This window comes from Carcharhinus amblyrhynchos, chromosome 5 (assembly GCF_965287045.1).
Source record: "Carcharhinus amblyrhynchos chromosome 5, sCarAmb.v2.hapA, whole genome shotgun sequence".
Lineage (NCBI taxonomy): Eukaryota > Metazoa > Chordata > Chondrichthyes > Carcharhiniformes > Carcharhinidae > Carcharhinus > Carcharhinus amblyrhynchos.
The window spans coordinates 18,667,026-18,739,114 of NC_137328.1; positions in this window are offsets into that span (position 1 = coordinate 18,667,026).

The window sequence follows — 72,089 nt, forward strand, 5'->3', positions numbered from 1 at the left end:
CTGCAAATAATTCAGCTTTATGGCGTTGTTCAGCAAGTAATTTCACTTGCTAATTTAAGGAAATAAACCACTGAATATTATGAAGCAATGTTCAACAATGTAGCTCCCAAAGTGGCATCCGTAATGCAAGAGCACAAAACAGTAATATCACCTGTGCTGCCTCTGATTGAAATCAGTCAAGTCCTGCTTGACTACATAATGAGTGAAAAAGGTCTGTTCATCCTGATTGGAATTATGATGAAGATAAAATTAAGACATGTGATAACTGTTCAGATGAGTATATCTGGTCCACTTCAGAACTCATTTTCCACTGCTATTGAAAATTTTGAGGTAAAGTCCATTTTGGGTAATAACACTAAGAAAATGGCATGGGTTGTCGGTAAAAAAAAAATATTTTTCTTGTCAGACCCATCCTGTTATGAACATCATGAGGTAGGCTTTCCTGGAGCATAAAATCTTATGGCATTTAGACTTTCTTTTTTGTACTCTTCATTTTGGAAATATTTTTCTCCAGAACTTGCTTGCAGTGTGGGCTGATTAACAGGAGATGGCACTATGAAGTGGAGGCTTCAGGGAATTGAACAGAATTTTCCCATTCTGCCCGCCATGAGAATCATAGTGGACAAGGGGCAGGATTATGGAAAGCTCCGTTGACCTTGAATGGGATTTTCCAGTTTTGGGGCAAGCGTGGTTGGAAAATCCCACCCTGTATCTCTTTAAAAAGTAGTGCTTTCAGGTTCTGAAAGAATCAGTGGAACAACAGAGACAGAGTCATAGAGGTTTACAGCATGGAAACAGGCCCTTCAGCCCAACTTGTCTACGCCACCTTTTTTTTAAACTGCTAAACGAAACTCAAATGCCCACATTTGGCCCATATCCCTCTATACCCATCGTACCCATGGAACTATCTAAATGCATAGACCATGAGTTAAAGTGGATTAATTAGTTAACAATGTATCCAGCTCAGGGAAAGATAGACTGCGCCCAGGTTTTATGTCACTTCTGGATTGTTTAATGCAGCTTTAGAATCATAGAATCCTGCGGAAGGAAGCCATTTGGTCCATCGAGTCTGCATTGACCACAATCCCACCCAGGCCCTATCCGAATAACCCCATGCATTTACCTTGGCTAGACACTAAAGAGCAATTTAGCATGGCAATCCACCTAACCCACACATCTTTGGATTGTGAGAGGAAATTGGAGCACCCAGAGGAAAACCACGCAGACATGGGGAGAATGTTCAAGCTCCACACAGACTGTCCTGGCCCTGTGAGGCAGCAGTGCTGACCACTGTGCCATCCTTTTTTTTCCCTTCTGCCCGGCTCTCTTTTCCACCATCTGGTCATTCACGTTTCCCTCTGCTTTTTCCATGCCTTTCCTATCTGCTTGTTTTGAGGCACTGGTGAGGATTTCCCAAACATAGACTCAAATCTCGGTCAATCTGAAGTCTGACTTGCAGACATCATTGTATCGCAGACGTGGGTGTTGACCTTGTCAAAAAGCAAGCTCACCATAGAGGATGTTTTTGGGGGTGTGGCTGTCATCTGTTCAATTCACATGATCCAGCCAACAGAGTCACCGCTAACTCAAGAGGGCAAACATGCTGAGGATCCCTGCATGCTGGGGTACTTCCATATGGTACTCTATCTCATGACGAGAAACTCAATACTTGTCTGAGGAAATGGATTTGGAAGCTGTTCAACTGCTTTTCTTGGCTTGCATAACTGCTTTGTGAGTGTAAAGGAGGGAGTTGAGAACACAAGCTGGAACTTCACAAATGGCCCACATTTGATTTCTCAACTTAGACATGACAGCCGGGATTCTTGGGCCATTCACGCCCCACCCCCCAGCAGGAAAGAAGAATTTGGTGTTCAGCCAAAAATCCATTCACTGTAGCGGGAACGGAGAGTCCCAACTGTGGGCGAGGTCAGAGAATCCAGCGCAATAACTGCAGCTAAGGCAATCCTGGTGCTGATTTTGGCAATAAGGGACAGGTGACTGATAAATGTTGACCCAAAATATGTGAAGCTATTGATCACCTCCAGAATGAGGTTCTAAATGTTGGCAGAAGTAGATTAATTAGAGTTAAATTTAATAACAACAATAACTTGCATTTATACGGGCTCTTAAAGTAATGAAGCCTAAAGAATTGCTTCACAGAGGGATTAAGAAACAGCATTTTACACATAAAGCAATATTTGGGCAGACATGCAGAAAGGTATGTAGTGGAGATGGAACAGGCAGTCTTAAATGACAGTGCCAACAGGTATAGGCAGAGAAATAGGAAAGGAAAGATCGATTTGCATATTAATGTGTTGTTTCTTTTCCCAGCAACATCTAGTTAATGTATTCATTGCTGAGGCATTAGAACATAGAACGCTACAGAACAAACAGGCCCTTCGGCCCACCAGTTGCACCGATCATATCCATACCTACCAGGCCTATCTATAGCTCTCAATCCCATTAAATCCCACGTACTCATCCAGAAGTCTCTTAAAAGACCCCAGCGAGTTTGCCTCTACCACCACTGACAGCAGCCGATTCCACTCACTCACCACCCTCTGAGTGAAAAACTTACCCTTTACATCTCCTCTATACCTGCTCCCCAGCACCTTAAACTTGTGTCCTCTCGTTGCAACCATTTCAGCCCTGGGAAATAGCCTCTGATAGTCCACTCTATCCATACCTCTCAACATCTTATAAACCTCTATCAGGTCGCCTCTCAACTTTCATCTCTCCAGGGAGAAAAGACCTAGCTCCCTCAATCTATCCTCATAAGGCATGCCTCCCAATCCAGGCAACATCCTCGTAAATCTCCTCTGCACCCTCTCAATAGCTTCCACATCCTTCTTGTAGTGAGGCGACCAGAACTGCGCACAGTCCTCCAAGTGGAGTCTGACAAGGGTCTTATAAAGTTGCAGCATTACCTCCCGACTCCTAAACTCAATCCCTTGATTAATGAAGGCTAGCACACCATACGCCTTCTTGACCACATCCTCCACCTGCGAGGCCGACTTAAGAGTCCTATGGACCTGGACCCCAAGGTCCTTCTGCTCCTCAACACTGCTAAGAGTCCTACCCTTGATATTGTACTCCTTCATCCCATTGGACCTGCCAAAATGGGCCACTACACATTTAAATTACATATTTAATTCAAAATGGACCACTCACATTGTTGAGTGGCACAGTGGTTAGCACATCTGCCTCACAGCACCAGGGACCCAGGTTCAATTCTGATCTTGGGTGACTGTCCGTGTGGAATTTGCATGTTCTCCCTGCATGGGTTTGCTCCCACATGCCAAAGATGTGCAAATTAGGTGGATTGCTGATGAAAAATTGCCCCTTATTTTGCCATTTTGATTCTAAGTGCTGAATCTAGATGTGATTCAAGTTCAACTTGTAAACCCTGTTTTCTGGCACCCCCATATGCGCTCAGCCTGGAAAAAAAGCAGCGATTCTGAATCATGCTGCTCAAGCCTGTGAGTGGGGCTTATCGCACCCAAAATGCAGCAGCTCCGGGAGCAATGGCCCCCACAGGCATTGCCTCACACCCACAACATAACTATCCCTCTTATCCCCCCACCCTCCCCACCACCTAGACCGATTGCGACCTCCTGCCCCACTTCCCCCTCGACTGATCATCCACAGAGTGTCAGCTGAACCCCCTTCCCTCCCACTGATCATCTGCGGACACCCTCCTGCCCCTGCCCACCCCACACTCCCCCCACCCGTCCCCCCCACTTCAGTGATCCATCAGGCCCACCTTCTTCCTTTTTCTCGCCCCACCAGAGAACGATTGGGCCTTGCACCTCCTCCTCCACCAGAGATTCACCTAGCCCTGCCCCTCCTTTCCCTCCGCCACCAGAGAATAATTGGGCCTCTCTCCCTCCCTCCTCCTCCTCCCCACCACCAGAAAGTAATCTGGCCTGCCCGCTCCCCCACCCCCTGCCCCTACCCCGAGATCCATTTGACCTTCCTCCTCCCCCCACCAGAAAACGATTGGGCCTCCCTCCTCCTCCACTCCCCCCCCCGCCCCACCCCCACCAGAGAATGATCTGGCCTCCCTCCTCCTCCACTCACCCCCCCACCACAGAATAATCTGTCCTCCCTCCCCCCCACCAAAGTATGATCTGGCTGCTCCCCCCACAACACCCCCCACCCCACCATCACCGATCTCCCAAATAGAGCTCCCGAAACAGACTTTTGTCGAGCGTGTCTGTTTCATGCCAAATCTGGACAGGCGAACGCAATGGTAAAGGGGGAAACGCCGGTAAGATTGGGAATGCAGCTCATTAAGTCGATTTAAATGCATGCAAATCGTGTCCATTTTGGGCCTTGGTAAAGGGGGAATCTGCGCGGATCGCGCTATTCGCTTCACGCCCAACTTTATCAAGTTTTTGCACCCAAAACAGGCGCAATGCAATGGTAAAATTGGACCCTTAGTGTCCAAAGATGTGCACATTTGGAGGATTAGCAGAATAAATGTGTGGAGTTACAGTGATTGGGCAGGGAGGTGAGCCTGGATAAATGCTCCATCGGAGAGTTGATGGGCCAAATTGCCTCCTTGTGCACTGTGGGGATTCTATGATTCTTTAATTTCAGACATGCTAGTAGTCTCATGTTATTTTGTTAAAGTGATCATCATTCAAGAGCTGGTCTTTATAGTAAATGACAGCAGACAGCTTGACCGAAGAGCCAATGCGACTGTGACTGTCTCATCCAGAGACTCATTAAAAGCAGGAGTTTCGAGTTAATGTCCAGCAGTAGAAACCTCGGCTCATTTTCAGCCCCTTTCACTTGAAATGCTGCAACTAATTACATCAATCTTGCTCTCAGCCTGACAAAGATGAGCTAACTCACCACAGGCTAAGAATGGAATGAGGGATCAACATGTCCTGCGTAGTCAGCAGCTCACGGTCAATCTCACTGTCTTTGGCAGAGCTCTTTTCAAGACTGCAAAGCTTTTTTCTGTGCATCTCTCAGAACACTGTTAAGACAAAAATTATTTTTCCACCTTTTCTAACATCAGGTACTTTCCTATGGCCATTGTCTGGATGCAGCATGAAAACTTTCTAGCACCTGAAATATCCAATTATACTTATTACATCCTCTCACTTCAGTATGGAATGTAAATGAGATGATGGTTGGATGAATGCATTTCTAACCTTTCAGTAAATATCATATGGACGCATGTTAATACTGAAAACTAGGCAAAAGATCATCAAGTTCTCGAAAAAGCTGAGAACTCGAATCAACTGGGCATATCAACTCTGTGACATAGTTACACAGGAAACAATAAATTTTGGCAGGAATTGGAAAGGTTGTTCTATACCACTTCTTCTACCCTGACAACTATTAAGTCAAGGGACTGACTGAGCAATGTGCAAAGTTCTCATACCTGGGAACAAAGGGTAAAAACAACTGTGCGAATAGTTACCAGTTCCAAACTTTTGGGGCAGATGGAAAAAGGCAGTGAGGAAAACAACAGCAGGTGGTGTGCTCCAGGGAGAGAAGAGACTGCGGGGCCTTTCATAGAATCCCTACAGTACAGAGAGAGGCCATTCGGCCCATCGAGTCTGCACCAACCACAATCCCACCCAGGAACTACCCCCATATCCCTACATATTTAGCCTCTAACCCACACATCCCCGGACACTAAGGCAATTTTAGCATGGCCATTCAACCTAATCTGCACATCTTTGGACTGTGGGAGGAAACCAGAGCACCAGGAGGAAACCCACGCAGACACGAGGAGAACATGCAAACTCCACACAGGCAGTGACCCGAGCCGGGAATTGAACCCAGGTCCCTGGAGCTGTGAAGCAGCAGTGCTAACTACTGCGCTACCATGCCGCCCATATGGGAGGAAGGCTGCCTCAGGTCAAAGTGGCAAATTCCGCAGTCGGCGGAGGAGATCCTGGAAATTTATCCTGGCTTGACCAAACAGGGATTGGGAGGGAAAGAATCACTTTAGTATGCTTTACTTCTGGTGGTGGAAACAATCTAAAATCTGAAGGAAGCAATTACAGACTGTGGGAGGAACTCTCTGGCCATTCTTGCCCCAAGTCCAGAAAATCCCGCCCAAGATTAATGGGCCTTTGCATGGTTCATGTCTTGCTCGCTACACTTCCTGTGGCAGATGGGATGGGAAAATTCCACCCAGTGACACTAAGTTATTACTTGGTGAAATGAGCAAAACATGAACCCATTGGAATTTGGAAGTGACACTGAACTTTTTGATTTGATTTGTTATTGCCACATGTATTAGTATACAGTGAAAATTATTATTTCTTGCATGCTATATAAAGCATTCCATTCATACATAGGGAAGAAAAGGAGAGAGTGCAGAATGAAGCATTACAGTCATAGCTAAGGTGTAGAGAAAGATCAACTCAATGTGAGGAAGATCCATTCAAAAGTCTGATGGCACCTGGACTGAAATTTGCAATGAGAACTGTAATTCTGTTGACAGTGTGATGTGTGATAAATATAACGGTGGAATACCTTTTTCTGTAGTTCAAAGTTGCCTACAAAAATAGTGTTTGGTGATAAGTGTTTTTACACTTTACAGGATAAAAATCTTAAAATGTGGAATCTTGTTGCGACATCCATTTTGGTTATTAACTGGAAGTCCAAATTTCTTTTAAAACATTATTGTTCTTGGCATGCCCAGTGCTAGCACGTTATATTACAAACTTACATTCAATATTAAAAAAACACGAACCAGCTGTTGAGATGGCTGATGAAAATCATGTGACTTTGGGCTACAATAGGAAATCTTAGTCAAATACTGACATAAATTTGGATGTTCACAGCCACCTGACAAATTTGCACGTCACTTTGTTGAAGGGTAGGCCAAGACAAAAGGCTATGGAGTTTCCAATACACCTCCCTATGTGTCCCATGCAGAATAAAAGGAAAGATTGAAACTCAGTTCGTGGTAGATAGAAGTGAATAGCCAGTATCAACTTCCCACTGAATCACAATAGCTTTTTCCATCCAAACTTGAATGGGCTGAGCCTCAGACGTGTTAACCTACAACAAGAGATGTGGGATCAACATGAGCACCAAATCCATTTTTGGAATGTAGTTCGCATTACTGCCTCACAGCATCAAGGATCCGAGTTTGATTCCTGATCTGTACAGAGTCTGCACATTCTCCCCATGTCCACATGGGTTTTCTCTGTGTGCTTCAGTTTGCTCCCACAGTCCGAAAGACATGTTGGTTAGATGCATTAGCCATGCCAAATTCTCCCTTAATGTACCCGCACAGATGCCGGAGTGTGGCGACTAGGGGATTTTCACAGTAACTTCATTGCAGTGTTAATATAAGCCTACTTGTGGTACTAATAAGCAAACTTAAACTTGTGAAAGGATACATGAATACAGCCATATTTTCTTAGTCTGTTTATAAGATGTGCAGTAATTTCATCAAAGTCATCAGAAGCATCAGTTCAGCCAGTCCATGAATTGGCTCAAAAATAAACCACAAGGCATCAGGCAGCTAGAATATGCAATATGTGTGGTCAAAATCTACTTGGAAACCAACTTCCTGGCTATTTGACTACAAGAAACCTCACAACCTGCTGTTAGCCTTTTGCTTTACAAGACCCATACTTCAACTTTAAATCATTGGATCCATTTTAAGGGCTACAGGCTGACCATTAGGGAGAAAGGGGATCGATAATTGGAGACTCTGATAACCACAATCTGTAAAATTGCATGGCCTTAATGTGTATGCAATTTTTTTTTGTGCGAGTGCATGAGTGAGACTGAGTGTGCGTGAAGTTGCATTTAATTTTGGATAAACATCTGAGTAAAAAATTAAACTTCTTTATTTTAAAACTCACAAAAGCTTTCTGCTGAATTACTTAATCACAACATGCATTTCAAGGGTACAAGCACCTCTTTTCATACAAAATCTCCCGATCACAGTCAGTCAGAGAACACATCAGTTATGTCTTTGGATGCCAACAATACTTTCTGGATAATATCTGAGAGCTCACATGGGAAGGTACATGATATAAGCCGTTGCCTGTAGTTTAATATTTTCCCTGAGGATCAGCACCATAAGAATGTCCTGTTTCTGTGCTGTAATAATATGTAAAAGGAGAGAAATTCACGAGAAACAATCAAATGAAAACAGACAATGGCCTGTACCTGCCAAAGCAACAGGACAGGAAGGTCAGTTGAAGGATACAAACACATGCCAATCAGCCTTCTTATCCACAATTCCCCAATGTGGCACTGCCAAAAATCATTACGATCTAATCTCTGTTTCAATCACTGCCTTCTCTTTCCATTCTTTTCCAGTTTTCCCAAGCTGTAGCAGATAACTCTCCCTTGGTACTAAGATGCTGAATGGGTTACAACCTGTCCCAGATTATAGTATCTTGTAGCAGATTTCCTGAAATCAAGTCCAAAGCTATTACAGAACACTATCTCAAACAATACATAGTTACTTGTATTACTGCTGTACTGTATCTTGTACAAGATATCTGCTAACTGTGTGTTTGGACAATAGCATCCACTGCTATGTTATTTATTGTGTACAGGTATGGAACAATAGTATCTTGTTGTGCAGACCTATTTTGATTTGCAACTGATGTGTAAGACAGAGTAAAAGTCCTGAGCAAAAGAAACAATCTTCCGTTTAAAGAGCACTCTGTGCAGAATGGTTCAGGTGTCCAGTTCTGTAGAAGAATCTGCAGATCAGACTTATTCATTAATAAAGCAGTAGAAGTGAAAGGTGGCACAGTGGTTAGCACTGCTGCCTCACAGCCATGGACCCAAGTTCAGTTTCAGCCTTAGGTGACTGTCTGTATTGAGTTTGCATGTTGTTCCTGGGTCAGCGTGGGTTTCCTCCATGTGCTCTGGCTTCCCCCACAATATATAGATGTGCAGATTAGGTGAATTGGCCATAATAAAGATGTATAAGTTAGGGGAAATGGTGGAGTAACTATGTGGGTTTTCAAGGATAGGGCCTGGGTAAGATGCTCCTTTGGAGAGTTGATGGGCCAAATAGCCTCTGACTGCATTACATGCACAGAGGGATTCTATGATTCATGGTTGTGCAACAATGCAGAACTAGATGCTTGGAGACAATTTGCAAGCAATCAACTAAATTTGATAAACATTTCCTTTACAGTTCTTGCAAGGCGTTAGACATAATCTTCTTAGAAAATATGCGATCTTGCCTCTCAGTAAAGGTAAACTACAATATTTATGGGAAGTATATCATTACTAGTTTACAGACTTTCTCCTGCTCCCACCCCTTCTGCTGTGGTGTTCAAAAATAATCACTGGCCCAGTCAACTGCTACATGCCACCTTCAGAGAAAGTCAAACTGGATGCCTTAAGAGTCTCATGTTCTGCTGGTTTTATTATGCAAATTGGGCAATAAATACATAAAGTTTTAATGCAATGATCATTCATGGATTAGAAGGAGGAACCTGACACAGGGAGGACTGAAGGTGAGATCGGGGACATGGAAGAATGAATTGTGAAATGCGTGGCATGGTGGGTACAACCAGTCAAGCTAAGAAAATGAGATGTCTTAAGGGGGAGGGTGTGGGGGAGGAATGTCAGTACGCTCCATGTTTGAATCCATCTCAGCATGTTGCCTACCAGAGTTCTTACAGGGCTTTGAGTTCACCTATAACATTTTAATTATCTCATGGAAAGTGTCCCAGACAATCTCCTTCATAATGCAAGGAAGAGAATCACAGCTGAGCCTTCAATTTTAGCTATGTCCCATAGAGTGGCGGGTATAATATCGGCACCAATGTAAACATTCAACGAAGAATGAATGTAAAAACACAACATTGTTTCTTCCACAATAAAAAAATGTTCCTCTCTCCTCTCTAACGTCAATGAGTGACAACCTTCTGATAGAAAATCATCTCATAGAAACCCTAAGTGCAGAAGGAGGCCATTTGGCCTAAAGAGTCTGCACCGACAACAATCCCATCCAGTCCCTATCCCTGTAACCCCACTATTCCCCTGCCTCTAACCTCAGCATTCCGAGGCACTAAGGGGCAATTTAGCATGGCCAATCAACCTAACCCGCACATCTTTGGACAGTGGGAGGAAACCGGAGCACTTGGAGGAAACCCATGCATTCATGCAAACTCCACACAGACAGTGATCCAAGCCGGGAATTGAACCATGAGGTGTGACAGTATGTTTAGCTCTGATTAAGCTAGTCTGAACAAAAAATAATGATGCAAACATGAACAACATGAAACATAAGTCATATGAAATAATTACAAATGAATTTGAAAACATCTGTGCCACTTTTGTGTTTTCAAGAAGTCTCGTGTGTCAGGAAGCAGAGGTAGTTTTAAGTGATCTATATTTATCTTGCTAGATGTTAGAAATGAGGTAGAGATTTGAGTGGGTTTGATTTTTTTTTCTGTGTAGGAAAGGGTACAACACAAATTAGCTTCATGTTAGGCAAAGATGTTTGCATGTATGGGGGTTTTGAAGTCTTTCAGTTTGAACTGTGTGTCTATTGCACTGAAAATGTTTACAGCGGGTAAAGTAAACAAAAAATTGGGGAAAGAATGAGACATTACTTACCATCCGGGGAGCACCTTAAACAAAAAAAAAAGAGTGTGCTTAACTGAACACGAAAGTCAGTTGGAGCTAGGAAGCTAGAGAGTGAACAGCTCTCAGCCCAGCTGGAGCAGGCAGTGGCTCAGTTGTCTTGTCACTGAGCTAGTAATCCAGAGGACTTAGAGTAATGCACTAGGGACCCAGGTTCAAGTCACACCATGGAAGATGGTGAAATTTGAATTAATTTTTAAAAATTGGAATTAAAAAACTGTCAATTAACATAAACACCAATCTGGTTCACAGGAAATCTGTCGTCCTTACCTGGTGGTTTACTCCAGATCCTCAGCAGTGTGATTAACTCATAAGTGCCCTCCAGGAAGGGCAATGAATGCTGGCCCAACCAGTAATGCCCACATCCCATCAACAATAGAAAAAGAGGATGCAGGAAAGCCTTACAATGGTGTAATGAACAAGAACACAAGTCCCAGGGAAGTTAAATGGCAGTTAGTCCTAGAGAATTAAGATAAGTTTCCAGAAAGATAGAAATAAAAAGAGGAGCTGCCATTGGAACAGGATATTGAAGTTGAAGTCAGACCTTTTAAATTTTAATGTCTCGTCTTTTTTGAGAGTGGAATTCTGAGAGGAATTTGAGGAGAAATCTACAGATGATTAACTGAATGGCATCTGCCGCTTGGTTTCAGAGTGGGGTGTTGGACCACAGTTAGCCTGTCGAATTACAGGGACTGTGTATTTATTGAAAATCTTACAGCAAAAGGCATATTTTGCAACCTGTGCCACCTTTAAATCTGTGTACACTTGTGGAAATAAGCTGGAGTGAAGGAGTATTGTATTATAGTTAAATGTTTCATGTTTAATGAATGTTTTTTTTTGTTGTTAAAAGTTAATTGACATTCCTGTAACTGTTCATCCACATTTTCAAAACAAATTGAAAGTTCTGGTGTATTGAGCCAGGGTTCCATTTTGGGATCTTCTCATCCAGTAGTAACACTGGGAATGTAATATATGTTAATGGCAATGGAGTTACCGTATTTTCAGTTCACCTACTGATCCTTACCTTTCAAATCTTTTATTCTTTGAACCTTGTTGACTCATTTGCTGTGGTTTCAAGTTCCACATTAGAGACATGAGCACATTGCCCAGGTCGATCTTCTAATGAAATACTGGGAGTGCTGCCCTGTCAGAGGCCATGCTAAAGAGCCTCCCTGTTTGTTCGTGGACAACACAGTGGCACAGTAGTTAGCACTGCTGTCTTACAGCACCAGGAACCCATGTTCGATTCCAGCCTCAGGTGACTGTGCGGAGTCTGCACGTTCTCCCCGTTTCTGCGTGAGTTTCATCTGGGTGCTCCGGTTTCTACCCACAGTCTGAAAGATGTGCTGGTTAGGTGCAATGGCCACGCTAAATTCTCCCTCAGAACCTGAACAGGTGCTGGAATGTGGCGCCTACGGCATTTTCACAGTAACTTCATTACAGTATTGATATAAGCCTATTTGTGACATTAATAAATAAACTGAAGTGAAATCTATGGAATCAAATTATTACTTTAGTCACAGTTGACCACATGACCTGGATCTTTCAGTAGCAAGTAAATTTGTCAGGTTGTCCATGTTAAGAAAAACCTCATGTTGCACAATGAGAATCTCAGAAACCACCCTCCCAAAAATAATGAATGTTTCCAAGCAAACTATGAGGTAAAGGAAGGTTCATTGTCCTTAATCTGACAAATATAGAGAGAGATTTCCTGTTCATTTTAATGCAGTGGCATGGTGGTATTGTCACTAGACTGGTAATCCAGAGGCCCAGGGAAAGATCTGTGGACCCAGGCCCAAATTTGAATTCAATAAAAAAATCTGGATTTAAGAAAGTCTAATGATGGTTATGAAACCATTGTTCATTGTTGTAAAAACCCATCTGGTTCACTAATGTCCTTTAGGAAAAGAAATCTACCAACTTCACCTGGTCTGGCCTACACATGACTCCAGACGTACACCAACGTGGTTGACTCTTAATTCATCCTCAGAAGAGCAATTAGGATGGGCAATAAATGCTGGCCCACATCCCATGAATGAATTAAAAGCAATAAATGCCAAATATTGGTTGTAATAATATTGAATGACTGAAGTTCCAAAGTGATGTTCACTCCATCTCATAATGAAAATCAAAGCACTATAAAACAGAACTAGCAGTTATATAGTGATTAGTAATCATTTTCCTGTGTCACTGACCTGGTGTCACTGATTTTGTGTCATTATTCGGAGAATTAAAAATGTTACAGCCTGAAGCCATACAAGTTTTGTGGAGCGTACAAGCCGATACGCATGTCAAAAATATTTACTGGATGAGCAGCCAAGCCTATCTGTGTCTATATTCTATAGAGATTGGCAATGAAACGTGCATTATCACTCACTTCTCAAATTGAGACAGGCTCGTACTATGATTAGCAATTGCCAAAAAAAATGCTCAAAGGGGAAAGTATTCAACAATCAAAACTGTTTGCAGGGACCTATCATATACCATTCATGTGGTGTGATCACCAGCAATTTATTCAGTCTTTCCTTTTACACTGACCCTACATATGCCAGTTCAAGTCTTTGACAGTGCCTTAGACCGTCATACTCCTCAAAACTCACTCTCGGGCTGTGATACTACCTAGTCTTCATTCATCTTTTATTTTTACCATCACAAAACTCTCTTCAGACTTTGTTTTTATGCTTTTTATCTTTCATCCTCAATGTTCTCTACATTCTCTTCTCATGTATGCTAATATTTTACAGGGACACGTCTTGCTGCAATTTATTCCTTCCCATTATACTTAAATTTCCATATTTTCAGGTCACCCACTGGTCCCTTACCCTTCAAATCTTTTCATCTTTCAACCTTGTTGACTCATTTGCTGTAGTTTCAAGCTCCACACTAGAGACATAAGCACATTACCCAGGTTAATCTCCTGGTGAAGTACTGGGAGCGTTGCACCATCAAAGGTGCCATTTTCGAATGAGGAAATAACCACATTTCCTGTCTTTCCTCTCAGGTGAACACAATAAATCGCATGCCACTATTTCAAAAAAGTGCTGGGAGTTTGGCCCTGATGATGAAAAACATCCTCGGGTGTTAAGGGAAGCAAGAGAAGAAATAGCATTGGCTTGAGTATGGAGAGAGAACCTATAAAGCACTGGGAGTTCAGAGACAGGGAGGGTCCACAAAGCAGTGGAGTTCAGAGAGAAAGAGCTCGTAAAGCAATGGGAGTTCAGAGAGAGAGATTTCATTAAGCAATGGGAGCTTAGAGAAAGATAGTTCACAAGGAATCAGAATTAACTTAGTTGTAGGAGACAGAGGGTGATGACAGAAGGCTGCTTTAGTGACTGGAAGCCAATGTCCAATGGTCTACCACAGGGATCTGTCCTGGCTCCCCTATCTTTTGTCATTTATATAAACAAAATGGTGGCTAACAGTGAGCTTCAGTGTCTTGGGCCACCAGAAGACATAAGTGGTGGTGGGGGGGTGGGGGGGGGGGGGGGCGTCATTTGGGCAGATTAGTGACAGAGGAATTTAACCCTGAAAAGTATGAGGCGATACACTTTGAAAAGAATCATTTGACAAGGAAGCATTCAATGAACAGCAAAGTTCTGAGCTGTGTTTGTTTATAGATCTCTGAAGTTGGTAGGGCAAGTTAGTGGAGTGGTGAAAAAGGCATATGGAATACTTACCTTTATCAACCAGGGCCTAGATTACAAAAGTAGGGAGGTCATGTTGGAGCTGTATAGAACTTTGGTGAATGTACAGCTGGACTATTGCATGCAGTTCTGGTCGCCACATTATAAGAAGGACACGGTTGCACTGGAGTGGATGCAGAGGAGATTCACCAGGATGTTGCCAGGGATGGAACATCAAAATTATGAAGAGAGGAAGGTGGTGTAGGCAGATTGTCTCACATCCTTTAAAAGGTATCTGGATGAGGTACCTTGGCCATAACATTAAAGGATATGAGCCAAGTGCTGGTCAATGGGATTAGGTAGGTAAATTGGGTGGTTTATACATGTTGGTGTAGATTCAATGGGTTGAAAGGCTTCTTCTGCACTTTGTGATTCTGTGAATCTGTGACATGTATCCTTGGCTACTGTGTGAGGCAATGATGGAGACTGCAGGAGCCCTGATACTAATTTTCAAATTTTCTGTAGCCACAGGATGGGAGGACAGCTAACGTATCATTATTCAAGAAGGGAAAAATTAATACAGGCCAGATTCTAATGTAAGTATTACAGAAATTATTGAAAAAAAAATCTGAGGAACAGAATTAATCTCCAGTTGGAGAGGCAAGGATTAATTAAGGATAGTCAGCATAGCTTTGTCTGGGGGGAGATCATGTCTAACAATTTTGACTGAATGTTTTTAGATGGTTACTAGATGTACAGATGAGGGCAGTGCAGTTGATGTAATCTACATGGATTTTAGTGAGGCTTTTAACAAGTTAAAAGCCCATGGGAATCCAGGACAATTTTGCAAATTGGATCCACGGGTGATGGTCAAAGGTTGTTCCTGTGAACGGAAGCCTGCGTCCAGTGGTGCACTGTAGGGATTGGTGCTGGGTCCCTTGCTGTTTGTAGGGCACATTAATGATCCAGATGTGAATGGGGGCATGGAGTATGATCAGTAATTTATAGATGACATGGAAATTGGTGGTGGAAGAAATAGCGAGAAGGAAAGCCTAACATTACTTGACTATATAGATGGGCTGGTCAGATAGGCAGAACACTGACAAATGAAATTTACCCTTGAGGTGAAGCATTTTGATCATAGAATCATGCAGTGCAGAAGGCGGCCATTCGGCCTGACCACAATTCCATCCAGGCCTTATTCCCATAAGCCCATACATTTACCCCACCTAGTTCCCCTGACACAAAGGGGCAATTTAGCATGACCAATCCACCTAACCTGCACATCTTTGGACTGTGGGAGGAAACTAGAGCACACAGAGGAAACCCACGCAGACATATGGAGAACGTGCAGACTCCACCTAGGCAGTGACCCAAGCCGGGAATTGAACTTGGGTCCCTGGTGCTGTGGGGCAGCAGTCCTTTTGATTAGCTCTCCTTCTTTTGGGAGGATTAAGGCAAGGGAATACACAAAGAACATCAGGTTGTTAGGAAGTGCAGAGGACCAGAATGATCTTGGCATGCATGTCCAAAGACCCCTGAAGACAGCAGAGCAGGTAGATAAGGTGGTTAAGAAGAGATACTTGCTTTTATGAGCCGAGGCATAGAATATAAGAGGTTATGATGGAGCTGTATAAAACGCTTGTTCTGCCACAACTAGTTTACTGCATGCAGTTCTGGTCACCACACTTTAAGAAGGGTGTAATTTCATGAGAAAAGGTGCAGTGGAAATTCACCAAGATGTTGCCTGGGTTGGAGTGGTTCAGCTATGGAGAGAAGCTCATTAGATTAGGATTGTTTTCCTTAGAGCAGAGAAGGCTGAGGGGGACTTGATTGAGGTGAACAAGATTATGAGGGACATAAATAGGGGAGATAGGAAGAATTGTTTTCCTTAGTAGAGAGGCCAATAGCCAGGGGTTGTAGATTTAAGGTAAGGTCAGGAAGATTTGAGGTAAAACTTGAGGAGTGGTGAGAATCTAGATTTAATGCATCACTGTTTGAAAAGAGACAACAGAATGGACCAATAACTTCCTCAGATTGTCACTCTGGAAGGACTTACCCATGTTAAAATTCCAAAGCTCATGTCCCGCCCAAACTTCCTCACTCGGGCTGGGAGACACAGGAGCAGCAAAGTACACCCCTGGGTACATCAGTGAGGAGTGACTGGGGTGCAGAGAAGAAAGCAATGGTCGCTAGCTGCCATAAAAGAGATGCTTAAAAGGACAATTTAAAGGGAAATTCTTAGTTTCAAAGGTAAGAGATAGCTCAGACAATCCGTGGGGAGAGGGTAGGGGGGAAACTGGGACGCAGGACAGGGTTTGGAGGGTGGGAATGAATGGGGAAGAGGGTTCCAGGGAAAGTTAATTGCCAGGTAAATCCTGATGAGGGAACCTCCCCCTGGGGAAGTTATGGGCCCATGTAATTATAGACTAGTCAGCCTAACCTTGGTGCTGGGAAAATTCTAAGCAATACAGAATAATCAGACAGTCAGCAGAAATTTGTTAAGGGAGGTTTGTGTTTGACTTAATATGATTGAAATTTCTGAGGAGATAACAAGGAAGATCAATGCGAGTAATGAATTTGATGTAGTCTGTAAGAATTTTAGGAAGGCTTTTGAGAAATCCTTCATGGCAGATTGGCCACTTAATAAGGGTTCATTGGATTCAAGGCAAAGTAGCAAGTTGGATCCAAAATTGGATCAGAGGAAAGAAGCAGAGGGTAATGCTTGATGTGGGCCTCTGTGACTACAAGGGTATTTCCAGTGGGAATATGTCTGGTGGGTTCCATTGAGCTGCTTGTTTTTTTAATGATATATATTAAGGATTTGAAAGTAGAGGGCATGATTGAGAAGTTAGCTGGTGATATGAAAATTGGCTGTGAGATTGACAGTGAAGAAGAGCGGGAGGATTTTCTGGCTTCCCGTGGTGTGTTCCTCATTGTGGGAGATGGTACACTGTTGGTGGGCAGCAGAACCATATTGATGATGGTCCTACTGCCACCATCAATATGATCTTCCATTGACTGCAGCCTGTGCCATCAGAAACCCACAGTGGGAGTGCACCGTCAGGGGGACTGGAAGATACTGCCCATATGAACAACCAGAAAATTCCAGCTGAAAGCTATAGACTGAAGAGGATATGAATGAATAGTAAGGTGAGTGGAATAGTGGAAAATGAAGTTCAATCTGGATAGGTGTGAAGCAATGGACTTGGTCAGTCAGGAAAGCAAAGGAATATACAATAAATAGTAAGTTACTGAGAAAAGTTGAGGTACATTGCAGGGCATGTCCACAAACCCCTGAAAGTGATTGGTTAGGTAGGTAAGGTGGTGAAGAAATTTTAAGTCTGACTTTTCTTCTGAACTCTGTTTCTCTCTCTGCAGATGCTACCAGACTTGCTGAGCTTTTCTAGCATTTTCTACTTATATTTACTAGTTGGGGCCTTGGGTTCATGTCCCACCATGGTAGCTGGCAGAATATAAATTCAATTAAAACATTCTGGAATTAAAACCTTGTCATATGCAACTGTTGTCAATTGTCTCTATAAACCCCTTTGGTTCACTAATGTCCTTCAGAGAACGATATCTGCCATTTTAACACCATTCCCTCAGAAATGAGCAAGCCACTCAGCTCAAGGACAATCTAGGGATGGGCAACAAATGCTGGCCTTTGTAGTGATGCCCACAACCCATGAAAGAATCAGTACTACTTACAATACCGGTCACTGCTCACCAGGAAAGATGACATTGCAGCATCCCAGGCAACATGTCATCCTTAATCAGCACCTAGATCGATTGCACTTTAATGTATGCAAGTGTCCAAACTAGCTGCCTAATTTACAATTGTGAAGCCATTTCAAAACTACTTTATTGGTAGTTTAAAATAAACATTTTGTGATTTCCTGAGGCCATGAATGCCCTATATAAATTCAAAACTTTGCTTTCATTCTCAGCCTTATACATTTTCTCTGCAGTCTGTCTCACTCTTCCCATTATGTTATGACTTACAGCTGGGAAATCAGCAGCAGGTTATAGTGAGCCAAACAGTGACACTAATATTTGATGTCTTCCTGTTCGGTGCTGTGATATACAACAGAGTTCCGGCAATATTGTCCACAAGTAATGCCGCTAAAACAGCAAAATTTAAAGCTATATTTATATTTTAACAATGTTGTAGGCACGTGGATGATGCACATCACAGAGATAATAATTTATTGAAAGTGACACTTAACATCAAACATACAGATTTTCCAATGATATCCCTCTTGGGTTTTTTTAAAAATACATTGCACCTAGTCATCTATCTAATAGATTTTGTTGTCTTTATTGGTTTATTTGTATGCAAGGAGAGGTCCTATTTAAAAGGCCACAACATCTTCAGGCATTTACAGAAAAGGCATAATAGATTTTCAGGTGGTTAAATCCTATTTTCTCACTGGCATGGGCACTTAGCCTGAAAATGGGTGAATTCTGCCTCAAATCCTTTCAGCCGCTTCCCCTGTAGATACACCCTACTTAAAATGGAACAAGGTTGCAAGCCATCAGCTAGTCTGCCACTTTCATCATGTCTATATGCTCAATGTGCAACGATCATGCCCTGGGACATTGCAACCTTGACTTGAGCAATCACATGGCAGATCAAACATATTGATCTCACATCTATTTTGTGACAGCACTTTGCAGTTTCCCAAGATTCTTTATCATTGACAATATCTTTTCATTGATTTTTCATTACTGTAAGCAATATATAAATTTTAATAACAATCTCTAACCACACAGCCTACCTCACACAGCTGACTGAACATGATTGCAGCAAATGTGCACCATGTAAAATTGCAAGGGAGGCAGTTTTTTTTATGAATGAGTTAGCAAAAGGCAAACCATCTGCTCCAAAAAACCAAGACCCAGGGAAGATCTGCATGGAGGATTGTTCCAGAAACTGAAAGTGCAGGATACAAGATTAATTAGCAGCACAAACTCAATCATGCGGTGGTACCCGTTTCATCATTAAGGAATAAAATCATTCTCTTTTCTTTCTTTCCTTTCAGCTGTTAGCAGTAAATAATCCAGCATACAGCAGTAACTGATCCCATGGCACCTCAGAGACATGACATCAAACAAAACTTGACAGAAACCACTTAAGGAGGTATTGGAGCCAATGATGAAAGCTTGATGGAAAAAGTCAGCTTCAAGGAGCATCTTAAAGCAGGAAGGAATGGGAGAGAATTGGAAAGATTGGATTTCCAATGCTTCAGAACATGGCTGCATCAGGCACTGCTATCATTGAGACAGTAATTAAAATTGGGCATGCTGAAGAGGTCAGAATTGAATGAGCACTTTTTTTTGAAATTTTATGGGGCTCGAGGAGATTACAGCAACAGAGAAGATCAAGGCAATAGAGGAATTTGAATTCAAGGATGAGAATTATGAAATTGAGATTCTGGTTAGATGGGTGGTATGGCGGCACAGTGGTTAGCACTGCTGCGTCACAGTGCCAGGGACCCACGTTCAATTCTGATTTCGGTCTCTGTCTGTGTGAGGTTTACACGTTCTCCGTGTGTGGGCATGGGTTTCCTCCAGGTACTCCGGTTTCCTCCTGAAGACCAATGATGTGCAAGTTAAGTGAATTGGCTGTGCTAAGTTGACCCTGGTGTCAAGGGGATTAGCAGGGTAAATATGTAGAATTATGGGAATAAGGCCTGGGTGGAATTGTGGTTGGTGCGGTCTCAATGAGCTGAATGGTCTCCTTCTGCACCATAGGGATTCCACAAGGATGACTGATGTGAATTAGGATATGGGCTACAAAGTTTTTGATGACAAAAGTTGATGAAGGGGGAATGAGGGAGACTGATGTGTGTTAAAGTAGTCAAGTCTAGAGGTAACAAAAGCATTGGTGATATTTTCAGCATCAGAAGAGCTCAGGCAGGGATGGAATTGAGTGATGCTACAAAGGTGGAAATGAATGGTTTTAATGATGGCACAGCTATGGGAGCACTTTGGGGTTGAACCAAGTTTCAAAATAGTCCGGTTCTCAGCTTCAGACAGGTATCAAGGAGAAAAAGATACTCAGTGGATGAGGCACAGAGCTTATGGTAAGGACTAAAGCCAATGGGCGGGGTTTTCTGGCTGCATTCGCCCCAAGACTGGAAAATCCCGCTGGAGATCAATGGAACTTTGCATGATCTCCCCCCACTTCCCTCCACCCCTCCCCCGCCCCTCACTATGACTCCCATGGCAGGCAGTGTGGGAAAATTTGGCCCAATGGATGGGAATTTTTCTCTCCAGACTTTTCAGTGAATTAAGTAATACTAACTTACAGCACTCTGGGCAATGCAGAGGCCGCAAAATGATTTTTGCCAGTGAGAGGCTGGAATCTCAGCATGCCCATGAGGTCGGCTGTAGAAGCGCCATTGCACTGGGGTCCCAATTTCCCAGTATATTGTGTACAAAATGTGCACAGTATACTGGGAGATCTGTCACTCTCCCCACCTCCCCCACCATGGACATCACCCCACCCAATCGCCACCCCAGCAAATTGCCCACTCATTGCTGCCCCGAACATCGTTCGCCCCATCGTTGCCCAGAACATGGCTACCCCTATCACCTCGCCAGCTGATCGCCCTCCGATTGCCAGCTGGCCATGCAAATGCCCCTGCCAAGCTCTGCCCCTATTAGCCTGGCCCTCCCCCTCAGTATCGCTGGGCAGCACCAGGTTGCCCATTGGCAGTGCCAGTTAGCCAGGCTGGCAGTGCTGGGGGACAGGTGGGCATTGCCTGGGTGTATTGTCCAGCACTGCCCCTGACCACCTGGGGTCTTCAATGATCTCTAGTCCCATTGGCAAGGCCATCACATCTGGTTCCCATTAGTGGGGACCATCTGTGATCCTCACTAGTGAGAATCTCGAATGGACTGGGGACGGACGTAAGTGAGACGGATGATTGCGTCCCGGACTTGTGAATGACATGCTAAGGATGTCATTAATACTTATACTGGCTTTGTGCCCTTTCTGAACGTGAGGCTGATTTTGCCGGCAGAACAGGCCTGGCAAGATTGTGAGAGGTGAGAAAGTGGGTGCAAACCAGATTTTTCACCACTTGTCCTTTTTTACTGACTTGCTATGCCACGAGTAAAATCCCACCAAATGGCTTTGATTTTGCCAACTACGGAAAGAAATGTTAGCTGATTCAGTACTGGATGTTCAACAGCACCTGGACTGTAAGATGGAAAATATAATGCCTCTTATCAAGGAAGGGGAGAGAGAGAAAACAGGGAACTATAGCCCAATTCGCCTGACATCAGGAATAGAAAATATACTAGAATCTATTATCATGGTAACAGAGCACTTGCAGAATCATAATTATTATATTATTCAGAGTCATCATGGATTTACAAAATGGAAACTGTGTTTGTCAAATCTGTTTTTTGACATTGTAATGAGATAGGAAGGTAGCAGCCAGTGAATGTTGTATATTTAGATTCTCAGAAAACACTTGATAAGATGCCACACAAACTGCAAAGGGTATGTTCATTAAAGGGATTGGCATATAAAAGTGAAGACATTTTTTAAAAATTAAATGTTGATTGGGAGATAAATATCGTCGATGACACTGGGTATGATGCACTTGCTCTTCTCAGAATAGTGCCGAGGATCTCTTATATTCACCTGGAGAAGGAGATGGGATCTTGGTTCAACATTCCAGCTAAAACATGGCACATTCAAATTGCAGCACTCCCTTTTGTAGGGCTTCAATCTGGAACCTTGTGATTTAGAGGAAAGAGTGGTCTGAACTGAAACTCGCTGCAATCTGACTACAATTGTACAGAGGCTTGGTGAGATGATGGGTTGGATTTCATGGAGTCAGGATGACCTGATGGAGGGGTGGAATTGGCAGCTGGGACCCAATTCCAGGACTCCAATTTTGATTTTCAAGAGCATATTTTAAGGGTGTAGGGAGACCTGGGCCCTGAGGGGGTAGGCATTTCCCAGTACAGAGTCCAATGGATCTCATTATGCACTCTTCACTGAGAACCCTGAAATCTATGAGAATACTAAAACATCTCTATCCCAGGGAAAACATGGAAACATAGAAGCATAAAAGCATAGAAGACAGGAGCAGGAGGTGGTAATTTGGCCCTTAGAGCTTGCTCCGCCATTCATTACTATCATGTCTGATTGTCCAACACAATAGTCTAATCCCGCTTTTTCCCCAAAACCTTTGATCCCATTTGCCCCAAGTGCTATATTTAGCTGCCTCTTGATTACATTCAATGTTTTGGCATCAACTACTTCCTGTGGTAATAAATTCCACTATTTGAATGAAGAAATGTCTCCTCACCTCCATCCTAAATGGTCCACCCTGAATCATCAGACTGTGACCCCGTGTTCTGGACTCCCCCATCATTGGCAAAATCCTTCCTGCATCTACCCTATCTGGGCCGTTTGAATTTTATAAGTCTCAATGAGATCCTCCCCCGTCACTCATCTGAACTCCAGCGAAAACAAACATAACCTAGTCAATCTCTCCTCATACATCAATCCTGCAATCCCGGAATCAGCCTGGTAAACCATTGCTGCACTCCCTTGAGAAACATTGCTTGATTAACAGCTCTGGTTTTCTGATTTCTCCCACCAATTTCACAATGCATATTTACACAAGAGGGTTTCAAGTCCTTGCAGTTTCAGCAACTGATATTTTAGAAATTGATTATTATTTGGCTGATTGAAATTTTTATTTGGCTATAGTAAAACAGAGGTTTTCTTTCAAGAAAGTAGAAAGTTATCAATGAATGTTTGTATTTTTGCAAAGTTTCTTACACATTCTTTGTCACTCTAGTGTTCATTGATTCTATGCAGTATGCATAGAAGTGTCTTTTTTTGTCTTGGTGGGCAGTAGTGGTCATAAGGGTGCCTGGTCCTATACCTTGGCGAGGGGGCATAATGGGCCTGGCAGTTGTGGGGGAGATATTCTGGCATGCAGGGCATGAGTGGCCAACAGACTTGAAAGTATGGGGGCTTACAACAGAGTAAGGGTTGGGCTGAGAGCATGAAGTGGGAAGGATGGGGCTTGCATAGTGTTTATAAGGTGAGAGGATGTGAGGGGTTAGGGCGTGGAGGCCTTTTATCACTACTGTAAACAGTTTGTTGTGGATCATTGGAATTCCCTAACCAGAGGATATTCAGCCATTAAGTATATTCAGGAGATTGTTAAATTGATTGGATACTAAGCAAACTAAAGAATACGCGAGTAGCACGGAAGGCTGGAGGTGAAGTATTAAATCAGCCGTGATCTTGTTGAATGGTGCAATAGACTCAAAGGACCAAGTAGCTTTCATCTGTTTCTATTTCTTCTGTTGTGTCCCTCTGAATGTCACAAAGGTTGCTACATTTTTCTACGTAAAAGTTCAATCTTGTCCATTCAGTACAAGGCACAGTGGTTAGCATGGCTGCTTCACAGTGTCAGTGACCTGGGTCCAATTCTGCCTTCAGGTCACTGTCTGTGCGGAGTTTGCACATAGTCTTCGTATCTATGTGGGTTTCCTCGGGGTGATCTGGTTTCCTCCCACAATCCAAAAATGTGTGCATTAGGTTGATTGGCCATCCTGAATTGCCCCTTAGTGTCAGGGGGATTAACAGGGTAAATACCTGGAGTTACTATGATTAGAGCTTGCGTGAGATTGTTGTTGGTGCATACTTGATGAGCCAAATGGTCTCCTTCTACATGGTAGCATTCTATGAAGATAAATGTTCATTATTAATAAACAACCTCCGTGGAACTGAAAATTAATTACTCATTCCTTCAGATTTTAAGTTTCGGATATTCTAAAAGTTTAAAACAAAAGAGATTATTTTTTCACATTTTCATTGTCTTTTTGCCTCAATTCATCTTCCATTCCTTTCCTTTATTTTCATTGCTCTCATTGTACTCACCCACTCCAACTGACACTTACTTATCATTCTTTACACTGTTCATTTTGCAATTCTTCAGCCTATTTTGTTTAGGAAATAGACAAGTTCAGAAATGGGATTTGCATAAGTGGTCTATGGGACATGGGGCAAAGTTGCCAACTTGCAGGAGTTGAGGTTCTGCTTCAGTTCTGCTGCAGAGGGCTCAGAGGATCACTACCATTATAAAATTAGAAGTGGGGATGTTCATTGATTTTTGCATTATGTTCAGCAGCATTTCCTGACTCAGCAGAAACTGAAGCACTTTGTGTCCATATGCAGCAAAACCTGGACAAGAGCCAGGCTTGGCCTGATAAGTAACATTCATGCCACAAGTGCTAGACAATTACCATCTCCAACAAGAGAGAATCTAATCATCTCCCTTTGACATTCAATGACATTGCCATGGCTAACCCCTCCACCAAAAATATCCCAGAAACTGAATTGGACCAGCCATATATTTGATTTGATTTGATTTATTATTGTCACATATATTCATATGCAGTGAAAAGTATTGTTTCTTTCATGCAATACAGACAAAGTGTAACGTTCATTGAGAAGGAAGGGAGAGAGTGCAGAATGTAGTGTTACAATAGCTAGGGTGTAGAGAGAGGTCAACTTAGCGCAATCAATGTCCATTCAAAATTCTGTTGGCAGCAGGGAAGAAGCTGCTCTTGAGTTGTTGGTATATGTCCTCAGACTCCTGTATTTTTTTCCCGACGGAAGAAGGTGGGAGAGAGTATGTCTGGGGTCCTTAATTATGCTGGTTGTTTTTCCAAGGCAGGGGAAGTGTGGTTGGAGTCAATGGATTTAGCTAAAAGAGCAGCACTGGGGACAGGGACGTTTGCAGAGAGTAACCCAACTCTTGACTCCCCAAAGCTTGGCACAAGTCAGCAGTGTTATGAAATCTTCTCCACTTGCCAGGATAAGTGCAGCTCCAATAAGATTCAAGTTTGACTCCATTCAGGACAAAGCAGCCCATTTGATTGGTACCCTATCTACAAATTTCAACAGTTACTCCCTCTACCACTGATGCACAGTGGCAGCCATGTGTATTACGTAGACACACTACAGCAACTCATGAAGGCTCCGTAGGCAGCTCCAAATGTGCAACTTCACCCACTGAGAAAAGTCACAGCAGCAGATGCATGGAAACGCTCACCACCTGAAAGCTACCCTCCAAGCTTGACTTGGAACTATATCACCCTTCCTGCTTGGGCCTGCAGAAACACTTGGAGACTTCCTGGCATCTTCAACCACTTGGTAAACACTTGTTCAGCATTCCTTTTAGGCACAATGGTGCAAAGCTATATTTGGCCACATTCTTTAGATCCATTCTAATGATTACTGAAGCATTCAATTACAGTATTTGGAATACTTATTGGTACAACGTCTTTCTAAATGGCATATTCCCCAATATTATTTCTGCCAAAAACCAAGTAATTTCCTTGCAGAATGGCACATGCCAATGATGGAGATGGGGAAAGGAACACTTGTGGTTTGATGTGTAAAGCTGCACTACTAAACATGTCAGCTCAGAGAAGTTCCACGAAAAACTATTGGTGCCACAGAGTGTTGCGAACAAAATAAAAGAACATCTGGCAAAAGCACATAGGAAATTTAAAACGTCAGTAGAAAAATAAACAGATAATCAATAAAAAAATGGGCCCAAAAGCATTTACTTGAAACACAGCCTGTTAAATGTCTTTGCCTGTGAAGAAGAGTCTTGACCCCTGGGCATGCCTCTGACATGCTCACTGTACAGCAAAGGGGGTCATCCATAATAACAACCATCCAGACTCCAATTCTAGTTGGCAGTTTCAAACAATAGCTCCAAAAAGCTATCTTTATAGCTACCTGGTCAAGCAAAGGCTATAAATCAGGCGTAACTAAGTTTTACTGAACGTTACAGCGATTATGTTCTGCTGGTGATCAAGAACTGAGCGTAAAATTGGGGTCAGGCCTGAACAAACAAATCATTATTTCAAGATTTTTATTCAAATTATAAGATGGTTCAAAAACATGGTGCAAAAAACATTTTCATCTGCGTTCACCACAGTTTTATATTTACCAGTGGGTATTATTTGCAACATGTCTTGACCTGTGAGAAGTTCAGGGTCTTATTTTCAAAGTTTCATTCACTATCTAACTGGTCTTTTCATAATGCTTGCAGCAACTTTTATTTCAGAAATAATTAAATTCCAACTTTTGTTTGCAGTATTTTATGTTCCTTGATGGCAACAGGCACAGTTTAAAAGTTCAGTAAAAATGCATCCTATGCATTTACTTCACAGTTTGATTCACGTGATGTGCAGTTTAATTTATTTTCATAATTTTGCTATCTTTGTGCAGAACCATTGCCCATCTGACTAGTTCCCCACGTCAGCAGGAAGTCAGAGGCTGAGGGATTCAAACAAGACAATTTTATTTACAACATTCCTGCTGGCTGGACCAGAGCTTCCAAATCTGTGATTAGTTCCATATTCACATACAGACACAGATAACTGCTTTGTCTGTGCATCATATCTGATTTGATTCGAGTTATTACTGTCACATTAGTGTGCAGTGAAAAGTATTGTTTCTTGCACACTATACAGACAAAGCATACCATTCATAGAGAAGGAAAGGCGAGAATGCGGTACGTAGTGTTATGCTCATAGCTAGGGTGTAGAAAAAGATCAACTTAGTGTGAGGTAGATCCATTCAAAAGTTTGACGGAAGCAGATCTTGAGACGGTTGGTACGTGACCTCTGACTTTTGTATCTTTTTCCTGATGAAAGAAGGCAGAAGAGAGAATGCCCAGGGTGCATGAGGTCCTTAATTATGCTGGCTGCTTTTCCAAGGTAGTGGGAGCTGTCAACAGAGTCAATGGATGGGAGGCTGGTTTGTGTGATGGACTGCACTACATTCACGATCCTTTGTAGTTTTTTGCGGTCTTGGGCAGAGGAGCCATACCAAACTGTGATACAACCAGAAAGAATGCTGATCTAAGGATCCATATCTAAGCTAATGTTCGCTGTTTCAGTGCAGCAGTTTCCTTTTCTGCGTTACTGCCTCAACAGCTCCTAAAACTGATAGCTCACTTTAACCAACTATATTCTCAAGCTCAATGCACATCATTGAGATTTGGCCCCATCTGCTTTGAAGGATTGAGATTAGTGTTCAATTAGGCCTGAAGGCATTATGATTTCTGTTGACAAACCACTGTAGAATATTTTAATGCATGCATGATTCTCATCTTTGAGTCAGTGATGCTACAAATGAATGAATGCAAGTCATGCACACTGTTGGCTAATGTCTCTTCAATTAAAATGCAGCTTTTGTTGTTTCTCTTGAATACTTCTGCACAGGATTTAAATCTAATATTTGACTTCAGAAGAGAAAAAAGGGAAGCCAGGTTAAACAGAAGTTATTTTCCAATGTCTGAAGGAGAACTGAGAATGGATATTTGTCAAATAAAGCTGGATTCTGATCGGCATACAGTTCATTTTCCTGATCTATCAGTCTGCTTCTCATTACATGATGCTTTTTCCATTGCATTAGTTTAAATGAGTTTACATGATTACTCAACTTTCAAAATACCAAAAATAAGGAGTATTCATTTAATAAAAAAAAGATGGTGGTTCTCGCCACAATGGACAGGCTTTCTATCGGGGCACAAGTATCTCTAATGACTGAACATTCTAAGACCCGCCCCCAACCTAATATTTCCCATCTTTGTGGGATAGGAGTGGTGCCAAGCCTGGATACATGTCTGCGTGATTCATAGAAGAACCCACCATTTAAATCTCTGACTACCTCCACTGAAGTAGGATTCTGGAAGGTCAGGAGCATGATATCCAGAGTGTGCAGGTGGGACTAGATCAGCAGAGGTCTGAACTTGGTGCATTCATTTCGGTCACCAGAATACCTCTTTGGAGATGGTGCTTGGACTCCTTGGAAGAGGTAAGACATCCTTTGGGATTGTTATACTTAATCATGATTATATAATTCTCACACTTAAACACATTGAACTGTCAAGTTGTGAAGGTTATCAAGGAACTGTCTGGCTGTTAAGGAACTGTCCAGACATCAAAGAACTATCTAGCTGTCAAGGAGCTATCAAGTTGTCACATAACTATCCAGTTGTAAAGAAACTGTCCAGCTGTCAAGGAACTGTCAAAACTGTCAAGCTGTCAAGGAAGTGTCAAAGAAGTGTCCAAGATGAATTAGAATGCAGGGGGTAAGGGAGTGTGGAGTAAAGGGATCATGGGTTGGCATTGGGAGTATGAAAGAACACATAGCGAGTGGGGAGCAGGAAATGGCACAGATTTGCAGAGATGTGGCATAGGAAGTGTATGGACAGTTGAAAGCAGGGTGAGAGCTTGCAGGGTTTTTTTTCATCTTTTCTTTCATTTATTTAAACAGAGTGCCAGTGAACAAAGCAGACTTTCTACCCAGCCCACTTCCACACCCAACAACTGCTGCATCCATTCCAGGGTCACATGCCCCAACCCATTTTTCAGTTAACCACCTCCTCCTCCCCACCAACAAAAAGTCAGACCTGTGGGTGGGCATTTTTAAAGGCTGGATTCACAAAAATCGGGAAATCTCCCAAATTTATGCATCCAAACCAAGGATGGAAATCCGGTTTTATGTTAAGTTGTTTGAACAATCAGTAGGATTGTCTACATTTTGTTTATCAGAACACTTTGTGAATCTGCATATGCCAGAAATCCTACAGGTAGGCCAGCCGACATTGCGTCCAATCATTCACACTGAATATAATACTACAAAAGAGCAGACCATACTTTGAGATTTATGCACAGAATTACGACACTTTACTGGAATGACACCAGGTTGAAGGATTTCAGTCACCTGGAGAGAACAGAGAAGCTGGAGTTCTCCCTACAGCAGATAAGATTAAGAGAATATTTAGAGCAAAATCACGAAGAACTGAATAAGGAAAAATTGTTTTCAGATGCATCATTAACCAAAGGGCATGGATTTAAGGTAATCAGAGGTAATCTGAGAAAGGATTTTCCCCCCACAGCGTGTTAACATTTCTGAAATGCCTGATTAATGAAAGCTGCTTTAACACCAGCTTTCGAAAGAAAACTCGATATATGCCTGAAATGGGAAGATTTGCTGGACAATGAGAAAAGAACTGTAAGACTTATTGGATAACTGTTTCAAAGAGCTGGTAACAGCAGGATGCAGTGAATGGCTTCCCTCCGTGTTGTATCATACAAATGTAATGATATACACAGAAAAATACACAACCTGACAGGAATAAAACATGATGAGATTATAAATAGCCATGGATACATGTAAATCAACATTTGTCTTGTAAATGGGCAGATCCACTTTTATTTTCTTAGCGTATTTCAAACTCATCCTTATTCTCAACACCGGAACTTGGTGGAGGATTTCCATGCGCTCTCCCATGGCATGTTTCTCAGCAGTGGGAAGTGGCATGTCATTGGCCAACAGTGGGATCTTCTGGTCCCACCATTGAATCCAACCCCCACCACCAGGAACAGAAGAGGCTCACCGTCCATGTGATTGGAAGATCCTGCTGGCGAGAGTGGCCAGAAAATCCCCCTTCTCACCAATCCCCCCACCTTGTTTCTTCCCTCACCTATGTTTAAAATCTTCATTTCCTACTGCTCCCCGAGCCCTGTGCTGGAATTCTCAGAGACATCATCGCTCCTTTCATTTCTCAGCTCCTGCACCGACACACTTCATTATCTGCAAACATAATCATATTTCATCTTGCTGTTTCCCTTGGGTGCACATCCTTCCTGCCCTTCATATCACCCCCGCGATCTATATTCACAGGTATCCCATTGACTTGACAGTACTTTATATTCCTCACCACCTACTGTGATAGTTCCTTATAGTTCTTACAACTTCCATTAATGCTCCAATATTTGTCTGCAACAGGTAAAACCTTCCCCTAAGTCACTTGCAATGACACTTTCAAACACAGAGCCTGGGGCCTCCATTCATCAAGATATTTCAGCAGCAAAGGACTGGCTTAATCACTTCCTCACCTCTATCTTTCAAACCCTTGTCCATATTGAAATACTTTCTCTCTCAGTATGATCACCCTTCCTGCTATAGCCCACACTTTCATTCTATTACATCTACTGATTTATTTTGTTTGCCTGGATTGACCCGTGCTCGATTGCACAACTGTTTTGGTGCTTTTATATTTAGATCATTGTAAGCAGTCTGTGAATCACAGTGAGTCAAAAAACAGTTAAGAAATTCATATGCTGGCATCTATTATTCACTTCCTCTGGCAAAATAAGTTGGGTCACACAGATAAATTCCCTTTAGATCAACCTTAACCATCCATGAACGTGAACAATCAACTGTTAAAGTTACACAGAAAAATATTTTAAATCACATTTACAAAACTGTGGCTCATGACACGTGCACCTACTTGACTTTGGTTAACTACACATATCATGATTAATGAATGTAAATTGTGTGTTGAATTGGAAAACTAAAACATTCCGACTCATTCATCAATTTAGGTGATTATATGACATGCTAAAATCAGAAGCATTGGTGTAATATGATATTAATCATTTGCAATAAATATTGGCCAGAACTTTCACTCCAGCGCATGAGAAAAATTTAATTCATCAAGCAGAAGTTTTTTTTTCTATATGAGCTTACTGAAGAAGAAATGAAAGCTTATTTATTCATCAAACAAATAGACTTACATTAACAAGCAATGAAGTTACTGTGAAAATCCCCGAGTCACGACACTCTGGCATCTGTTTGAGTACACTGAGGGAGAATTTAGAATGGATGCTACTAGGACTTGATGGTTCGAGTTATAAGGAGAGACTAAATAGACTGGGGTTTTTTTCCCTGGAGTGTATGAAGCTTAGGGATGATCTTATAGTAGTCTATAAAATAATGAGGGGCATAGATCAGCTGGATAGTCACTATCTTTTCTCAAAGGTAGGGGAGTCTAAAACTATGGGTGGGTGGGTGGGGGGCAGGAGGGAACATGTCTTTAAGGTGAGAGGGGAGAGTTACAGAAGTGTCCAGGGGCCAATATTTTCACACAGAGGGTTGTGACTATCTAGAATAAGCTGGTAGTAGTAGTCAAATTTTATCTTTTAAAAAACATTTAGACAGTTTCATGGGTAAGATGGTATAGAGGGATACGGGCTAAATGAGGGCAATGGAGAGGAGAGGTCACCCTGTTGGGAGTCTTTTATAGACCTCCTAAAAGTTCTAGAGAGGTTGAGGAAAGGATTGCGGAGACGATCCTGGATAGGAGTGAAAGTAATAGGGTAATTGTTATGGGGGACTTTAACTTTACTAATATTGATTGGAATAGCTATAGCTCTAGCTCATTAGAGGGGTCAGTTTTTGCACAAAGCGTGCAGGGAGGTTTTTTGACTCAGTATGTAGATAGACCAACTAGAGGTGAGGCTATATTGGATTTGGTGCTGGGAAATGAGCCAGACCAGGTGTTAGACTTGGAAGTTGGTGTGCATTTTGGTGATAGTGACCACAATTCGGTTACGTTCACCTTAGTGATGGAAAGGGATAGGTATGAACCTCGGGACAGTAGTTTTAGCTGGGGGAAGGGTAATTATGAGGTTATTAGGAGAGAATTAGGAAGCGTAGGTTGCACTAGGAGACTACAGGGGCTGGGAACGTCCGAAATGTGGAGTTTATTCAAGGAGCAGCTACTGCGAGTCCTTGGTATGTATGTCCCTGTCAGGCAAGGAGGAAATGGTCGAGCAAGGGAACCGTGGTGCACTAAAAAAGTTGATTCGCTGGTTAAAAGGAAAAAGGAGGCTTATGTCAAGATGAGACTTGAGGGCTCAGGTAGTGCACTGGAAAGCTTTAGATTGGCTAGGAGGGAGTTAAAGAATGAGTTAAGAAGAGCTAAAAGAGGACACAAGAAGACTTTGGCTGATAGGATTAAGGAGAATCCTAAGGTGTTCTATAGATATGTTAAGAACAGAAGATTGGTTAGGGCAAGATTAGGGCCAGTTAGAGACAGCAGTGGGAAGTTATGTGTGGAACCGGAAGAGATTGGAGAGGCATTGAACCAATATTTCTCTTCAGTATTCACGCAGGGAGACATAAATGTAGCTGTGGAGAACACTGGGTTACAGGGTTGTAAACTGGATAGTATTGCAGTTGATAAGGAGGATGTGCTAGATATTCTTGAGGGTTTGAAAATAGATAAGTCCCCTGGGCCGGACGGGATTTACCCTAGGATTCTTTGGGAGGCAAGAGAGGTGATTGCAGAGCCTCTGGCTCTGATCTTCAGGTCGTCGTTGGTCACAGGTATAGTGCCAGAAGATTGGAGGATAGCGAATGTTGTCCCATTGTTTAAGAAGGGGAACAGAGACTTCCCCGGGAATTATAGACCGGTGAGTCTAATTTCTGTTGTGGGCAAAGTTTTAGAAAAAATTATTAGGGGTAGGATTTATAGTTATTTAGAGAGTAATGAATTGATTGGAGATAGTCAGCACGGTTTTGTGAAGGGTAGGTCGTGCCTTACTAACCTTATTGAGTTTTTTGAGAAAGTGACCAAAGAGGTGGATGGGGGTAAGGCAGTTGACGTGGTATATATGGACGTTAGTAAGGCGTTTGATAAGGTTCACCATGGAAGGCTTCTGCAGAAAATGCAGATGTATGGGATTGAGGGTGATTTAGTTAATTGGATCAGGGATTGGCTAGCAGATAGGAGACAGAGGGTGGTGGTTGATGGTAAGTATTCGTCATGGAGTTCGGTTACAAGTGGTGTGCCTCAGGGATCTGTTTTGGGGCCACTGCTGTTTGTAATTTTTATAAATGATCTGGATGAAGGTATAGTTGGGTGGATCAGTAAATTTGCTGATGACACCAAAGTCGGAGGAGTGGTAGATAGTGAAGAGGGGTGTCATAGTTTACAGAGAGACTTGGACAAGTTGCAGAGCTGGGCCGAGAGGTGGCAGATGGAGTTTAATGCGGAAAAGTGTGAGGTAATTCACTTTGGCAGGAATAACAGATGTGTAGCGTATAGGGCTAACGGTAGGACTCTGAATAGTGTTGATGAACAGGGGGATCTAGGTGTATGTGTACATAGATCCCTGAAAGTTGGGAATCAAGTAGATAAGGTTGTTAGGAAGGCATACGGTATCTTGGCGTTTATTGGTAGGGGGATTGAATTTAGGAGCCGCAACGTCATGTTGCAACTGTACAAAACTCTGGTGCGTCCGCACTTGGAGTATTGTGTGCAGTTCTGGTCCCCACATTATAGGAAGGATGTGGAGGCATTGGAGAGGGTGCAGAGGAGGTTTACCAGGATGTTGCCTGGTATGGAGGGAAGGTCCTATGAGGAGAGACTGAGGGATTTGAGGTTGTTTTCGTTAGAAAGAAGGCGGCTAAGAGGGGACCTTATTGAAACATACAAGATGATTAGAGGTTTAGATAGGGTGGACAGTGATAGCCTTTTTCCTCGGATGGAGAAAGCTAGCACGAGGGGGCATAGCTTTAAATTAAGGGGTGGTAGTTATAGGACGGATGTCAGAGGTAGGTTCTTTACCCAGAGGGTGGTGAGGGATTGGAATGCCCTGCTTGCTGTAGTTGTAGATGCGCCTAGTTTGGGGGCGTTTAAGAGATCTGTGGATAGGTTTATGGATGGAAAGGGATTGGTTTAGGTTAGAGGGTCTTTGCTTTTTTAATTGGTCGGCGCAACATCGTGGGCCGAAGGGCCTGTTCTGCGCTGTAATGTTCTATGTTCTATGGACTTAGTAGTTAAAAAAAAGGGCGGCATGGTCAAGTTGGGCCAAAGGGCCTGTTTCCATTCTGTAAACCTCTATGACTTTAAGACTGTGGGAGGAAACCAGGGCACCAGGAGGTAACCCATGCAGACATGCGGAGAACATTCAAAGTTCACACAGACAATGACCTAAGCCAGGAATCGAACCTGGGTCCCTGGCACTGAGGCAGCAATACTAACCATGTTGCCCCAATTTGACTTTGCATAAGTGCTCCAGCTTTTGTATTTAAGTTTTATTCCCGTGAAAATATAAAACAGTGATGTGCCAGACAAATTGTCCTCTTAACAGTTTTTGTCTATATTGATTAGAGTAAATGTATAAAGCAATTTATCCCAGAAGGCTGCCCTATTTAAAATGGAAGAATTACATAGCGATGGCTGTCAAGTCACAGGAGATGTAATCAAAGACTAAATGTTTTATCACCAATGATTTACCAACCCCCTGTCTAGTAGACAAGACCATAAAAACAATCATCTCCCATCATTATATTCATCATTATCTTCATACTCCAAGCTCAGTCATAATTCATTCTCCTCTGCAATAAGTAGTGATCTTTGAAATTCTGGTACTCAAATATTTTGCTCTTCCTGGAACCCAAACACTTGGATTTCCCAAGAAACATTGAAGCTGATCAGGCTGCTTAGCTGAATGAAGTAACAGGTAATATTTAGCCACTTCTCCATATCAATTTTATGCCAAGAGTGTCACATTCATTCCAGACCGTGGCATGACTTATCCTGAGGCAACATACTTCGCGATAGCTATACACACACACATTACTAGTATTGTGTGCGTCCGCCTTAAAAGATTGAATATTCTACGCACTCTGTATTCTGTTCACTCAGAAATATTAAGAACAAAGCCTTAATTGAACCTTCCAAATGAAGATTTCATCTCTTTGCTTTCCCGTTGATTACTGTTTCAAATGCTCACTGAGTCCATATTAAAGATGTACACAAATTCCGCCCAATCTGTGTTGACATTGAACTTCTGGGCCCCAATGGGAGTAGGCAAATATGGAATTTCATGCCTCCAGCTCATGTACTGGTTCCTTGGCACCATCCTATTTCCAAGCCACTTTCATGGATTTGGGATTGGCAGATTGGCAGCAGGTTACCAATTGATGCTGTTGAAAATCTTATTACAACCGATTATCAGATGATAACAGGAACATTACAATTGTACTCTGGCCATGCAAAAGATTGGGGAACAGCCCAACTATCTGGTGAAGGTTCCCTTCTTTATTGATTGATTTGTTTGATAGAAGGCATCTTAAAATGTAGCAAACTTCTTTGTCTCTCTCTCTTTCACCTCATAATTAAGGCAGTCTGCTGCTTCTTCAATGCTAAAACCCATCCTATTGACCAGCCTCCCATTCTTAGTTGCCTGACAAGCTTGTTCTCTGGCCTATAATTGACCAATCTGGGAAAAGCATAACTGATTGATGTTCTTCACATACGGTGAGCTTTAATCTTCTATTAACCCGAATAGCAGGGTGCTGAAACCAAAAGAGGAAACTCTGGAAAATCTCAGCAGGTCTGGCAGCATTTGTAAGGAGAGAAAAGAGCTGACGTTTCGAATCCAGATGACTGTTTGTCAAAGCTTTGACAAAGAGTCATCTGGACACGAAACATCAGCTCTTTTCTCTCAGAGTTGCTGACAGATCTGCTGAAATTTTCCAGCATTTGCTCTTTTGGTTTCAAATTCCAGCATCCACAGTAATTTGTTTTTATTTTAGCAAGGTGCTGAATCCCGTGGGACAAATCTTACTCTAGTCCTAATCTCATCACGTGACCCTAAGGAAGTCCAGACCAACAAAATGGTGTTTAGATCAAGAATTTATATTGACCTCAATGAAGCCAATCATGAGCTCCCTGATTGAAGTAATGACTGCTTACTTAATCAGAGAGTCTCACCCGTATAATATATTGAGGAGTGTCAGGGTGATTGACACTCAGGATTCTGCTTCTGTACCTGAAGCACTCTTAGGAGTGGAGATAAGTTTGTGAATAAAGAGAATCTGGTTACGGGTCACTGACCTCTGAAGAGTTATTTCAGAGCCTTTTTTTTTGTTGCAGGCCATGCACAATCTTCTCCATCATGTAATTTATGTTAATCATTTAACCATCTAAGAGAAAATTCCACATACATCTCTCAATCTCTCTCCCAATGTAATCAAATCAATCCGGAATCCTAATCCAACCCTGCATCCAAGGTTCAGAATTCATCAATCCCATGGATTCTCTTCCATTATCTCCAGATGAACTTATCAGGTTCCACAGCTGACAGCAATGCAAATGTACAAACCAAGCAACGATTGATTTGGTTGTATAACATTTCCAAATCCAATAAGATCTTTCAGTTCTCATTGGAAAACCTTCATTACGAAGCTATCAGAAATTCTTTAAAATATGCCATGGTTCTAGCCACAGTATACTTTAGAATATTGACGTTCTCTATACTTCAGCAGAGTTTTCTTCATAAACAGGGCCATTAAATAAATCAGAAAGGACATTACTGATTACCCTCTGTGATGGATCAAACAGATTTCCATGTGTATTTGCAAACATCCTGATTTGTTCAGCAACTGACTAACTGCGTTATTTTAAATCATACAAAATGGCAGTCATCGCAGATGATTTTCCCTCCTTTTTGCCAGTTACCATCACATACCATTGTCGCAGAGGCCACTGTGTCAAAGGAATTCAACATGAGCTTGTACTCATAAGCAATAATGGGAAGCGCAATGCAAATGGAACTGCTTCATCTCTGTTACCATTGTGGGAATATATTGGCTGGACAGGGGGAACTTAAAGAGTGGAAATGGAATTGTACCATGAGAAATTGAAATGTTAAATCAAGGTCCATGGATGAAACTAATTGGATGCTGAATATCAAAGTATGAAACCTGTGTCAAATATTGAGGGCATTTGTCTCTAAGGGACCAGGAAGACTACATTTTCTGAAAAACAAACACATCTTGTTTACATATTTTTACGGCTGGCTGTCTCAGTTAATATATTTCCTGTTTGAAGACAATCCAAATTGATAGTGAGCAATGGGCACAGGTTTTCCTTATTAAATCTATCAGTTTAACGAACAATAGAATCTTTAAGATAAAGGCAAAATACTGCAGATGCTGGAATCTGAAACAAAGATAAAAATGCTGGAAAATCTCAACTGTTCTCTCAGCATCTGTGGAGAGAGAATAGAGCCTGAAGGGTCATCCAGACTCAAAACATTGGCTCTATTCTCTCCCCACAGACGCTGTCAGAGCAGCTGAGATTTCCCAGCATTTGCTGTTTTTGCAACTGGAATCTTTGTTGACTTGACGTAACATAATCAAATTTATTAAATCCATCTTTATCTGGAAAACTGATTTAAAAAAAAAGTTGAATAGAGGTTTATATTTTGTTTGTCAGTGAAGCAACTCTATTGTAGTGAAACCCAGTAGTGTAAACCAAAGGTGATCTTATGAAAGCCAGTACGTACCACCAACAATCTGTAGAGAAAGGCCATTGATCGAATAGTTTAACTCTTAACTGCATCCACATTTCATTGCTTTTGGGTTAGCTCTGTTGCTCTCACTCCACAGATGCTGCCTGAACTGTTGAGTGTTAACAGCATAATCGTGCTTTAGGCGAGCATTGCCTCCAACTCAGATGAAACATACAAGGTGGCTTGCTGTCGGAGCTCAAGATGGGATGGATTTTGCTCAGCAGTGTGGAAAGTAGTCATGGACTAATGGTAAACTTGTTTACTTATCCAACCACGATGTAACGGTTGACTAAATAATCTAAACTGTAACTGAAACACCTTAAAAAGTTGTGCTGGTTAGGTGCATTGGCCATGCCAAACTTTCCCTCAGTGTATCTGAACAGGCACTGGAGTGTGGCAATGAGGGGATTTATAGATCGGAGAACCCTACAGTTCAGAAAGAGGCCCTTCGGCCCATCGAGTCTGCACAAAACACAATCCCACCCAGGCCCTGACCCCATATCCCTACATATTTTACTCACTAATCCCTCTAACCTCCGCTACCCTGGACACTAAGGGGCAATTTCTTAGCATAGCCAATCAACCTAACCCGCACATCTTTGGACTGTGGGAAGAAACCAGAGTACCCAGAGGAAACCCACACAGACACAAGGAGAATGTGCAAACTCCACACACAGAATGACCCGAGCCAAGAATCGAACCCAGGACCCTGGAGCTGTAAAGCAGTAGTGCTAACCACTGTGCTACCGCGCCGCCCTTTACACAGTGACTTCATTGCAGTGTTAATGTGAGTCTACTAGTGACACAAATAAATAAACTTTAAACTTTAAAATTTAATTGCACTTATCTTATAGCAAAACTGACTGCTGGAGGAGCTTACTACAAACTTGTAGTATTAATGGAACCAAGTCTGAATAAAATTGAAATGAAATCAATGCTTTAACCAGCACTTCAATCAGCACAGATGCTCTTGGTGCTTAAGCTTTCAGGTGGGAGCCGACCCTATAAATTACAGCATTACCATCTTGACTTCACAACCTCAGCTGGAAGCATATTTACTCTCAAATGTTGGCTGCATCTTCTTCTTGTCTATAATGCCAGTGGTAAAGTTGATGCAATCTCATATCTTAGGATTAGTATGTGGAAAAACACTGCCTACACGTCAACTCATTATCAAATTCCCACTAGACTCTTCACCCATCAAAACATGCATAAGGTGGAATTCCACCCCGCCATGATCTGCGGCACTGTCAGCCGCCCAACACTGACATAGCCGCCAGCAGCAGGACACTCCCAATGAGTCCCCTAGCAAACCCCTGGCACGCTCCACCCATCACAACCCTCCTCCTTAACCCACTCCTTCATGGCCCCCATCCCCCCACATGACGCCCTCCCCTTGCATAATATCACTCCATCTGCATAGGCCCCCTCATCATTGTGCATCATGCCTGTAATTATGCATAGACTCCCCCACCATAGTTGCACCCCCACTCAGGCCACACTCTCACTTAGGCCCAATGCCTTGGCACTGCCCGGATGTATTTATGGTGCCCAAGCATGAAATGCCAGAGTGCCAGGTGGTGCCATGCCCCTGACCAGTTAGTGACTTCACTGGCCTCCGATCCCACTGGCATGGCTACATCATCTAGTCCTCGCTATGGCAGAGAAGCAGTGATTCTCGACAGCGTGACAAATTACTGGTGAGTGGGGAAACACCTGGGAGCTGGGAAGCAGTTGTGCAAAATTTGCTAAGTACATTTAAATGCACACTTGAAACCTGATGCAAACAGGCTTCACATCCTTTCTGGATGTGAAATCATTCACGCCAGCTGGGAAGATAGCAATTTTCTAGCTGCTCACGTTATCTTCCTGATTTACCATCCCAATCAATGTGTGTGGCAAGCTGGAAAGTTCGTGCCCAACATTTTCCATCTAATTAGCATCAAGTAGCAACTGCACGTTGGGATCCTCCTTGCAAGAATGGTATTGCAGAATGTTATCTGATAATCGATAGAAGACACTGGGTAGTGTTTCCTCCAGTATTTGAAGCGAAGTGGAGCATGATTCTTCATTAGAAAAGGCAAGAAGAAAAAGGCGTTGTGCTTACGCATGAATAGTGCCAGTTCAGTAAGATGAAACTCTCTTTATAGTTGAATAAAATAACCACAAAAGGACCACTGAAGTGAAAAGCTTGCTCAGGATGGTTGAGTACATTTTATCCTTTATCCCTGACCACCCTATAATCATGGAGCTACTGTAGAATGCTATGTATAACTCGACTTGGCATATAAGTCAACAACATTTTTCAGAACCCAAAAGTCATATTTTTGCATAAACTTGGTGTTTCTGAAGTTGGTGACGAAGTAGAAAGGATCGAGAGCTTCAAGTTTTTAGGTGTTCAGATCACCAACAGCCTGTCCTGGTTCTCCTATGTCGACACTATAGTTAAGAAAGTCCACCAACTTTCTCAGATGGACCATAGAAAGCATTCTTTCTCGCTGTATCACAGCTTGGTATGGCTCCTACTCTGCCCAAGACTGCAAGGAACTCCAAAAGGTCGTGAATGTAGACCGGTCCATCACGCAAACCAACCTCCCATGTATTGGCTCTGTCTACACTTCCCACTGCCTCAGCAAAGCGGCCAGTATAATTAAGGACCCCACGCACCCCGGACATTTCTTTTCCACCTTCTTTTCCAGCGGGAAAAAGATACAAAAGTCTGAGGTCACGTACCTTCTGACTCAAGAACAGCTTCTTCCCTGCTGCCTTCAGACTTTTGAATGGACTTACTTTGCATTAAATTGATCTTTGTCTACACCCTAGCCATGACTGTAACACTACATTTTGCACTATCTTGTTTCCTTCTCTATGAATGGTATGCTTTAGCTGTATAGCGCACTAGAAACAATACCTTTCACTGTATGTTAAAGCATGTGACAATAATCAATCAAATCAAATCAAATAAAATGTTGAACCCCGTGTACAATCTTTCAGCCATAATGTGCTACACTTGAATCAGTCACAAGCCTCTACTTATCAAGTCATTAATTATGTGGTTTACTTACCTTGCAATTGTTGTTCTTTAACCCGGGCACGGTGTTAAATTATAGACCTAACTTCCTTTGAGTGGCAATCCAGTGTTGATTGCCATTCTGTATCCACTTAGCTGTACCTGATTTCTTCCATGTCAGTCTTGCCCAACCTTCCTGACTCAGGCTGGATGACATCCAGGCTGCACAGCTGTCTCCAAAGTCCAGAGTCGCAACCTAAGAGAGTCAGAGTTAAGGCGGAGATGTCCCTTTCTTTACTGCACTATCTGCCATAAAGCAAGTAAGTTTAAAGGTCTGATTGAATATGAGATGTCAGTGAGAAGGTAAGTGACTAAGAAAAGAGGGTGGGATTTGGAGGGTAGTGGGTATTGGAGGTTGGGTGTGGAGGTTAGACTTCAGGAGGAGGGGCTGTAAGGTTCAGACATTGGGAGAGAGGGTGCTGGGGCCTGATATTAATAGTCAAGAGGAATTTGGGGTCGGAATCGAGGGGTGGGGTCAGGTCAGGCGCAGTGTAGACAGGTGGGGGATCCAGCTGAATCAGTGGATCGAGTTGGGGTGGGTGGGTGAGATCAGTTGGTTTGAGAGGGTGGGTGGTCCAGGAAAGGTGGGGGGTTGGGAGGTTTGGCATTGGAGAGGGGGGTTGCATGGGCTGAACATTGGGATTGGGGGTGTGTTAGATAGAACAGGTGAGGAGAAAAGGGGGGGGTTCTGGTGATGGCGATCAGATTGTGGGGTGGGGGGGGGGGTGGTGTGGTGGTTAGAGGGTCCTGGTGGGTCAGGTCATTCGGGTTGGTGTGAGTGTTGTCCAGCTAGTTTGGGTTGGAGAGCTGAGTCAGGAAGGAGGGAGTGTTGGACATGGGGGGGAGGTGGGTGGCAGGGGTGGAACGTTGTGGGAGGGTGGAGACTAGATAAAAGGGGGAGGCAGTGGCTACTCATCTGGGAGGGGGGGTTGAGAAATTCTTGTTGTTCTTTGCACTTTACATTCCTCACACTTCACAACAATAAATTCAATGTTGCTGTTCAGTCCCAGATAATAGAGTATGTCCCTTGAGCCTTTTCATCTGATCAATGCTCATGTGTGAGTGATGAAGTTGCTGAAGAATATCAGATAGCAAAGCTTCTGGTGTGATAACCTGCAAGCCTTTAAAATGACTCTCTGGCAGATGCCTAACCCATAAGGCCAAAATGGTCTCATGTGTTTGTGGACATGATGCAGTGAATCAGGCCATCCTTCAGTGATGGTTTTTCACAGTTTCTGTAGTGCCGAATATTTCCCCATTTCTTCTTGCAGCTATTGGTTTTTGCATTGCACAAAATGTGCCAGATCAATGAACGAACTTGCATTCTCCTGCAAGCGTAACATTGTAGCCCCCATGAAAATGCTAATTTTGTCAAAATATTCTGGATATTTTGATGTTTGGAACTGATGTGATTGGAGTAGTTTCTGAGTTATCTGCCATGTGAGGCCCTCTGTAATTTATTCAGTGATCTATGAACACCCTCAATATTAAATAATGGAAAGTATCATCAGTGCTATCGAGTGGCACTGACTCAGGGACAACGTACTTGTCAATATACAATTTTGGCTCTGCTGTGGTCAGTCACCTCTGGACTTTGGAAGTCCTTTAGAACAAGTGTGCTGATGTGGCACAATGGCAACATTAAGGCTTGTTGGCAGCATTATGACTGCTGTAACAGCAGATTATGCTGGTGAAGGTGCAGCATTTATTGAATCTTTTTTACTTCATTAATTGGCTTTTTTAAGAGATAAAGGCAGATTCAGAGAGTGGGGAGATGGGGGAGCAGTGCTTTATATTTGTTTACAGCATAATACCTCCGCCACATGATATCCTGGTCTAGACTGGTTGCAGAGGCCCCCTTGGCACCACCAATTTGCCACCTTCTCACCAGACAATCGCTAATTCACCGAGCTGGCTGAGCAGGAGCAGAAGAGAGCAGGCCGTTCACTTTCCCCCCCCACTCCTTCACCCCTCCAAAAATCTTGAAATGCAGCACAAAGTGTTGGAAAAAAAGGGGTTCTTCAAAATGAGCAGCGGCACAAAGTTGCCACCACTTGATAAAAGTGAATTACTGTGGGTGCAGGGATCTGAAACCAAAAGAGGAAATACTGGAAAATCTCAGCAGGTCTGGCAGCATCTGTAAGGAGAGAAAAAGAGCTGATGTTTCGAGTCCAGGTGACCGTTTGTCAAAGGTAAATGGCATAGAAAGTGAAGGATATTTATACTGCAGAGTGAGGGAATGGAAGATGAGTCATAGCCACACAAACCAGGGGAAAAGGTTGATAATGGCTGTCCACAGAGAGAATAAAGGGTGTGAATGGCCAGAGAGCAGAGAAGCTGTAATCAGAGGGTAAGCTGTGACAGATGAAGATGTGCGGGGAATGGGGAGGAATGGGGGGGAGAGCGGTAAATTTAGAAAAAAAGGGTGGGGAAAGTGGAAACAAAGGGGGAGAAAAGGGAAGGGAAGGAGGGCATAAATTAGAGGGAAAGAGTGGGGGAGAAGGAAAATGAAGAAAGACAAAGAAACAAAAAGTAGAGAACAGTAAAATAAATTAAATGAAAACAAAAGGGTCGAGGTGGGATGGTGCTAATCATCTGAAGTTGTTGAATTGGTTGTTGAGACCAGAAGGCTGTAAAGTGCCTAGCCGGACAATGAGATGCTGTTCCTCCAGCTTCACTGGAACATTGTTGCAGGCCAAGGATAGACATGGGAGCAGGATTGTGTGATAAGATGGCAAGCAACCGGAAGGTAAGGGTCCTGATTGCGCATAGACCCAAAGTGCTCAGCAAAGCGATCACCTATGTTTGGTCTCTCCGATATAGAGCAGACCACATTGGGAGCAGCGACTGCAATACATCAAATTGAAAGAGGTGCAAGTGAAATGCTACTGAACCTGGAATGAGTGTTTTGGACATTAGCTGGTAAGCATAGAAGGACAGGTGTTACACCTTCTGCAATTGCATGGGAAGGTGCCACGAGTGACAGGAGAGGTATTGGGTATAGCGGAGGAGTGGACTAGGTTATCCTGGAGGGAACAGTCTCTGGAACACTGACAGAAGGAGTGAAGAGAAGATGTGTTTGGTGGCGGCATCACGCTGGAGTTGTCGAAAATGGAGAAGGTTTATGCTTTTCATGCGGAGGCTGGTGGGGTGAAATGTAAGAACAGGGAGACTCTATCCTTGTTTTGGGAGGGAGGGCAGAGGTTGAGGGTCGTGGTGTGGAAGATGGACCACATGCTATTCAGAGTCCTGTCGGTAACTGTAGGTGGGAATCCGCGGTTGAGGAAAAAGAAACACAGAAGCACCATTTTGCAAAGTGGCATCACTGGAACAAATGCGATGGAAGCGAAGTAGCTGAGACAAAGGGATGGAGTCCTTACAGGATGTAGGTGCAAGGAGCTGTAGTACAGGTAGCTGTGAGAGACAGTGGGCTTGTAATGGACATCACTCAATACCTTGTGGTTGACTTTTCGGCCACTGTGCAGTGGGGCTGCAGGACCTTTGCATTCTCTTGTCTACTTCAAGTAACAAGGCAGTGGTGAGCCCTGTCATAGCTATTGTTCACCTTTATCCATCACACTTAGAACTAGTTCTCACCTTCAGGCATTGCCGGGCACCACCAACTGGGTGCCACACTCACTTCTAGTCCAATTCCAGGCTTTGCATGTTATAATACCATTGCATCATTGACAACGATGCAGCCTGGGGTCAGGATCTGGAAATCATCCAGTTATCAGGCTCTCCCAATCATGGATTGAAAATCCAGCCTTTGTTGTGGGGAAGCAAAAGTAGAAAAGCAGAACATTTTTTGAACAGTTGGAGACGAGGAAGTTGAGAGTGGTAATTGGCTGGGTTGGATTTGTCCTGTCCTTTTAGCAAGATAAACATTTGGCTATTTTTCATACTATGGCCAGTGATGTGGTTGTACTGGAATACCTTGGCTTTGAGAGCAGCTAGTTCTGGATTGCTAATCCAGTAACATGACCATTGAGCTTCCGCACTGTTTCCAGCAAAAACCGATCCCAGAAATATAGAGCAGAAACTCGGTCAACATCTTGAACATACATCAGAACAAAAGAAGACAACACATAGGAGCAGGAGAAGATGATGTGACCCATAGGGAATGCTCTGTCATTCAGTACGATCTTAGCTAATCTTGGGTTGCAACTCCACGTTCCTGCCTGCTCCCCATATTCACTGATTCCCTGGGAGATCAAAGAATTGTCTATCATAGCCTTAAATATATCCAATGGTGGCACATCAACAACCCTCTGGTGTAGTGAATTCCACAGAATAAGCTTCTACAGTTTTGCAAATGATACCCAGCTTTTCCTCTCCAACTTATGGAGGGTTTTCAATAGACTAGATACAGACACAATCAAGGCTGATAGTGATGGTGGTAATCTTCAAGGAGTTGGACTCGCATTTAATTAAAAGATGCATGGAGAGATATAAGTGATAAGCTGTGCAAACTGCTCGTGAAGTCTGAAGCCAGTCAGAAAATGGTCTTTTCTGATCTTGTATTCTTACTATGGTTTCCTGCTTTATAAGGTATAATTAATCTATAATAATTCTCTGATGTGAGTTATGTATTCTTTATTTGCTGTGATATACACAGTTATTCCATGAAGTCACTGCAAAAACTCAAACTTTCATTCTATACCTACAGCAATACTATTCAGATAGCTGTACAGCTGAGGATGTTGCCAACATTCTTAACCATCCCTTGTGGGTGACAGTAAGTTTAGAAGTCACCATTTTTTTTTGTCCTTGCTTCAATTTTTCAGTCCCACCTACTTCAGTCTTTAATAAAATGATTCATGAAACTTGTCTGAATGTTTTCCTCTCTGATCAATCCTGCAGGCTGTTCCTGTTAATTCCCGTGGGTCACGTGGACTTGTTTCCATCCTTTCCGGCTTCCTGCTGCCACATGAAACTCTTTCCTATCATTATTACCTGTGTGTAAGCTTTCCTGATGGCCTTTGACAGTCTTCCAGGTTTGTCTCTCTTCAGAAATCAATTTGGCAGGCTCTTTCCCTGACCTACCTTCAATACCTGCAGGTGCAAACTTCCATCAATGCATGGGATCCAAAGTCCCAGAAGACGCACATTTTCAGATGTACGTCCTGAGCGACATGAATGCACCCTAAGGAAAACTTGTGCAGTCATAATTTACTACACCACAGAAGTTCTACAAGTTATTAAAAATTTACCAGTTGGATTTATGGTTAAGTATGCAATGATTAGACCAGGCTGCTATAAATGGCTTAAAGTGATACCACCCATTTGTTGGAGAAGGTCTTGTTGGTAACGAATTTCCACAGACCATTTCCACCTTTGCCTCCCTAGAAATTGAGCACAAAGCTTGTTTCCATGTGCACATAGGGCTTGTGCCCCACTGGCAAAGCTGCCTGAGGCACCCTGGGGAAATTCCCAAACTTTCTGAGGATGCACAGAATCTTGGACACAGTGTAAAATTTGCACTTTGGTTGTGACAGAAAACAAGGGAATAATAGATCAGCTGTCCGCAGTATACCATTTTCTTTCTATTCTCACCTCATTGTGTGTATCGTGTCCTTTGGTCCTTTCCCAGTTGCTACGGAAACACAGAGTCAATCTTGTGAGAAATACAGGAACATTGAATGCTCAGGTGAAGCAGTTTTATCACATTACAAACAGATGTTTTATCATTAGGCAGAATGTAACGTTCTTCCCTGTGGCATGTTTGGTGCCACGGGTGTGTCACTTAATTGTATGGTGGCTGGGAATTCTGCCCCCTTCTCACCTCTGCCCCAATTAAGATTGGTGTGGTGGACTGTAGGAGGGAGGGGCCCACCTCTGTGGCCTGGGTCCACAGTGATCCTAGACTTCGAGTGGGTGCATTAATAGCAGAAGCCACTGCTTTCCCAGTGGAACTGCCGAGCAATGAACAACCGTCTAGCCTTTGGTTGATCAAGCATTCTCAAGGGGTGGGGTTTCCATCCCTCGCATCCTTGATCCCAAGGAAGCCTTGTTCGACTGTTACTTAACTCAGGTGGCCTTATTGAAAGCAAGCGATACAGGTCTCTTGCTGATTCTCCAGCTGGTGAGTGAGACCCTATTTATATACTGCCCATAATATTACTGGCCAATATTTCACCTAAAATCTGTTAAGTAACAGCATGACATTGACAAATAACTATATGCGATCGAAATGGTCAATGCACTGGACATTATGAAGCACATGGATAATGAATAAGCATAGCAAAATAGTTTAATATTTTAATGTTTTTAGCTGGGGATTTCCATGTTGGTAAAGCAAAAAGCAATATTTTTGGATGAATCATGCACAGAAAATTACTGCCTTCCCAAAAGTACTTTTTTTTCCCCAAATCATTGCTATCATGGCAAGATGAAATATTATACCCTCTTTTAAGGATCTTTTTTTCTTTCGCAACATTCCTTTGCATCAATACCAGCCAAAAGTGACTAATGAATAAAACATGGGAAGGGAAAATCCCAAAATATCATAATATTTGAGAGACGAAGGATGAGAGATGACCTGATAGAGATGCATAAGATACTGAGGGGTTTAGGTTGAATAGATTCTCAGAAGCTTTTTCCCAGGGCTGAAATGGTTGCTACGAGAGGACACAGGTTTAAGGTGCTGGGGAGTAGGTAAAGAGGAGATATCAGGGGTAAGTTTTTCACTCAGAGGGTGGTGGGTAAGTGGAATCGGCTGCCGTTGGTGGTGGTGGAGGCAAACTCGATAGGGTCTTTTAAGAAACTTCTGGAGTACATGGGACTTAATAGGATTGAGTGTTACAGGTAAGTCTAGTAGGTAGCGACGTGATAGATGCAACTTGTGGGCTGAAGAGCCTGTTTGTGCTGTAGTTTTTCTATGTTCTATGTTCTATAATCTGTTTGTTTCTTTATTCTTGATATTGTGGCAAAACCTTGACCATATGGCACTTTGGCTCTTATTGCTGGAATGTTTTCAGAGGCTTGACCTTGTCTACGTTGGCTGCAAAATCAAATAGACTACTCAAACTCATCAGAAGGTTTGTGTTAAAAGAACCGTGACGTCAGCAAGGTGGTTCTGTATTCATAGAATCCTCGGGGATGATTTTACCATTGCATTGCACACTTTTTTAGGGCACGAAAACGTGGTAAATCAGGCGTGAAGCAAATAGCACGATCTGCACCCGTATCCGCGCAGATTCCCACTTTACCAAGGCCCGAAAATTCTCTGGTGGGGGTGGGAAGTGGGAGGCCAGATGGTTCTCTGGTGGGGGTTGAGGGGGAAGGGCGGGCCAGATCATTCTCAAGAGGGAGGAGGAGTAGGAGGATCATTCTCTGGTGGGAGTGGTGGCGGGGGCAGGAGCAGGGAGGATTCAGACTCATGATTGTTTTTTCAGGCTGAGTGTATATGGGGGCGCCTGAGAACAGGTTTCCAAGTTGGATCTGAATTGCTTCCAGATTCAGCACTTCGAATTAAAATGGTAACATCTCCCCCATCGAGTGCAGAAGATGCCCTGCAACTTATCGAGTCCACACCAACATGTTAGAAACATCTGAACTCCCTCCTAATCCTAATTGCCAGCGCTTGGCTCATAGCCCTCAATATTGTGACGTGCTAAGTGCTCAGCCAGATACTTTTTAAAAGATGTCAGGGAACCTGCCTCTACCACCCTCCCAGGCAGCACATTTCAGACTGACACCACCGACTAGGTAAAAAGGTTTTCCTCACATCCCCCCTAAACCTCTTCCCCCTCACCTTGAACCTTTTTCCTCCCCTGATTGACCCTTTAACTAAGAGGAACAGCTGCTCCTTATCCACTCTGCCTGTGTCTCTCACATTTTTGTACACCTTGACAACGTCACTCAGTTTTCTTTGCTCCAATAAAAACAATAAATGTTCCATCCCAAGCAGCATCTTGGTGAATCTCCTCTGCATCCCCTCCAGTACAATCACATTCTTCTGATAATGTGGCAACTCCAAACAGTACTCTAACTGTGACCTCACCACAATGTTATACAACTCCAACATGACTTACCTGCTTTTGTAACCTATGCCTTGATTGATGAACGCAAGTGTCCCATATGCTTTTTTCACCACCATTCTAACATGCCCTTTCTCATTCAGAGAACTGTGGACAAACACCAAGGTCCCTTTGTCCCACAGATCTTCCTAGTGTCCGACCATTCATTGAATGCTTTCTTGTCAAATTACTCCTTCCAAAGTGTATTACCTCACACATTTCAGGGCTAACTTCCATCTGCCACTTATGTGCCCATTTGACCAGTGAAACTGTCCCCATTATGGGCTACTGACTTCAAGACAAATGGGATAAGGATATCATAAAAATATTACAGTACAGAAAGAGGCCATTTGGCCCATCGAGTCCGCACTGCCCAAATCCTACCCAGGCCCTACCCCCATATCCCTACATATTTTACCCACTAATCCCTCTAAGACACTAGGGACACTAAGGGGCAATTTTAGCATGGCCAATCAACCTAACCTGCACATCTTTGAACTGTGGGAGGAAACCGGAGTACCCGGAGGAAACCCACGCAGACACGAGGAGAATGTGCAAACTCCACACAGACAATGGCCCAAGCCGGGAATCGAACCCAGGTCCCTGGAGCTGTGAAGCAGCAGTGCTAACTACCGTGCCACCGTGCCAGTAGAGACAGAAAAAGAAATAACTAAATAAAACTGATCAGATATTTGGGTTTTGGGGTAAAAAGGGAATGTGGGGATTTGATTGACCTTTGTAAATAAACATACACCCACTGTAAATAAATGGGGCATTTTTGTATTAGGTTAATAAGGGTTTCAAATACCTGGACTGACAATACACAGTTTTATTCACAGCAATTGGTGGTTTAGCATCATTAGCTGTAATCATGCACCATCGTAAGAAACCACAATTGGAATAGAATGAAGTGCACTTAAGTTCAATCAATGTCGAAAACACCACTGGATAGAAATACTAACTATTAAGCTTAGTATCTGTTTAATCAGGAATAAATGTATAAAATGCCTTTGTAGCACCTAGTAGGTTTGCTGTAAAATATAACTATTGTCTCGGAAAAAAACCTTTTAAAGTTGGATAAGCTAAGTTCAGGATAATGAGATATAGAAGCAGGATTCAGACATTCGACCCATCAAGTCTGCTCCACCATTCAATCATGGCTGATATGTTTCTCAATTTCATTCTCCCGCCTCTTCCCCCATAGCCTTTGGTCCCCTTACCAATCAAGAATCTATCTATCTCAGTCTTAAATACACTCAATGACCTAGCCTTCATAGCCTTCTGTGGCACTGAATTCCAAAGATTCATCCCCTTCTGGTTGAAGAAGTTCCTCCTCATCTCAGTTCTAAAGGGTTGTCCCTTCATTCTGAGACTGTGCCTCATCTCTTCTGCTAATGGAAACATCCTCCCAACTTCTGCTCGATCCAGGCCTTTAAATATCTTGTAAGTTTCAGTGAGATTCCCCCCAGCTTATCCTTCCAAACTCCATCGAGTACAGACCCTGAGACCTCAAAAGCCCCTCATACATTAAGCTTTCCAACGGGTATCCATGTTTGCCAGTTTCATTGGACCTGCCGGTGTGCATGTTTCAGTGACTGCTTCCCTCATTCCAGCAGCAAATCGGCACTCATCCTTGGATGAATTAGATGCCAAGGATCTATGTCAATGAATCAGCCTGACCCTTATCTATTACTTACTGAAGAACCCCAGATTGAAGGGCTACCTCCAATCCAAAGTATTTTGCAACAGTAACCTATAGTTCAGAAGGTGCTATCTCGGGTGGCACCTGGAACAGCCACACATACTGTGGCTCAATAGATAACACGTTTGTCCTTGTTTCAGAAAATTGTGGGTTCAAAAGCCACACAAGGATTTGAGTACAAAAAAAAAACAAAGCTGACATTCCAATGCAGCAGTGAGGAAATATGTATTTTTAGAGGTGTCCTTGCCTGAAACTTCCAAATAGCAGTAAACCTATTCATCCACAATTAGTTTTTCTGTTACAGTTAGATATGCACATTAAAGGGCTGCTCCTAGAAAGCATCATCACGAAAGCACATTTTAGATGGAGCTTCTTAGAATGCTCTTGGCAAGCATAGCTGGGTATAGATATCCTACATCCAATTACATCACAAATCAGGCATAAAAACAGGCCTTTCAGCTCAATCAATGCATGTCGGCCCCTATGCGGCACTTAGACCTATTTCCATCTTTTCTTACCTCACACTGATCCTCAATTCCCTTCTCCCTCATATACTTACCTTGCTTCTTCTTAAATGTGACTGTCACAGTGGTTCACAAATCTTTTAGGTTGAACAACCTCTTTTTTAATGGATTAATCATGGACACTCCATATAAATGGCAATTAAATAAGGTCCTTGCACTTGTACATTCCTGAATGTAAGGTTCATCAGTGTCCTGCGAAGAAGACCCACATAGAATTTCTTCCAGGTTGTCTCATACAATGAATTCGATCTGAAGTTGTTTTTCTTATCTTTCCTTCAGCTGAAAAGTCTCCAATAGTGCAATAACATGTATGTTAAATACTTTACCGCATAGCATTTCACTACTACTTGGAGTAGGCTGAGGATTGGTGTCATGTGTTGGAAAACTGGAATGAGCATGAAACAATTGGGAAAAAACCATCTGCTTTACCAATGTCCCAACCTAATCTGCCAACAATAGTTGACATGGCTTCCATGTGACTCCTGGCCCACAGAAAGATGCATGACTCTTAAATGTCCCCTGAAATTGCCCAATATGCCACCTCAGTTGTATCAAACTATTACAGAAAAGTCAAATAAAATTAAAACCAAATAGACCCCTTGGCATTGATCCATACAGCAGAAACAACAAAGGCACAAACAATACAATGGGAAGACGAAGGCCCAGTGGTATTACTGCTGGACTATTAATCCAAGCGTAGCTAGGACCCATGTGGGTGCCCACTGCTGCTCCTTTGATTTGGAGAAAGTGGGATGAGTTAAAGAAGAAGTTGTTGAGAGGCAGAACGAGTTCAGCCAGGCGGAGCGTGGTGGTAGATGGGAATTGTTCAGATTTCTTTTCAAGAAAGAAGCAAAAAGCTTTCAGGCCATCCTGGTGTGGGAATGGAGCTGTGGAGAGATTGCACATCCAAGGTGAATAGGTGGTGGTTATGGCCTGCGAACTGGAAGCTGTCAATATGACATAGTGCATCAGAAGAATCCTAGATGTAGATGGGCAGGGAATGGACCAGAGGAATGAGGATGGAGTCAAGATAAAATTAAATAAGTTCAGTGGGGCAGGAGCATGCTGCCCTATCTCGACCCCTTTGTTCTTATTTTATTTAATTTTTTACCGTTCTTTACCTTTTATTTCTTTATTGTCTTTCATTTTTCTTCCTCCCCACACTTTCCCCCTATTTTATCCCCCTTTCCTTACCTTTTCTCCCTCTTTGCTTCCCTTCTCCCCTTTTTTCTAAATTTTACCTCTCTCCCACCCATTCCCCCCTTTCTGCCCACATCTTCATCTGTCACAGCTTACCCTCTGATTTCAGCTTCTCTGCATTTTGGCCATTCACACCCTTTATTGTCTCTGTGGACAGCTGTTTGTAGCTTTTTTTCCTGGTTTCTATGGCTATGGCTCACCTTTCATTCCCTCACCCTGCAGTATAAACATGTTCCACTTTCTTTTGGTTTTGACAAAAGGTCATCTGGATTCGAAACGTCAGCTCTTTTCTCTCCTTACAGATGCTGCTAGACCTGCTGAGATTTTCCAGCATTTTCTCTTTTGATCTCCAGATAAGTGCTCCCTGGTCTGCCCCAGTCAATGCATTATATTAAACCTCCTGTAAATCTCTGCGCTCAGGAAATCTTTTCTTTTCCGCTTTTACGCTGCAAAGTCTATCGAGACTGATTTAACCCAATAGTTGCTAACTATTGTTGGAATAAACCAATTGTCAAAGCTGCCATTGAACCTGCTGAAGACATGTCAAAGTTTCAAACAATTGGATTCCATTTTCCGTCCCTGTTACCGAGGGGGCAGCAGACCCATCCCAAGCAGTGCAAACATACTGGCCTTGACAACAAGGTGTCTTGTCCAGAATACGAAGTGTTAATTTTTTTTGTCTGTCATCTGGGGGCTTTTTATGTCTTTGTTCCCACATAGCAAGTCATCAATTCTCAGCTTTGCTGGATGTCAGCTGAAGTTTAGCCCCTTGAACAACTTTCCGAGTGATAAAGCATTTGGTCAATGAAAGCAATGGGGGTGGTAATGCGACACAGTGGTAAGCACTGCTGCCTCACAGCGCCACAGGAACCTGGGTTCAATTCTGGCCTCGGGTCACTGTCAGTGTGGAGATTTGCACATTCTCCCCGTGTGAGTTTCTTCCAGGTGCTCCGGTTTCCTCCCATTGTCCAAAGATGTGCTTGATTTAGGTTGATTGGCCATGCTAAATTGACCCTAGTGTCAGGGGATTAGCAGGGTAAATATGTGCGGTTACAAGAATAGGGCCTGGGTGGGATTGTGGTCGGTGCAGACTCGATGAGCCTAATGACTTTCTTCTACACTGTAAGGGTTCTATGATTCTACGCTTCTATGAAAGTCCTGAACACAATATCCCACCTCATCACCTGTCAGTCATCCTTATGCAGAATGTGATCACAATAGGAATAAAAATAGGATAAGCGTAACAACAAATTAAATAGAAATGCACAGCCAGTCGCAGCATTTAATTCAGTGCTTACTATTTTGCGAGAAAATTAAAAATATGGGTATCCCAGTAATCTTACACTGGGTATGTCCTGTCTCACAAGGGCCACGCATTCTAGACAAAGTGGACACAGGAATCTTAAACAGTGACTACAGTCAAACATGAGTAAGGAAATATCCTTCTGGTTACCACCTAAAACCCTCCCTCAAGTGATAAATCATGTTGAACACCATTTGGAAGGGGCACTGAATGTATTCTGGGCAGGGAGTTTCCATACACACCGCTTGGAAGAAGTGCTAAGGCTGATAAGGGGGCTGAATGTATTCTGGACAGGAGCTTCAATAGCTATTACTCAAGAATGGCTCAGTAGCATGACAAAGTTAAAGTTTAATAGTAGCAGAAGTAGGCTTACATTAACACTACAATGAAGTCAGTGTGAAATTCCCTACTGATTAACCTGCCTGAGGTCTGAAGGACGTATCTATCAGGCTGGATCTGTAGCAGATGGCAAGCGAACAGGTACACTAATGTACCTGTCGCAGATGCATCTGTTCATGGTAGCATTTGTTGAAGTGATCGTCCTGTGGAGAGAAAGTCCCATCTTCATACTGATGATACTAATGGAAATGTTTGGTGCTATCATTGTGGTAAATCTAACAACTTAAAATTAGGCGTTCAAAGAACAAAGAACAAAGAAAATTACAGCACAGGAACAGGCCCTTCGGTCCTCCAAGCCTGCACTGACCATGCTGCCTGACTGAACTAAAACCCCCTTCCCTTCCGGGAACCATATCCCTCCATTCCCATTCTATTCACGTATTTGTCAAGATGCCCCGTAATAGTCACGATCGTACTTGCTTTCACTATCTTCCCTGGCAGCTAGTTCCAGACACCCACCATCTTCTGCGTAAAAAAACTTGCCTCATACATTTCCTTTAAACCTTGCCACATGCACCTTAAACCTATGCCCCCTAGTAATTGATTATTCCACCCTGGGAGTATCCACTCTGTCCATGCCCCTCATAATCTTGTAGACTTCTATCAGATCACATCTCAACCTCCAACATTCTAGTGAAAACAAACCAAGTTTCTCCAACCTCTCCTCATAGCTAATGCCCTCCATACCAGGCAATATCCTGGTAAACCTTTTCTCTCTAAAGCCTCCACATCTTTCTAGTAGTGTGGCGACCAGAATTGAACACTGTATTCCAAGTGCGGCCTAACTAAGGTTCTATAAAGCTGCAACATGACTTGCCAATTTTTAAACTCAATGAAGGCAAGCATGCCATATGGCTTCTTGACAACCTTCTTCACCTGCATTGCCACTTTGAGTGACCTGTGTACCTGTACACCCAGATCTCTCTGCCTATCAGTACTCTTATGGGTTCTGCCATTTATTGTATACTTCCTATCTGTATTAGACCTTCCAAAATGCACTACCTCACATTTGTCCAGATTAAACTCCATCTGCCATCCCACCACCCAAGTCTTCAACCAATCTATATCTTGTGTATCGTCAGATGGTCCCCATCACTATTCGTAAATTCACCAACCTTTGTGTCGTCCGCAATCAAACCAGTTACATTTTCCTCCAAGTCATTTGCACATATCACAAACAGTTTATGTGACATTGTGATCCATCAGCAACAATAGAATTGTATTCAACCACAGTCTGTAACCTCAGGGCCCAGTATGTCCCTTACTATGCAATTACCACTGAGCCAGGGGACTAACCCTGTTTCAACGGGAATGGTGGAAAGCTTCCCAGGAGCAACGCCAGACATAGCTGAAAGGAATTGTCAACCTAGTGAAGCTACGGGATGGGATAACGTGCGTGCAAACAGTGGAAGCAGCATGTGACACAGAGCTAAGCAACTCCACAGCAAACAAATCAGATAGCCTTCCAATCATGAATGGTGGCAGACAATTAAACAACTAATGCAACATTCCTATCTTCAGTGATGGGGGAGCCAAACACATTGATGCAAAAGATAAGTCTGAAGAATTTTCCAAGATCTTCAGCCAGAAGTGCTTAATTTGGGTCTCCCCTTTTGGCTGCCAGAATCAAAGATACCAGTCTTCAGCTTATTTCATTCACTATCAAGAAGCTATCAAGAAGCATCTGAAGCCACAGGTTACAACATAGACTTGGGCCCTGACTTGTGCAATGCTGCTCCGGTACAGACATAACACTGTAATTGTGGAAAATTGCTTTGGTATTTCTTGACTACAAAAAGCTGGCAAAAATCTAAACTGGCCAATTACTGCCCCATCAATCATCAGCAAAATGATTAAAGATGTCATTGACAGTGAAGTACCACTTACTCAGCAATAAACTGCTTATCAATGCTCAGTTTGGATTCCACCAGGGCCACTCAGCTGTAGACCTCATTACAGCTTTGAATCAAACACAGATAGATTTGCTAAATTCAAGAGAAGTGAGAGTGACAGCATTTGATTGAGTGCAACATCAAGAATTCCTATCAAAATTGAAGTCAATGGGAATCAAGACATGATTGTGATGGAAGGCTCTCCATTTGCCCAATGAATGCAGCTCCAACGTGCAAGGAGCTCAAAGCAATCCATAACAAAGAAGTCTGCTTGATCGGCAGCCCACCCCCATTGTAAACATTCACTCCCTCCACCACCGATGCACGGCGGCAGCAGTGTGTACCATCTACAGGATGCACTGCAGCAACTTGCCAAGGCTCCCTTAGTAAAACTGTCCAAACCTGCAACGTCTAGAAGGACAAGGGTAACAGATGCATGGGAACACTTCTATCTGCAAGATCCCCTCCAAGAAACATTCCATTCTGGAACTATATTGCCATTCTTTGACTGTTGCTGGGTTAAAATTGTGGAACTCCCTTCCTAACAGTACTGAGACTGTAGCTACATCATATGGACTGTAATAACTCACGGAAGTTTCTCACTTTTATATTCTCAAGCGTATTTATTCATGGACAATAAATGCTGGTCTGATGCTCACATCCCATGAATGAATAAAAAGATAATTTTAAGGTGGATGTCAGGATAAAAACAACTTCTTTTATAGATTAAAGAAAACATGACAAATAAGTAAACAGATCTTAACATGCAATAATGATAACTGAAGAAATAACTTTACATCAACATGAAATACATCACTGATTTTCTTCACGAGCTCTCTAACAAACAGGCCTAACACAGCGGCAAAAACATTGTCTGTGGGCTGCTGCACCTAAGGCAACTGTGTAATCTACCAACATCAAAAAACTCATTTGTTATCAATCTTTTTAATCTTCGCAACAGATTTCAACTGACAAAAGATGCTAGCAGCAAGTTTACATTTAGGATCCCTCCGTGATCTTGATGGAATATGACAAGGAGCCCAGCCAATCCTTAAAATAGATGGACCAAAATCCATACTCCTCTGAGTGTCTTTGTTTACACAGTTCACTGTGAGGAAGAATTGAGCAATTCAAGGTATTAAGTGGGTTGGAAAATGGAGAAGAATTCAGGCAGAAGATGATATGGGGGAAAAAAAAACAGCAACAAAGAGAAGCCCAAAAGGCCTTTTGCCTTTCTCTACTGTGAAAATAGAGCAAGACATCATAGGACTATAGAATCTTCACGAGGGAAGTCTAATTGATTTACGTTGACAGCAGCTTACCCACGATGGGAATTTATAAAATGTGCTGGCTTGGCTGGAAGGGAGTAAAAGCCAGAAACTGTTAGCTTCATCTGAGCCATGATTGCTCTCATCAGCATAATCTCATCCAGCAATCAACAAATAATCGTTTAGTTAATATATTCTCCTGAATAATTCATAAGAGTTCAGAGTGAGAGAACACACTGTGTAATGGAATTGGAAATAGAGGATGCTTCAGGCATTGTTCATCACTAAAAGTGTGCTCATTATTTCATCTTTGTTTCAGTCAAATAATCTGGTAAAATGTTGAATGATTTACCATATATGAGATCAGCCATTGAATGTTGAACAGGTTCAAGGGACTGAGCAGTTTACTCCAGCTTCTCAAATATACATTCTTCAATTACACGTCAATGGATTTCCGTTCAATAACTTATATATAATCTTACTTCCTATATCAAATACCCATCCATAACTTAGGCAGTCTGTAAAATTGCTTAGTTTATGTATTTAGTGTCACAAATAGGCTTATATTAACACTGCGATTAAGTTACTGTGAAAACCCCCTAGTTGCCACACTCTGGAGCCTGTTCAGGTACACCAGCCAATGCACTTGATCAGCACGTCTTTTGGACTGTGGGAGGAAACCAGAGCACCCGGAGGAAACCTACGCAGACATGAGGAAAACATGCAGACTCGGCACAGGCAGTGACCCAAGCCGGGAATCGAACTCAGGTCCCTGGCAGCAGTGCTAACCACTGTGCCACAATGCCAATATTTCATGAAAATTGAAATAAGGAATGGACACATGTCCAGGTCAGTTAATGCTCATGAGAAGTAGGTTTTGTGATATTTAATTACTTATCCTCTTGGCTTTATTTGAACATGGTTTAGGAAATTGGCAGATATTGAGTAGAGGGGGTGAAAGTGAGGGGGGCATAGATGGGGACTGCAATGCACGGCATTGTGGGGGTGGGGCGGAGCAGGGTTTGAAATGCGTATACTTTAATGCGAGGAGTATTCGCAATAAAGTGGATGAACTTGCAGCGTGGACCATTACCTGGGACTTTGATGTTGTGGCCATTTCAGAGACTTGGATAGAGCAGGGTCAGGAATGGATGTTGCAGGTCCCGGGGTACAAATGCTTTAGGCGGAGTAGAGAAGGAGGTAGAAGGGGGGGTGGGGTAGCATTATTGGTCAATGACTGTATCACAGTGTCAGAGAGGAACTTTGATGAGGACTTGTCTGTTGAGGTAGTATGGGCGGAGATTAGAAATAGGAGAGGAGAGGTCACCCTGTTGGGAGTCTTTTATAGACCTCCAAAAAGTTCTAGAGAGGTTGAGGAAAGGATTGCGGAGACGATCCTTGTTAGGAGTGAAAGTAATAGGGTAATTGTTATGGGGGACTTTAACTTTACTCATGTTGATTGGAATTGCTATAGCTCTAGCTCGTTAGAAGGGTCAGTTTTTGTTCAAAGTGTGCAGGAAGGTTTTTTGACTCAGTATGTAGATAGGCCGACTAGAGGTGAGGCTATATTGGATTTGGTGCTGGGTAATGAGCCAGACCAGGTGCTAGACTTGGAAGTTGGTGTGCATTTTGGGGATAGTGACCACAATTCGATTACGTTCACCTTAGTGATGGAAAGGGATAGGCATGAACTTCGGGTCAGTAGTTTCAGGTGGGGGAAGGGTAATTATGAGGCTATTAGGAGAGAATTAGGAAGCATTGGTTGGACTAGGAGATTACAGGGACTGGGAACGTCCGAGATGTGGAGATTTTTCAAGAAGCAGCTACTGCGTGTCTGTGATAGGTATATCCCTGTCAGGCAAGGAGGATTTGGTAGGCCCAGGGAACTGTGGTGCACTAAAAAAGTTGATTCGTTGGTTAGGAAGAAAAAGGAGGCTTATGTTCGGATGAGGCTTGAGGGCTCAGGTAGTGCATTAGAAAGTTTTAGATTGGCTAGGAGGGAGTTGAAGAGGGAGTTAAGAAGGGCTAAAAGAGGACATGAGATGACTTTGGCTGATAGGATTAAGGAGAACCCTAAGGCGTTTTACAGGTATGTCAAGAACAGAAGGTTGGTTAGGGCAAGATTAGGGCCAGTTACAGACAGTAGAGGGAAGTTGTGTGTGGAACCGGAGGAGATTGGAGAGGCGTTGAACCAATATTTCTCTTCGGTGTTCACGCAAGGGGACATGAATGTAGCTGAGGAGGACACTGGGGTGCAGGGGTGTAAAATAGATAGTATTGCAGTTGATACGGGGGATGTGCTGGATATTCTAGAGGGTTTGAAAATAGATAAGTCCCCTGGTCTGGATGGGATATACCCTAGGATTCTCTGGGAGGCAAGAGAGGTGATTGCGGAGCCTCTGGCTCTGATCTTCAGGTCGTCGTTGGTCTCTGGTATAGTACCGGAAGATTGGAGGACAGCAAATGTTGTCCCATTGTTTAAGAAGGGGAGCAGAGACTTCCCTGGGAATTATAGACCGGTGAGTCTTACTTCTGTGGTGGGTAAGGTTTTGGAAAGGATTATTAGAGACAGGATTTATAGTTATTTGGAGAGTAATGAATTGATTAGAGACAGTCAGCATGGTTTTGTGAAGGGTAGGTCATGCCTTACTAACCTTATTGAGTTTTTTGAGAAAGTGACCAAAGAGGTGGATGGGGGTAAGGCAGTTGACGTGGTATATATGGACGTTAGTAAGGCATTTGATAAGGTTCACCATGGTAGGCTTCTGCAGAAAATGCAGATGTATGGGATTGGGGGTGATCTAGGTAATTGGATCAGGAATTGGCTAGCAGATAGGAGACAGAGGGTGGTGGTTGATGGTAAATATTCGTCATGGAGTTCGGTTACGAGTGGTGTGCCTCAGGGATCTGTTTTGGGGCCACTGCTGTTTGTAATTTTTATTAATGATCTGGATGAGGGTATAGTTGGGTGGATTAGTAAGTTTGCTGATGACACCAAAGTCGGAGGTGTGGTAGATTGTGAGGAAGGGTGTCATAGTTTGCAGGGTGACTTAGAAAGGTTGCAGAGCTGGGCCGCGAGATGGCGGATGGAGTTTAATGTGGAGAAGTGTGAGGTAATTCATTTCGGTAGGAATAACAGATCTGTTGAGTATAGGGCTAACGGGAGGACTTTGAATAGTGTGGAGGAGCAGAGGGATCTAGGTGTATGTGTACATAGATCCCTGAAAGTTGGGAATCAAGTAGATAAGGTTGTTAAGAAGGCATACGGTGTCTTGGCGTTTATTGGTAGGGGGATTGAATTTAGGAGTCGCAGCGTCATGATGCAACTGTACACAACTCTGGTGCGGCCGCACTTGGAGTATTGTGTGCAGTTCTGGTCCCCACATTACAGGAAGGATGTAGAGGCTTTGGAGAGGGTGCAGAGGAGGTTTACCAGGATGTTGCCTGGTATGGAGGGGAGATCCTATGAGGAGAGACTGTGAGATTTGGGGTTGTTTTCGCTGGAAAGAAGGCGGCTAAGAGGGGACCTTATTGAAACATATAAGATGATTAGAGGTTTAGACAGGGTGGATAGTGATAGCCTTTTTCCTAGGATGGAGAAAGCTAGCACGAGGGGGCACGGCTTTAAATTAAGGGGGGGTAGTTATAGGACTGATGTCAGGGGTAGGTTCTTTACCCAGAGGGTGGTGAGGGACTGGAATGCCCTGCCAGCTGCAGTTGTAAATGCGCCTAGTTTGGGGGCGTTTAAGAGATCTGTGGATAGGTTTATGGACGAAATGGGATTGGTTTAGATTAGTGGGTTAGTGTTGTTTTTTTTTAAAAGCTGGTCGGCGCAACATCGTGGGCCGAAGGGCCTGTTCTGCGCTGTAATGTTCTATGTTCTATATATCATGCCCACGTCTGAATGTTCCAATGGTTTAAATATAAGCAAACTAATTGACAAGTGCAGGATTCAAGTAAAGCTTTGAAAACAAAATGCTCAAGAACTAAAAATTAGAGGACACATTTTTATGGCTATGTGGTTCAGACAGTATTAATGAATTCTTAAAGAGATGTCTAAATCTCTGCAGATTAACAGGATACAGAGATGATTACTATTTCTCATGATACAATGGTTCCGATACTTTTGGGACTTGTGAAGAATCAAACTGGAGGAAAAATGGTAAAGTTGGAAACCTCAGAATGGATTAATACATTGGGCCAAATCTTTTGAAGAGTGGAAAACACCATTTGATTGCCACTCTGCTTCTGTTATTTTTACATAATGCCGAAGCTCCATATTTATGGCCTGAGCTTATGAACTGCAGAGTGAATTTGTTCTGGGAACTCCAAAATGCAGAGTGTATTTGTTCTGGGACTCCTTCCTTCATCGTGCAGAATCTTGGGTTAAACTGACTCACCCTCCTTTTTTACAGCATTAGCTGTCACGTTGGAAGAAGTCTTCATCCACCAACACATTTTCAGTCTGATGGTGAATGACTGTGAGGTAAGTGGGTAGGCTGGTGAGCATAGCAAGATGGGTAGGATGTGCGAGGCAGGTGGAAGGGCTGGTAATGTAGTAGGTGGCAGGCTGACACATGGCAGTTTGGCCACAGTCGTGAGGATCAAGTTGTACAATTGGAGAGTCGTGAGGATTCAGAGGATTTGGTGGGTTGGTGCATGCCAGGTCGTGCAGGAGAACTGGAAGTCAAGGATGGAGTCAAGGGGAGAATCAGTGGAGAGATTGGAAGGGGGATCAGTTGCATAGTTATCGAGGAGTTAGACCTTTTCTTTTCAGAACATTTCCTGGGTTACTATTCCCAGACCATAACATTTCACCCTACTGATTAAAATTCAACAGAAAGATCCTAAAAATGTTTTCCAATTTTCCATACCTTGTGAGTTTCTACACAACACAGGCAGGTATCGATGACAAAAATTATCAGTTCCAACAAGCCAGCTCTATCTTCAACCTACTTTGTTGCATTTGATGTTTGAATGATGAGATCTTGAAACTTATATGTTTAAACATGAACTATTTATTGTTTATCTTTAACTGTGTACAGATTGCAGTTAGTGGCATGCATGATGCTGCTGCCTCCATGCTTCTAGAGTCTGTTACCATGTGACTCTATATATCATACTGTGGTTAGCACTTCTCTCCAATCCCACATTATTCCTTGTTTTGCCAAGCACCTTCACAATGGCATGCAGGCATGTACTACATCATACAGCAGACTAAGGAAAAGAGTATTTGAGAACATGGATCTTAAACCTTAGACGATAGTTTCCAGGCAGCGGGGCAATGATGGCCTAGTGGTATTATCACTAGGCTATTAATCCAGAAACTCAGCTCATGTTCTGAGGACCCAGGTTCAAATCCTACCACAGCAGATGGTGGAATTTGAATTCAGTAAAAAAAAATCTGAAATTAAGAATCTACTGATGACGATTAAACCATTGTTGATTATCAAACAAAAAACCCATCTGATTCACTAACGTCCTTTAAGGAAGGAAATCTGCCGTCTTTACCTGGTCTGGCCAACATGTGACTCCAGAGCCACAGCAATGTGACTGACTCTCAATTACCTTTCCTGAACAAGGGCAACTAGGCACGGGGCAATGCATGCTGGCCAGCCAATGATGCTCATGTCCCATCAATGAATAAACAAAAGTTATCGCTATGATATGGAGACTTAGATAACCTACAACTGCATCTCAAAACTTTGCAGAAGTACCATCAGCAGTGCTTTCACAAGATCCTCCAAAAATAATGGCAAGAAAAGTAGTCAAACTGCAGCATCCTCTCCCAAGCCAACATTCCCAGTACTGAAGCACTGATCACACAAAGACAAGTCCACCAGGCAGGACATTTTGTTCAGATACCTGACACGAGACTCAGGCAACTGTTCGACTCAGAATCTATTTGTGGCAGGTGATTCCCAGGAGGATAGTGGAAATGCTTTGAGGATGTCCTTAAATTATCCCTAAAGGGAAAATGCTCATCAACTCCTTAAGCTCCTAAGCTTGCGTCCAACCAAAATCGAGAAGGTTTATTCATAAAGGCACAAAACATATCAAGAAACCATAACAGTCAATGAGCAACTGTCAGTGCAGTGAACGATGAGCATTGTCACTTTGCCACTTACCACAAAACTTGGCCGATACTGCAATATGTTTATCTCTTTTTAATTCATTCGTGGGACATGGGTGTTGCTGGCTGGCCAGCATTTATTGCCCATCCCTAGTTGCCTTTGAGAAGGTGGTTGTGAGCTGTCTTCTTGAATCGCTGCAGTCCATGTTCTGTAGGTTGACCCACAATGCCTTTCGGGAGAGAATTCCAAGATTTTGACCCAATGACTGAGAAGGGACGGCGATATATTTCCAAATCAGGATGATGAGTGGCTTGGAGGGGAACTTGCTTATCTGTTCAATATAGAAGTAATCTGAAACTGATATTTCAACCCCTCTAAATTTGATTATTAATTATGTTACCCCTTTCTATTTTATATATTTTCAAATACTCACCCAACCCATTCTGATTTGCCTTGGATTTACGTTTTATTACACTGAGTTCAAACTTACAGTGCACTTTGTGAGCTACAATGTGGTGCATGAGGATTGTGGATGTGGCGGTAGATCAGTTAGAAGGCCCAACTCAGTTCTCCAACACAGCAGTCCAGGTGCTGCCCTTGTTTAAAGACCCTTACCTCATCCTTAGCTTACCTTTCTCATTCAATTCTATCACTCCCAGTACTCATCCAAACTCAAATCCCTCCCACGCCCTTCAGATCAAGTAGGCCATCTCCACGTTCTATCCAACCTCCACATATGCCCTCCATGGTCTTTCACTCAATACCCACTATGTACAGTCTTCCAAAGCTATGCAATAGCAGTGGGACTTATCTTCAAATTAACAAAAAACAAATAAACCTCTAATAAAATCTTAGATTCAAGCCCATGTGTACAAAGAAACATAATCCTTTTAGTGCTAGTGAATCCTTTTAGTGCTCGGGTGAACTTTATACATCCCAAGGATCTGAGATCAGCAAGAAACTTATAGCAAGGTCTTAGTTATTTACATCAGAACAGATAGTTTCTAACTCAAGAGGAGATAGCTGCCAAACTTGAATGTTTAACAATAAGCTTCTGACAACAAGATAGAAATGTTAAACAGTGTTCTGTGTACTGATTAACCGTTTAAGCAATGTGTATCTGTGTCTTGGTGGAGAGAGCTTTATAAGGGTACTCTCCCTGTGAGAGCTGTATTAGAACTGAAAGTTGTATTAGAGGACAGTATTGCTTTTGAGGTTTCTCTGGAGCGTTGAGCTCAATGCTGGAATCAGAATAAATGATTGGAACCTGTCCTGAGTCTCCTGTGGTTTGTTGAAAGAAGTCAACCACAACAGAATCGAATTAACCCTAAGTAGCCCTGATAATCGTATCATATGCGACTTAGTCAGGCACACCTGTAACTCCAGGGCAACTAGAAATGGGCAATAAATAATGCCTTAACAGTGTTACCAAATCCCAAGAAGAAAATAAAATGCAAGCCTGGTAATTGATAACCTGAGTTTAGGGTTAATTTATTGACACATTTTTGGTGCCAACAACCAAACTGTTGACCTAAGAGGAACTCTGAGAGGTGTAGCTTCAATCAGAAATGCAAGATTTCTTTGTGAATTTAATCAGCTTAAAACAGCTGAGGTTTTTCAGCTAAATTTACTGAAATCATGGCCATGATTCTCTGATTGCGACTCGCAACTTTTCTGTCGGGTCGGGGTGGGAGATGTGCATCTCTGGCCTTGAACAGGGATTCACGCATGTGCTCCTGGAGCATGCGCATCTCCGCAAGCTGATGAACAGCCGCTGGTCAGACCACACTGGAAACCGGCGGGATGACAGGTAAGTCATTTTGCATGTATTTGAAATATGTTTGTTAGCTCATTGGATCTCCCACTCTGCCAGGAGTTCAGACCATCTCCCCACATTTGGGGAACTAGCAAAAGACCCCGCTGGAGTGAAGGGGGGGGCAAGTGGGACACCCCCCCCACCCCCCCCACCCCCCCCCCCCCCCCCACAAGGGGGTCAGGTGGTGGGGAAGGTGTCCCCTGAGAATGGGCACCCTGACACTAATAGTTTGTGCCCCCCGGCACTGCCTAAGAGGTAAAGTGCCCATCGCCAGGGGGCACTTTGGCACTGCCCACCGGGTATTGGGCAGTGCAAAGGGGTGGGGCTTATTGTGAGCGGAGCCTGAGGGGCAATCGGTGGAGGTGGGGGGTCCTGCTGCCACTCCGCAGACAGCATCAGTCTGGGATGAAGGCAGAGCAAATGATTGGGGCAGGCTGGGGGGCGGGGTGGGGTGGTCCGTCGGGGGCAGGGGGGGATTCTGATTCGGGGGGGGGTCAGCGGTGGGGGGAGGGGGTAGTCTGCTGGGGTGAGGTGATCGCCACTGCTGGGGGAGTGGGTTGTGCATCAGGGCACTCCGGGACAGCGGGGTGGGGGGGGGGGGGGGTGTCAAAGCTGGCCTGGGAGTTTGTGTGGGGGTCACGATTGGGCTGTGGGGATGGGGGCTGGAGGGCCAGCACTATGATGGTCCCAGGCTGGCCAGCAAACGGGGAGACTGACAGATCGGGGCCACTGCGTACGCACAGAGTTCCTGAACTGTCAAACTCCAGTGTGAACAGCACCCTCCCCCCCTGGACTTTTTAATGAGATTCACAACTGGTGCCTCTTCAGTGTACAGAATGTGGAGATTCAAGTGAGAAGCTGAACTGACAGAACCGTCGGGATTTAGAATAGTGTTCCCACAAATTCAGCACTTCAGGGAGAATTGCGGCCCATGTCCAGTGTTCTGTTGAAACATGTGAAATAACCTTTCAGAGATAAAGGTAGTTAGCTTTTTTCTGCTACCAGGGTTTTAGTGACACTATTGGTGAGGAGTGCTTGATATCGAAAGTAATGTTCTGATGTTGATAAACCAAGGTACTTACAGTCTTCACCTCAGATTTCTGATGTTTGAATTGGAAAAACAAGGAGAGTTTGAGTCAGAAATAAATCTCCATTAAAATGTTAGATTGTATGGAAATGCTGTCTAAGAATAAATCTGCATGTGCTTGAGACAGTTTTGAAAGGTATTGAATCAATAGACCTGCACAGTTAGCTTGAAGAAAAAACTGATTAGGAAAGAAGCCATGGATAGTTTAATGAAGATTAATCTGAAAGGTTGCAACCAGGAACAAATAACAAACTTTTTCTATGAAGTAGCTTAACTGATTGGAATGATTACACGTTTTGATCTTTAGTTCATCTAAAATATAACTCAGGAAGAGTGTAATTTCCATCGGTTAATTTGTAACACTGCAAAAATTTACAAATACTTACTGCAATCTTCAAAACTACATATTAGGGAAACATTGTAATTAGTTCAGTCCAACTGCGGGCATATAACAGGAAATTCTGACTGAAATTATACTGTGTCACTCTGATTAAAATTAATACTATATCATTATAAGTCGAAAAGCAAATTATTGTTGTGCTGATATTTTGACAATCAGTTGATTATAAAAATCCTTTAATAATTATTATTCAATAATTATAGTTCTAATTATAATGCTTAAGCTTTGGTTTGTTTAGTCTTCAATATCTTCAGGATGAGCCAAAAGCTAAGTGAGTCTTAACAGCTAGTTCCTGCTGGTGACTGATCTGTAACCTAATTCCAGTAATTTTGAGCTGGTTTATGTAGCATGAGGGCAAATTAAAATTAGGCATCATGAAGCTACTTGAAATGATCAAATATTCATACAGAATAGTTTGCACATCTATGCAAAGCATAAATGTAATGGGCTGAATGGTCTTTCCTCATTAGATGTGTTCATTAAAGCACAGCAAAGAGAATACAGAGTGTCAATAACAAATTGGACAAGTTTTTCTTCTTATTATGATTGGGTGCAACACATAGAGGAAAATCAGTGGGACAAATTGATTGCAAATGCATGAATTCTGTACATTTGGCAGGAATTTTACAGGCATGCCCACCCTGGAATCGGGACGGGCGCAGCTCGCCGAATGGAATTTTCCGTTGGCCTCGGGCAGGATTTTATGAGCCTTGCCTGAATGAGGTCATAAAAGACTGGCCTTTGTGTCCATCTGTCTGCTAAAATGAAGGCATACATGGAAAATAAGGAAGGCTCCATTACAGCCGTGGATTCCTCTGCACCTGATTTTCCTCTGTGTTCTGTTCTGGGAAATCTGCCCAGTTGTATGTTTGTCAGTTTTACATCTATTAGATAACTCTGCATATGTTTAACAAAGTCAGTTTAATGCAAAGGTTGTGCGAAGCAACTAATCCAAAGCTATTGTCATGTCAATTAGACATGAAATTAAATAAGAACTATGGCAGGGGTTCATGGGGCCCAGTAGTCACTGGTGGAATACTGATGGCTCACTGAATTAGGCGTCAGACCTAAAACAGGATACCCACCAGGTGGCAGATTCAATGTAATGCTCCCGGCCTGACCCACCAGTCCCAATCAGGTTGCTGCCCAGAGAGGGCAGGGACCCATTGATTTTTTTTATTCATTTATGTGACACAGGCAGTGCTGGCTGCCCAGCATTTATTGTCCATCCCTAGTTGCCCAAGGACAGTTGAGAGTCAACCACATTGCTATGGCTCTAGAGTTACATGTAGGTCAGGCCAGATAAGGATGGCAGATTTCCTTCCCTAAAGGACATTTGTGAACCAGATGGATTTTTCTGACAATCTGCAATGTTGTTTCATGGCCATTAATAGATCTCTAATTCCAGATTTTATTCATAGAATCATATAATCCTACAGTGCAGAAGGAGGCCATCCGGCCCATCGAGTCTGCATCGACCACAATCCCTCCCAGGCCCTATCCCCATAACCCCATGCATTTACCCTTGCTTGTTCCCCCTGAAACTAGGAGTCAATTTAGCATGGCCAATCCCCCAAACCGTACATTTTGGAATGTGGGAGGTAACCAGAGCACCCGGAGGAAAACCATGCAGTCACGGGGAGAATGTGCAAACTCCACACAGACAGTGACCCAAGCCAGGAATAGAACCTGGGTCCCTGGCACTGTAAGGCAGCAGCGCTAATCATTGTGCCATCATGCCACCCATTGGCGGCATATTGAATTCTGCCCTGGCAGGATTCGAACCAGGATCCCCAGAACATTAGCTGAGTTTCTGGATTAATAGTCAAGTGATAATACCACTAGGCCATCACCTCCCCATTGTGCAAAGCTGCTCATTATAATGTAATAAACAAGATGGAACTCTGATTAAGTGGCCTCCCATGATGCATCCAAACCCCAGCCAGAAGTCCACCATGCAGGCTTTGGTGCATGTTCTGAAAAGCCTGGACTGGCACCTTGTACTCCAAGTGGGGAGGGGAGGGGAAGGTTAGTGCTGTGCCCATTTGCCCCTTTGCCACTGCCAGGGTGCAAAGGGAGGGGGAGAAGTACTTGACCTCATAGATGGGGTCTAGTGGCTGCACTTGTCCTTGCTACCCTAGCTGGGAAAACTATTCATTTTAAGGACGGTGAATGCACACATCATTCTGGGGTAAGATATTTATTGTTGTTTTGGTCCTCTGAAATCTTTGAAGTGCCCGGGTCACTTTGCCATCCATACCACTTTGGACATCTGGAAGCCAACAAAATCACCATAGCACTCCATTTCATGGTGGTGATTAGCTCATGTGTTAAAAGCTTTCTTCAAAATGCTCTATGGAAATGACCTGTCAACATCACCCAGGAGATCCCTTTATTTTCTCTCATAGCCCACAGCTGCTGTGAAACTCCCTTGAAGTGCTTGGAGGTCAACTACATTACTGGGAAGTACTCTTCTAACATTAGAAGATTAGCATCTGCTTCTGCATCCTTTGAAGTGCTTTGATTGAAGGGTTACTTACGCACTAAGAAAGAGCCTTGTTTATTTCTCTTTGCCTTCACGGTTGATTGCATCTCAGGTGTTTTGTGAACAGTGTGGTTAGAAAAGAGGCAGAGGAAGGTAAACCTTTTAAAAGATCCAACCTGTCAATCAGACATGGGCACAGCATTTACCTTCCTTTCCATGCTCCCCAACCCTCCTCCTCAGTGCCAGAGGTCAGGGTGTCAGCACGGAGATGTCTCTTTTATTGCAATTTTACAATATAGTTACTTCACCACAAATATATTGCACAACATGCTCAAAATCAACCCAATTATGCAAACCACTTTGGGTCTTTACTTTAACTAAGGGAAACCAATTTTAATAAACAGACTAGGCCTTATTGAGGAAAGATGTCATGAGAATGTTATCTATGTAGTACACAGATTGTTAATTTTTTGAATTTTAGCTCTGCTTTGGTGTGAGATGTTCTTCACAATCACTTAAAGTGTCAAATCAAATACAGTCTGTGCCATTTTAACAAAGGCATCAACCTATTTAATATAAATAGGTTAGTCCTTCTGGTAATACTGCAGAAAGAAGAATTTGATACTTCAGGTGTTTGTATAATAATGCTCCAGGAGTAATTTCAGGCTATAATTTTTGAATATATTGAGTTTCCTGGATATTGTTTTACTGGATATCGAATGGAGTTAAAAACTCCATTCAACGCTACTTTGAATGGAGTTTTTAAAAGAACTTGCTTTGATATAGTAAGCTTCAGAACATTAAAACAAAGTAATTCACAGATAATTAACTGCTCTTGAGGTTTCCTCATCATTATAAAGTAAGGAAATGTGGTAGCCAATTTGCACACAGCAACCTCCTGTAAAGAACAATGAGATAAATGTCTGGATGAAAAGATTCTTTCAATGACATTGGTTTCTGGATGAACATGTACTCAGGCAGCTGGAGAAGCAAATAAGACCTTGACAATACCGCACTCCCTGAAATAAAAACAGAAAATACAGCAGGACTGACAGCATCTGTGGAGGGATAGAAACAGAGGGCAACTCATTTAAGGAGGGGGTGGGCGAGGCTTGGAGACCAGCATTCTTTGTTGGCCTCGGGCAGGATCGCAAAAACCTCGGGTGGATGTACCGGTAAAATTCTGCCCAGAGTTAACATTTCACGTTCGTATGACTCTTCAGAGCTGAAAAGGGACATAAAGGTGATGTGTTATTTGGGCTTGGGTTGCTTCTCTCCAGTGAAGGTTTATCATCATGTCAACACCAAGGCTTCTTCTTTCGGCAAGCTCAGTTGCAATTTTTTTTTGTTTTCCACCAGGTTTCTAAGAATTCACAAGATACTTTTCCCCAGCTGGTAACTCTAGCAGTCTAGCCAGACTTCTAACCAGAGAGTTCAGAATGCCTGCCCTCACTTTCTGGCATACACTGACTGAATGACTGTCTTTGTGTCTTTCCCTGCTTCTCTATGTATCCCTGGACTCCTGTCACTGGGGCAACATCACCACTTTTTCTACTTTGAGTTTCATTTCCTAAATTCACTAAAAGCATCACAGCATTACGAGTGGGAAGATGCTGACGTAGTGATATTATCACTGGATTAGTAATCTCAGTGTTCTGCTCTGAGTACTTGTTGATTGTTGTTAAAAAAAAAGATCTAGTTCATTAATGTCTTTTAGAGAATTGTGTACAGGAGGCCAGAACAGCCAAGCCTGATGGAAATTCAGACAAACCAAGATGAATTGACACTGGCCAAAGCATATCCTGGGAGCCATGACCTGAGACTCCCGCCTCTGGCCTAATAAGGACAATGTTATGGATGTATGTCGGACACACTGGTGTCCTATTTCCATATATGGAGGGGCTACATGCATTCCATGCACCTGGAGATACACATCCACAGGTACCCCAGGCATCTTCCATCTTTGGACTCTGTAATTGCACTGATTGGCTACCAGAGAACTTTCTGGAAAAGCATCAAAGAAGGATAAGAGGGTTAATCTAGAGGCCTCATCAGCAGAGAATTGTGTAGGCAGCAGAGACACAGTAAGTATCCAGTGGAGAATCAGCGAAGACCCAAGACCAAAATTCATACCCAGTGGAGCAAAACTGGCCAGTTCAACCTCACAGGTAGCATTTGGGTCACAGATAAAAGTGTAGAGTAGTTTTTGTTTAAATTAAAGAAGTTTTGTTTCCTTAAAGTGTCTTGTTGAAGTCTGGTACCAAAAGTATTGTAATAAAGACAAAGTTTGACTATCGTGAGTCAACTCTCTATTCTCTTGTCACACAAGAAAGGGCATCTTGGTAAAAAGTTATAATACACTGGCTGAAGTATCTATATCCAGACAACAGAACTTACCTGGTTTGGCCTACATGTGACTTCTGACCCACAGCAATGTGCTTGACTCTCAACTACATCTCATTTAAGGGCAACTCATTTAAGGATTGGCAAAAATGCTGGCCTTGCTAATGATGCCCACACTTCATGAAATAAAGAGAAATAAACCTTTGTAACCTTCTCTTCACTTCAATGATTGTAAACCTCATTAAAGATGCATGTATGCAAACAGACACTGTAGGCTTCCTGGCATCAAACTCATGAAGAACCAATTTGAAATTATAACCATGCTCCATCTTTTTTAACACACAAATACAAATATGAATAATGGTCCCCACATAAAAAAAACACAACCACACAATGTAAAGTTATCATTCCATTCTATGCTATTTGGGGCAAATTGTCCCTTTTAAACCAAAAAACAATTACCACAACATCATAGTGGACACCATTGCTTCCCTGATTACATGGTATCCTGACACAACATTTTCTACCCATAGGAAAAGACAATGAATTTATGCAGACAGCAATCCTTGGCCAACAATCTGTAATTAATTCTAATTCGGTACCACTGAAACTATTGGGAGATTTGCATATAGTCTCCAGATGCACACCCTGAGTTTTTCCTGCAGTATTCAAGGAGCATTCTCAGATAATTTGCAAAGGTTACATCTAGGAGACATATCTCAGACTTAGATTTCTTTTTAAATACAAGAGCCTTTAAGTTTTAAATGATGAACACTTGTGGGATTGATCATACTCTTTAGAATGCTTACCACAGCCACTTCGATCTAGAAGGACAAGGGTGGCAATACATGGAACATCACCACCTGCAAGTACCTCTCCAAGCCACCCGCCATCCTGACTTGGAAATATATCACCGTTGCTTCGCAGTCGCTGGGTCAAAATCAGGAAATTCCTTCCTAATGGCAATGTAGGTCAACCCACAGCACATGGGCTACAATGATTCAAGGAGGCTGCTTACTACCACCTCCTCAAGAGCAACTAGCGA